This window comes from Pteropus medius, unplaced genomic scaffold (genome assembly GCF_902729225.1).
Source record: "Pteropus medius unplaced genomic scaffold, Ma_sr-lr_union100, whole genome shotgun sequence".
NCBI lineage: Eukaryota > Metazoa > Chordata > Mammalia > Chiroptera > Pteropodidae > Pteropus > Pteropus medius.
Window position 1 is genome coordinate 966,685 of NW_024342542.1, and position 72,089 is coordinate 1,038,773.

The window sequence follows — 72,089 nt, forward strand, 5'->3', positions numbered from 1 at the left end:
CACACACACACACTACATCTTCTTTATCCATTTATCTATCGATGGATACCTAGGTTGCTTCCATTTCTTGGTTATTGTAAATAATGTTCTAATGAGTGTAGGAGTGTATATATCTTTTTGAATGAGTGCTTTTGCTTTCTTCAAATAAATACCCAGAAGTGGAATTGCTGGGTCATGTGGTACTTTTATTTTTAGTTTTTTTTGGAATCTCCAAACTGCTTTCCATAGTGGCTACACCAATTTACAATTCCACCAACAGTTCCCTTTTCTCTATATCCTCACCAATATTTGTTATTTGTTGACTTTTTGATAATAGTCATTCTGACAGGTGTGAGGTGGTATCTCATTGTGGTTTTGATTTGCATTTCCCTGATGATTAGTGATGTTGGGCATCTTTTCATATGTCTGTTGGCCATCTATATGTCATCTTTGGAAGTATATACTATGCTCATGGATTATAAGAATTAATATCATTAAAATGTCCATACTATCCAAAGCAATCTACAAATTCAATGCAATTCTTATCAAAATATCAATGACATTCTTCTCAGAACTAGAAAAAAAATGTTAAAATATATATGGGACCACAAAAGACCATGAATAGCAACAGCAATCTTGAGAAAGAAGAACAAAGTTGGAGGTACTATGTTCTCCAATTTCAAACTATATTACAAAGCCATAATAATAAAAACGCAATGGTACTAGCAGAAAAGCAGACACATAGATTAATGGAACAGAATAGAGAGCCCAGAAAAAAACCTTTGCTTATATGGTCAATTAATCTATGACAAAGGAGACAAGAATATATAATGGAGAAATCGCAATCTTTTCAATAAGTTGTGTTGAAAAAGCTGAACTTTTCGAAACATTGCAGTGTTGTGGTAGAATGTTTTCAAAGATTGTTACTACAATCCCTTTTTTCCTGGATACTTTTTTAAATGTGATTTTCTAGCTTCTCCTGTGAAGAAGTGGAGCCTATTTCTCTCCTCTTGAATCTTGTCTGGTGTTGTAACTTGCTTTGACCAATGAAATATGATGAATATGATGCTGTGGCAGATCAAGGCCTAGGACTTAAGAAAATCTGAAGCCTCCATTTTTGCTCTTTTGGAAACCATGTGGAGAGAATTGAGGCACCCAGTCAAAAACCTCCACCAAGGTTCCAGACATATGAATGAGGTCATCTAGTATCCTTTAGCCCTCGTGGAGCCATCCTAGCTGGCACCACACAGAGAGGAGTCCAGTGGCCTCTGCTAAGTCTTGCCACCATTCCCAACCAACAGAATTGTGAGGAATTAAATGATACTTGTTTTAAGCCCCTACGTTTTGGACTGGATGATTACAGTTACAGATGTTATCATATTGCTTCCGGATAAAGTCCTAAATCCTTAAAGGGCTTGAAAGGCCTGTGATGATCTGGTCCTTAGTCATATCTCTAACTTCACCTCATGCTATCACTCCCCAGTCCAGCAAAACTTACTTAAGCCCCTAGGCTTCAGATGCCATTTCACTATGCTCTTGACTTTGGAGTAAGATAACCCTGGAGTTGTTCAAATTGTATGACTTTGGTTAAGTGACCAAGACTCTTTTAGTTTCATTTTCTTCATCTTTGAAATAAGAATAATAATAGTACTGACCTCACAAGGCACAAGACCGTTGTGTGAATTCACCAAGAAAATGCATGATGAACATATAGAATAGCACCAGGCACATAGACAGCACATAATAAATGTTAATAATAATAATAATCTTTGTCTTGTAATTGTCTGTTTATGTTTTCCTCTCTAGATTGTAAGCTCTGTGAGGACAGCAGAGACCATACTTTGTCCAATTTCATATCCCCAGTGTCAATAAATAATTGTTAGATACATGAATGAATGAACAAATTAGCAAAGGAGTAAATAAACAAATTTATTCTTGATATGATATAAATGAACAGAACTGCTAAAGATACATGGATTTGTGTTGACCTCTTTTCCCTCAAGAACAGAGCTTCAGATGTTAGCTAATGTTACAGTGATAATTATTTTGCAATATATAAGTATATCAAACAAATTTTACACCTTAAATTTACACAATGTTATATGTCAATTATATCTCAATAAAGCTGGGAAAAAAAAAGAAAAGAAAGAACAGAGTTTCAGGCATTTGTTAGCTCCACTTATCATAGAAATGTGGTAAAGTTGTCTCAAGATCCTGATTAGATAAGATCATAGAGAATGTTGAACCTGATTCTTTGATTACGTGTTTCTTTGTTTTGACGTTTTTCTTCCAACGTAGATGGTATAGTTGGAATCTCAGTTAATTTTTCCACTGAAAGGACCAAATAAATCTCTTAACTTTATTAGTAAGGGCTTTGTCTTTAACATGTATCATTTATCTGTTGACAACAAATTGTATTGTTGTGATGAGAAGAAAGCCATTTTAGTGGAGTTTTTATTTGTTTGTTTGTTTGTTTGTTTTTAGAGAAAATGCAATTTTCTATTTACCATTTCCGCTTTAAGCTTCTGAAAAGCTTTTCATTTTTGTTTTTGACAACAAGAGTGAACCAATTGCTGGTAGTCAAGGAGATAGGATCATTACTGCAGTCTGAAAGCTGAAAACATTCAGATGTGTCACATTATTAATTAATCTGCTGCATTATTTTTCCATCCTCTCTTCATGCACAGTCCCTTGCTACCCTGGTTATTAACAAGTAGTATAATTTATCCCCCAGAGATGCTCAGAGTGACACAATTGTATTTTTTAAAACAACACTACAAAACAAGGCAGGAAAATATATATTTTATAACACCAGAGCCTACTTATAAAATTAAATAATCAGGTGTTTATGACAATTTAATAGTGACTCGCAACTTATTATGAAGCATGAAAAATTCCTATGAGGTAGAAATTTTTGAGTTCGTTTTCTCTGTTTTTGTTTGTTTGTGTTTCTGTTTTTTACAAAAAAGAATCTTAGCTTCTTCCATGCTGTACTCATTGTTCCCACTACTTCTCCCTCCAATCACTCTTAAACACACTCTAGTCAGGCTTTTGTGCCTACTTCTATACCAAAACTGCTCTTATCTAAGTCCCTAGTGACCTCCATGTAACTAAATCCCAAAGTCACTTCATTCTACTTGAAAGACTTTCTTCTCTTGGCCTCTGGACTCTTCTCTTACCTTGCTGGTTATCCTTTATTAGTTTTTTTTTTTTGAAATCATTTAGGATTCACAAGAAATTGGAAAAATACTACAGAGAGGTCTCCTGTACCCTTCACACAGCTTTCCTCAGAGATGGCATCTGACATAACCACAATATATAGTCAAAAAGGAAACTGACATTGGTACAATAAAACTACAGACAGTATTTGGATTTCACCAGTTTTACATGTGCTTATTTTGAGAGGGGAGATTAAAGTAGAGATTCGTGGACCAACCACCACAATCAAGACACAGAACAATTTTCATCACCACAAAGAAGCTTCCCCTTTTATACTCATACCCTGTCCCTAGCCCCTGACAGCCACAAATCTGTACTCATCACCAAAAATTTGTTATTTCAAGAGTATTATACAACTGGAATCTTTTGAGATTGGCTTTTTTCACTCAGCTTAATACCCTTATAACATGAGACAAAGAAAACAATTCAAGTTGTTATGGATATCAAGAGTATATTCCTTCTTCTGGCTGAGTAGTACTCCATTCTATGGATGTACTAGTTTATCTATTTGCCATTAAAAGATATTTGGACTGTTTAGAGTTTTTGGTGACTACAAATAAAGCTGCTATGAACATTCTGTATAAGTAATGCATATTTTTCTCTGCTTTCAAGATTTTTTTTTTTTGGTCTTTAGTTTTCAGAAATTTGATTATGATGTATCTGTGGATTTTTTGGGTTTATCTTGTTAGGATTTGCTCAGCGTCTTGAATTTTAGGTTTATGTCTTTTACTAAATGGTGTTACTGTCCTATAGGTCCCTAAGGCTCTTTTCATTATTTTTTAATTGATTTTCTTTCTTTTGTTCATATTGGATAATTTCCTTTGAACTGCCTTTAAGTTCACTGATCTATTTCTCTGGCATTTTCATTCTGCTATTAAGCTCATCAAGTGAGTTTGTTTTTTTTTTAATTTTAGTTATTGCAGTTTACAGCTCTAAACTTTCCACTTCGTTCATTTTTATATTTTTAACTTCTTTGCTGAGGCTTTCTATTTTTTCATGTTTCAAAAATGTTCATAATTTCTTGTTAAAGCACTTTTATTATAATTGCTTTAAAACTGTTGTCAGATAATTCCGACATCCATATTATCTTGATGTTGGCAGCTGTTGCTTGTGTTTTCTCATTCAAGTTGAGATTTTCATGGTTCTTGGTATGATGAGTAATTTTAATTGTATCCTGGACATTTTGAGTATTATTTTATGAGACTCTGTTCCTATTCAAATCTTCTACTGTAGCAAAAAGTAAACTCATTTAAGAATATACATCTTGGCCCACTTTTGTGGGCTGTCCATTTAGATTCAAAACCTTTGTAATTCTGTTTTGGTCTGTTCAGGTATGTGCTACCCAGAACATACTTCAATCTGAAACCTGGGTGGTATTCCAGACGTGTTTAGTTCTGAAACTTTTGCTATATTGTTTCGGGTCACTTTCATGCATTGGCTGCTCAGAAGTCTGCCCAGAGTTTCAAAATTTTAAAAATCTTTTTTTTAGCTCCCTCTCTCACTAATTCTTCTTCCACTGTCCAGTTGGAAAGAGGATAGGGTATAGCTTTATTCATAGTGTTCACCTGGAATTGAGTATGTATACAGTAATCAAAATGTTTCTGTCGTACTGAGCCACACCTTTCCTGATCCTTTGGTGCAATTTTTGTCTGTGACTATTGGCATTTCTGGATTTGGAGTCTCTCCAGTGCCCAGGCCTCAATATATAGGAGACAAAACAAACAAAAAAACCACACATAACTCACCACTGCTTATTTCTTAAGTCCCAAGATTCCCAACCTCCATTTCTCAACCTTTTGGAGTCTTCTAATTGTTGCTTTATCAATTTTGTCCAGGTTTTTTTTTTTAATTAATGGGTCAAATAGGGTGGAAAGTGCTTACTCCATCTTGTCTGAAACTGAAAGACCATTATCAGCTTTTTAAAATTTTTTTTAGGGTTTAACATTTTTTCTTTAGTTTTATTGAAATAGACAAGTAAGTGCTCGATTTACATTGTACAATTCAATGACTTTTATTTTCAATTAGAGTTGGAATACAATAATATATTAGTTTCAGTTGTATAGCATAGTGATTAGAGATCTATATAACTCAAAGTGATCACCTCACTAAATCTAGTACCCCTTTGCCCCCTTACATATTTACTACACCATTGTTAACTTTTCCTTATGCTACACTTTATATCTCCACGTCTATTTCGTAACTGTCCATTTGTATTTCTTAATCCCTTTGCCCTATCTTGCCGTTCCCCCAAACACTCTCCCATCTAGTAGCCCTCAAAATGATCTCTGTATCTATGAGTTTATTTTCTTTTTGTTGTTGTTTTTATTTATTTTGTTCTTTATATTCCACGTGTACGTGAAATCATGTGGTATTTGTCTTTATCTGACTTATTTCATTCAGCACAATACCCTCTAGGTCCTTCGGGTTAATATCTTTTTCCATCCCTTCCTTTTAGTCTCTGTGTGTCTTTTAATCTGAAGTGAGTCTCTTGTAGGCAGCATATATAGGGATCTCGTTTTCTTATTCATTCGGCCACTCTATTTTTTAGTTGGGACACTTGATTCTTTTCCATTTGAGGAAATTGTATGATACATAGTTATTACCATTCTTTATTAATGTTTTTTTCCACATTCTACTTTTATTTTCCTTTGCCAAGCATAGTCTTAGTTACCTAGAATGAATATAATAATCAATGACTTTATTAATTTGATTTAATGCTTTTTTAATTATTTATTTTTTATAGTGACATTAGTTAATGAAATCCAATAAGTTTCAGCTGTACACTTTAACAATAAGACATATATATATTTACACTGTGTGTTCACCTCCCATAGTTAGATTTCTTTCTGTCACCACATATTTGACCCCCTTTACCCCGTCTACCTCCCTCCTCCCTCCACCCCCTACCCTCTAGTAACTACTAGTCTGTAGACCATGTCCATGAGTCTCCTTTTGCTTGTCTGGTTCATTTATTGCTTTTAGATTTATATAACACATATAAGTGACATCATGTGATTTTTCACTTTTTCTGTCTGGCTTATTTTGCTTGGCATGATTATCTCGAGTTCCATCCATGTTGTCACGAATGGCAGTATTTTATCTCTTCTTATGGCTGAGTAATATTTTATTGTATATATGTACCACTGCTTCTTTATCCAATCATCTATCATAGGGCACTTTGGTTGCTTCCATGTCCTGGCCACTATGAATAATGCTGCTATGAATATTGGTGTGAAAATATCTTTTCAGATATGAGCTTTCAAGACTTTGAGGTAAATACCCAGTAGAGGGATTGCTGGATCATGTGGTAGATCAATTCTTAGTTTTTTGCAGAACCTCCATATTGTTTTCCATAGTAGCTGTACCAATTTGCAGTCCCATCAGCAATGTATGAGAGTTCCTATTTCACCACATCTTCTCAAACATTTGTTATTGCTTGTCCTGTTGATTATAGCCATTCTAACAGGTGTGAGATGGTATTTCATTGTGGTTTTGATTTGCATTTTCCTAGCTAGCAATGTTCAGCATATTTTCATATACTTGTTGACCATTTGTATGTCCTCTGGGGAGAAGTGTCTGTTCAGGTCCTCTGCCCATTTTTTGATTGGATTGTTTGTTTGTTGTTGTTGTTGAGTTGTATGAGTTCTTTGTATATTTTGGGTATCAGGCCCTTATCGGAGGTGTTTGCAAATATATTTTCCCATTCCAATGGTTGTCTCTTTACCTTGTTGACAGTTTCTTTTGCTGAGCAGAAGCTTTTTAGTTTGATGTAGTCCCATTCATTTATTTTAGGTTTTCCTTCCGTTGCCTTTGAGATTTGGAAGTAAAATCTACCTTTGAGGTGGAATTTATAAAATCCTCTTTAAGTCCAAGGTCCTTGAGTTTAGTTCCTATATTTTCTTCCATGCATTTTAATGTTTCAGGTCTTATATTCAGGTCCTTAATCCATTTCGAGTTAACTTTGATGTGTGATGATAGACAACAGTCTAGTTTCATTCTTTTGCAGGTGGTTTTCCAGTTTTCCCAGCATCATTTATTGAAGAGGCTTTCCTTTCTCCATTGTATGTTTTTGACTTTTTTATCAAAAATTACTTGCCCGTATACATATAGGTTACTTCTGGACTCTTGATTCTGTTCCACTGGTCTGTGTGTCTGTTTTGCTGCCAATAACGTGTCCTTTTGATTTACTGTCACTTTGTAGTATAATTTGAAGTCGAGCAGAGTGATGATTCCAGACTCATTTTTTTTCCCCTCAGGATCGCTTTGACAATTCAGGATTTTTTGTATTTCCATACAAATCTAATGATTTTTTGTTCTATTTTTTTAAAAAATGCCAATGGGATTTTGATGGGGATTGCATTAAATCTGTATAGTGCTTTAGGTAATATGGTCATTTTAACTATGTTTAACTATGTTGATTCTTCCAATCCAAGAACACGGAATATCTTTCCATTTCTTTGTATCTTTTTAATTTCTTTTAATAGACTCTTATAGTTTTCATTATATAGGTCCTTCACATATCTCCTTAGATTTATTCCTAGGTATTTTATTCTTTTTATGTTGCATTAGTGAAAGGAATTATTTTTTCCACTTCTTTTTCTGACACTTCATTATTAGATTATAGGAATGCTATGGATTTTGAATGTTGATGTTGTATCCAGAGACTTTACTGCATTTGCTTATTGTTTCTAGTAGTGTTCTTGTGGAGTCTTCAGGATTTTCTATATAGAGAATCATGTCATCCACAAATAGTGACAGTTTGACTTCTTCATTTCCTATTTGGATGCTTTTTACATCTTTTTCTTGCCTGATTGCACTTGCTAGGACCTTCAATGTTGCATTGAATAACAGCAGCAATAGTGGACAGCCTTGCCTTGTTCCTGATCTTAGAGGAAAGGCTTTTAGTTTTTCACCATAAAGTATAATGTTGGCTGAGGGTTTGTCATAGATGGCCTTTATTATGTTAAGATACTTTCCTTCTATACCAATTTTGTTAAGTGTTTTGATCATAAATGGATGCTGTATCTTGTTGAAGGCTTTTTCTGCATCTATTGATATAATCATATGATTCTTATTTTTTAATTCGTTTATGTGGTATATCACATTAATTGATTTGGGTATGTTGAACCATCCCTGTGCCCCTGGGATGAAGCCCACTTGATTGTGGTGTATAATCTTTTTAATATGTTGCTGTATTTAGTTCACTAGGATCTTATTTAGGATTTTTGCATCTGTGTTCATGAGAGATATTAGTCTTTAGTTTTCTTTTTTGTGTTATCCTTACCAGGTTTTGGTATCGGAAGAATATTGGCCTCATAAAATGAGTTGGGAAGTATTGCCTCCTCTTCGATTATTTAGAGTAGTTTGAGGAGAATAGGTATTAAAACTTCTTTGACTGTTTGGTAGTATTCACTGGTGAAGCCATCTGGTCCTAGACTTCTTTACTTTTTGGTAGGGTATGATGATTGTTTCAATTTCCATACTGCTGATCGGTCTATTTAGATTTTCTAGTTCTTCTTGATTCAGTCTAAGAAGGTTGTATTTCTCTAAGTACTAGTCCATTTCTTCTAGGTTATTAAATTTGGTGTTATATATAATTTTCCATAGTATTCTTGTATGATCCTTTGTATTTCTGCAGTGTCAGTTGTAATTTCCCCTCTTTCATCTCTGATTTTGTTTATTTGCGTCCTTCCTCTTTTTTTTTTAGTGAGTCTAGCCAGGGAGTTTTCAATTTTATTAACCTTCTCAAAGAACCAGGTCTTTGTTGCATTTATTTTTAACATTGTTTTTTTTTTTTCAACCTCATTTATTTTTGCTCTAATTTCGATTATTTCTTTTCTTCTACTGACTTTAGGTCTCATTTGTTCTTCCTTTTCTAGCATTTTAAGATGAAGCGTTAGGTTGTTTATTTGGGCTTACTCTTGTTTTTGGAGATAGGTATGTAATGATATGAACTCTCCTCTTATGACCGCTTTTGCTGTGTCCCAAAAGCTTTGATATGTTGTACTATCATTATCATTCGTTTCTATGTATCTCTTGATCTCTCTTTTTATTTCTTCTCTGATCCAGTTATTCTTCAGTAGCATGTTGTTTAATATCCATGTATTTGTGGTTCTTCCTGATTTCTTTCTGCAGTTGATCTCTAATTTCAAAGCATTATGATCAAAGAATATGGTTGGTATGATTTCAACCCTCTTTTATTTGTTGAGTTTATTTCTGTGTCCCAGTATGCAGTCAATCCTTGAGAATGTTCCATGTGCACTAGAGATGAATCTATAAGCAGCTGTTTTGGGATGAAAGGGTATGTAAATGTCAATGATGTCCAGTTGGTCTAATGTGTCTTTAAGGACGTTATTTCCTTATTAATTTTCTGTTTGGATGATCTGTCCATATGCGACAGTGGGGTATTTAGGTCCCCTACTATAATAGTGTTTTGTTCTGTTTCTCCCTTTAGTTCTGTTAGTAATTGTTTTACATATTTTGGGGCTCCCTGATTGGGAGCATAGATATTAATAAGTGTTATGTCTTCTTGGTGCATGATTCCCTTTATCATTACGAAGTGTCCCTTAGTACCTTTCTTTACCTTTTTTATTTTGAAGTCGATTTCATTCGATATTAGTACTGCTACTCCTGCTTTTCTCTGAATGTCATTTGCTTGAAATATCATTTTCCACCCTTTCACTTTGAATCTATATTTGTCTTTGGAGCTGAGATGTGTCTCCTGGAGGCAGCATATGATTGGGTTTTGTTTTTTGATCTGTGCCTTTTTATTGGTGAGTTCAGCCCATTTACATTTAGAGAGATTATTGAAATATGAGATCTCCTTATAACCACTTTATCTTTTGCTTTCTGGTAGCTCGGTATTTCCATTGCTTCCTTGTCCTTGTGTTTCTGTTTTATTTATTTTGGTTGGCTTTTATGGGTTTTGCCTCTAGTCCTTCTTGTTTTATGTTATATATTCAGTTTTAAATCTTTGGTGTGTGATTATCATTATGAATATATAAAGGATACACACACACACACACACACTCTCTCATCCATTTTCTTCTGCACGTGCCTTATCTCCATTCGACTTTGCGAATTTGGATCTCTGAATCCTCCCTTTTTCAGTCATTGTTATCTCAATTTGTCCCTCTGTATGCTGAACGTTCATTACTAGCTCATTGTAGCAATTCTCCTATTATCGTTTAAGCTTACAATGCCCTTTTCTTAGTAAGAGTTACACTCCTCTGCTTCTATTTGCTTGATAGTCACCTTACTCATAATTATGTATTTTTTTGTCATTTTGTTTTAGGTGAGCTGACTCCTTTAAGTATTTCCTGTAGTGCAGGCCTTGTAGCGGAGAATTCCCTCAATTTTTGTATGTCTGGAAAGGTCTTGATTTCTCCTTCATATCTAAAGGAGAGCTTAGCTGGATTCATTATTCTAGGCTGGTAGTTCCTTTCACTTAATATTTTGAATATGTGATTCCACTCCTTTCTGGCTTGTAAGGTTTGTGCTGATAAGTCTGACGATAATCTAATGTGTTTTCTTCATAAGTTACTCTTTTCGTCTCCCTGGCTGCCTTGAGAATTCTGTTTTTGTTGTTGATTTTTGATAATTTTAATACAACGTGTCTTGGTGAAGGGCTTTTTGGTTTGAGATAATTGGGTGTTCTGTTTACCTATTGAATACCAAGCTCCAGCTTATTCCTTAGGTATGAGAAATTCTCATTAACTATTTGTGTGAAAATGTATTCTAGTTCCTGCTCCTTTTCCTTGCCTTCGATAATACCCATTATTCTTATGTTTCCTCTCCTGATAGTATCAGCTAGTTCTTGTATTTCTCTTTCATTCTTTTTCATTCTTTCATTTCTCTTCTTCCTTCTGATTTATTTCTAGATCTCTGTCTTCAATATCACTAGTTACATTCATCCTTAGCTGTTCTCATCAAATACTGTGACTTTAATTGCCATCATAAGTAACTCTCTAACAAATATCTTTAGCCATGAGCACTTTCCTGAACCCCAGACTGACATATTCAGCCACCTTAAATGTCTAACAGACACCTCAAACTAGATACTTCCAGAACCAAATTCATGATTTTTCTATCCAAACTAGCTCCTTCTTCATTCTTCCCCATCTCAATAAATAGTAACTTTATTCAGCCAGGTGCTAAGATTACCTTTGAGTCCTCTCTTTTTCCCTACACTAATCCAATCTATTAGTACATCTGGGCTCTACCTTCAAATTAAAACCAAATTCTATCTCATCATCTCCACAGCTACCTTCCTGGTCCAACCCAATATCATCTCTTACATCGATTATTGGAATAGGTTTCTAGCTAGTTGCCCTGCTTCTACTCTTGCCTTCCTTACCTTCTGTTCTCCACTTTAAAGTGTCCCTTATTACATGTAAATCATATCATAGCAAACTCAGAGTCATTATCATGTCCCTACCTGATCTGGTGCTGTTTCTTTTCTGCCTAGATTTTTTTGTCAATCTCCTTCTTACTCACCATGCTCTACCCAAACGGGCCTTTGCACTGTTCTTAGAACATGTCATACCTTTCCTACTTTTTGGTGCCAGCATTTGCTGCTTCCTCTGCCTGGAATGTACTTGTTCCAGAAGGGCAAATGGTTCCTCTCTGCCTACCTCAGGTTTCTGCTCAAATGTCTCCCTATCAGAGAGGCCTTCCTTTACCACTCTCTCTAATATAATACTCATGCATCCCTCTGTCTCTTTGCCCTGATTTATTTTTCTTTTGAGCATTTCTCTCAGTTATCTATTGTTGTGTATCAAACCATACCCAAAACTTGGTAACTTAAAACAACAATCACTTTATTTACTTAAAATTTTGTGAGATGGAAAGTCAGGCATTCTAGAACCTCAGCTGGGATGGTCTTAAATGTTGGGAGCTGACCTCATTTGTTTAGGATCTCACTTCTTGATGTTATCTGGGTTCCTCAGTTCTCTTCCTTGATGGTTCGTTATGTGGCTAACTTAGGATTTCTCAGAGCCAGCTGTTCTCAGAATAGTTGAACTTCATACCTGGTGGCTGGCTTTTCCCTTAGATAAAGTGGAAATTGCCAGGCTTTTAAAAAACTAGACCCAGAACTGATATAGCAACACTTCTGTGACATACTCTTGATCAAGGAAAGAAAGAAGGCCAGCCCACATAGAAGGAGAGAGAAAATGGAGTCCACCACTTGGTGAAAAGAACAGCATGCATGCACAGGGAAGGAAGTAATTGATGATGGCCATGGTTATCTTTGAAGATTATTTACCACAGAACATAACACCACCTGACATTATTCATATTGTTTTACACCACTAGGCTGTAAACTCCATGAGAGCAAGAGGTTGTCTGTTTAGTTCACTATTATGTCCCCAAAACAGTACCTGGCATATAGTAGGTACTCAATAATTATTTTATTAATAAATTCTGTTCTAGAGCTGAAGTTAGGGAAGGACCCTACTAAAAAAAAAAAAAAAAAAAAAAAAAAAAAACTTAATTACTGCCCCTATAATTGTTAAGTCCTGCTGATACTTGGTCTAACATTTTACTGTATAGCTTTAATTATAAACTCACAACACAAATAAAAGTTTACAGATTTTACATGTGGAAAAAACATATACCCCAGAAGAACAGAGGTGGAGTCCTCAGAGGTCCAGGGACTTGGAAAGAAGAACACTACTGCTCATGCCAAAGCATTAGGATATTATGTGGTTATTATATAAGCATCCTCTTCAGCAAAGTCACATCAAGAGTCAATGGGAAATTTTTGTAGCCTAGCAGATAAGTCAGTTACAGTCCTTACTTATTATTAATCTTTCAAGAGGTCCCCAAATTTTGAAAACACTTACATAAAGCCAAGAAAAGAAGATATATATGTATATATATAGTGTGTATCTATGTGTGTGTGACAGTAGGTAAACAGTAACTGAGTGCCCGGAGGCATGGAACTTTGTATCCACATGCCAAGTGCACTGTGGATCCCTCCTACAGCTCCCACTCAAGGGGCAGCCCTTGGGCATGCATGATTTGGCTCTATGATGTCCCACTAGCCACATATGTTTAAAGGTCAGTTACTCTTCTGACCCAAAAGCAACAAATCCATAGACAAGTCAGCAATCTAGAAATTCACTTGCCATGAAAAGATTAGCTGAATCATATTCCACTGGGAAATACCCAAATAATTAGAAAATTGGCATCTCTGATGGGCCATGTGTAAGGAGAAATTTTGAGAGGACAACAAATATGAATAACAGAAGTTACGAGGTACTGAAAAGATATAGAGTGAAGCGGTAAACTGGAAGTCAGATAGAAATAAGACAAAATACAGAGAGCAGCCTAAGCATAATAAGAGCAGATTGCTAGGATGAAGGGCCAAAAATTCATGCTATCCCTCTTGCCATCTTAGGTTCCTCCCACCCTAACTCCCAGTAGAAGCCCAAGGCAAATGCTTCGATACTGTGCTTGGAAGGAGTTTTTCCTAAGTTCACAAACAATGAATTAAGCTTTTTAAAATGTTATTATGACTGTAATATTTAATCCAGTGATATTTTCTGCTGATTGTCTCACCCTGCTAAGAACCAGAAGGAGAGAGAAAAAACTTATCCTCTTGGTACAGTTCCCAGGAGTAAGGAAAGGAAATGCAAGTCAGATTGGTTCCTCTAAACTTCAAGCCAACGAAAAGAAATATGGGATGAAAATTTAGTTTAGATTATTCTGATTATAGGCAATCGCATTTACTTGACTCAGTTCTTCCCTTTTTCTGACTCTTACAGTGGCAATACCCTCACTGAGCTACAAAGGTAGAATCACACTCCTTTTCTAGATTTTATGAGGAGAAGTTTCCTGGCCACACCACCAGAGAACTCTGGCTATCATCATAGCAGCTTGCCTGGAGGCCAAGCTGGGTCACTTTTGTGTGTGGAATAGTGATTCACAGAAGAGCTGGCTCTGGTCTGGGATATGCTGACTTGGCTCCTTTTCCTTCAAACCTTCCTCCTTCAGTAAGTACCTCAGAGAGGTTGGAACAAGTGTGGCTATTAATCAGTGTTGGATTCTAGGGCCGGTCTGCTCAAGTCTTCTGGGTCTTGCCACTCTGAATGACAACATATTCTGCCTTTTGTTGATGGTCAAAATAAATCTGTAAGATTCAAAACTTCGAAATCATTTTCAGAGCTCAGCTTAGAAAACTGAGCAGGAAAAATTCTTTATTTTATATCTACCAGAGAATGCTGCAATAGTATGAAATAGAAGTAGCTAATGGATCAATACATACCAGACATTTAAGATTCTCCAGACTTGGAAAGGCAGAGGTGGAAGTAAGAAGGGCTGTCAACAGGTACACACACACACACACACACACACACACACACACACACACACACGTAAAACCACTGCGAGAGAAAGGCATCTGTGGGGTAACTCGGAATGAGACAGTCGTCACAGGCCTCCCATTGCCTCGTCCTACCTCTGAGACTCAGGACAGGAAAGCAAGAAGCTAGGGAAAAAGGAGCTTCTGAGGCAACATGAGCATGGGCTGCCCAGTTCCAGTGCCCTCTTCCTACCTCTACTCACACTGCCCCTCAAGAACATATGCCATCTGCTTGTAGTACCATCATCCATTCTTTTCCCTTGGACATTAGTTTGTTAAGGCTGCCACAACAGAATACCACAGACTGGCTAGCTTAAACAACATAATTTTTTTCTCACAGTTCTGGGGGCTGGAAGTCCAAGATCAAGGTCAGGTTTCTTCTGAGGCCTTTCCTCTTGGCTTGCAGATAGTGACCTTCTCACTGTGCTTTCATGTGGTCTTTCCTCTGCACGGGAATATGTCTGTGTCCTAATCGCCTCTTCTTATATGAACAGCAGTCATATTGGGTTATGACCCACTCATATGACCTCATTTTACCTTAATTACCTCTTTAAAGGCCCTATCTCCAAATACAGTCAAATCAAATTCTGAGGTGCTTGGAGTGAAGACTTCAATGTGTGAATTTGGAGGGGGCACAACTCAGTCCATAACACCTTGCAAGAGTATTTATTTTATGCAAGAGGATGTCAGAAGTCTCCTGTTACCCACTCCTTGATTTGAGACCAGCAGTCCCCCAACATTATGCCAATGATGAGAATGCCATAGCAACTGTCAATTACCCTGAGTCAGGGGAGTGAGAGATCTTTTGGTGGCTTGTCAAAATTAGAACCCTCTTAATACAACTTGGTGTGTAGACCGAGTTCAGCTGTGGCTTCCTGAGATGGATGATTAGAAAACCTTGTCACTCTGGACCTGGGTGACTCCAATTAAGAATTGCTAATGGGAAAGGACACCAGTGGTCCCTAGAAGGAATTCACTGGGGAAGAAAGGAAAAATTGAGATGAAACCTAGGCTGAGACTAGAGACCTCTCAGGACAAAGCCATCTGACATGGTGTTTCATTGGAGAGAGTTGTTTAGCATGCTAATGTGAACCACAGAGCCATAACATTTGAGCCTGTGCAAGCAACATCACTGAGGCCTGTACGGGGACCCATTCAAACATGAGTATCCTTGTAGAGAGGAAGAATGTCCATGTGACTGAGCAGGACCAGATTCCAAAAAGCCACTCCAGGGAGCTTTGGAAACAAGAGCAGCAGGGAACAGACCCACTTTCCAGGTCTTCCCGGAGACATCCTATGTAGTGGTTTAGAGCAAGCTCAGAGCCATCCTGTCAGGGTTCAAAGCTCAACTTAGCCACTTACTATGTAACCTTGTACAAGTTCTTCTCTGTGCTTCAATTTCCTCATCTGAAAACTGGGGATAAGAGTCCCTCCTCATAGGGTCTTGAAGAGGATGAAAAGATTTAATACGTTAGAATTGGGTGTTTTTTTGCAAATTAAGAGCTCAATAAATAATAGTTTTTGTTATTTCTATACCTGGTTTCAAAATTATTATTTTACCTAGGTTTTTGCACACAGGACTGATGCCTCCGTAAGCCTCAGGATTCTTGAAAGGGTGGGAGCTGAAGTAGGAAGACCTATGGGGAAAGATAGATAGAGATAGAGATAGATATAATCACATTTTTATCCATTTTTATTCATTCACTCCTTGATGGGCACTTAGGTTGTTAACACAACTTGGATAGACTTTGAGCACATTGTTCTAAGTGAGATAAGTGAGACAAGGAAAGACAAATATTGTATGATATCACTTATATGTGGAATCTAAAAAAGCCAAACTCATAAAAACAGAGGGTAAAATGTGGTTACAAGGGGGTGAGGGTGGGGTAAGAGAGATGTGGGTTAAGACCACAAACTTAGAATGAATAGTAAATAAGCCCTAGAGATCTAATGCACAGTATAGTGACTATAGACAACAATATTGTATTATAATCATCAAACTTGCTAAGAGACTAAAGTTTAATTATTCCAACCACTAAAAAGAAATAATTATTATGTAACATGATACAAGTCCTAATTATCACTACAACAACAATCATATCACAGTATATAAATGTATCCAGTTAACATGTTGTACATCTTAAACTTACACAATATTATGTCAAACATATTTCCATAAAAAAGAAAGGCAGCATTGTATGACATCCTCTCAGGTTGATATCACCCAGGGGAGGCAGGGAGGTAAGTGGAAAAATGGCCTCAGAACCGCTCTTCACAAGTCTCCGATGCTCTCATGTTCCAGAAGTATCAGAGGCATTCTGCCAAAACTTAGATCCAACTGTGGTACAGCCTTCTCTATGTAACCTATGTGAATGTATACAAGGTTACCAGCACACTATGGTGGAGCCCCTCCTTTGCAATCTGGAGGTAAAGAGTCTTGAGATTCCGTCTAGACCTTTTTTCAACTTACGGACTTTCGAGAAAACTTCATTAATTACAAACAGGCCACTGTCTTCACTACATACAAGAAGATCAATGAAAAACCTGCACTTACAGCAATTATTCTGTTGCTGGAGAGATCCTATCGTGGATCAACACCTGCTGAACCTGTTAACACTATACCCTCTCAGATCATTCTGTGGCTTTGAGCCATAATATGGCCCAGACAGTAGGTGCATGGAGCCACACCAAGATTGCCTTATGGTATTCATTGGCCTCACAAAGGCTTCAGACATTCTCAGTAACATTCCTGGGTCATAGCGTGCATAGAAGATTTTAGGACTTATCTTGAAAGAAGATGGCACATATAGACTAGCATGGTTAATATGCTAACTGAAACATTTTTCATTATAAATGGAGTGGAATGGGACTTCGGAAGTTGAAGTGCAATTCTCATGAGGTATGTTTTCTGCAGTCTTGTTCTTTCAGAGCTAAATGCCAGTGTAGAAATGTTTCTTGTCCTTCAGGAAACTCTTTAAACCCATCAGGTCAGTCTAAAAAGTCCTATGACTCCTCTTTTAATAACTGTGTACTAAACTTCTAACACGGGAAGATGTTGCATTCTGATCATAAGCCTGAACAAAACCAAATCACCATTCCACATGATTGCAGAAAGAGAACTCCCACAATCATCCTGTATTAGTTTGTTAAAGCTGCTATAACAGACAAAAAAATAGACTAGGGAGCTTAAACAACAGAAACGTATATCTCACAGTTCTGGAAGCTGGAAGTCTCAGATAAAAGTGTTGGCAGTATTAGTTCCTTCTGACAGCTGCGAGAGAGGCTCTGTCCAGGCCTCTCTCTGTGGCTTAAAGGCAGCCGTCTTCTTCATGTGTCTCTTCATATTGTCTTCCCTTTATGCATGTCTTGTATCCAAATTTCCCCCTTCTAATAAGGACACTAATTTTATTGGATTAGAGCCCACCCTAATGACCTCACTTAAACTTGATTTCCTCTTAAAGATTCTATCACCAAATAAGGTCACATTCTAAGATACTGGTGGTTAGGACTTTAATTTACGAGTTTTGAGCAGACACAATTCAATCTATAACACAGCCTAAGATGTCCCTGCTTGTTCTGTCACCAGTTGCTCAGTTCTGCTAATTTGGCAGTATATTCTTGGACCAAAAGGTTAAAAGAACGAATCATGAAGGAACATGTCTTTTGCAACTCTGAAACCGCAAGAAGAAAACCAACAAGCCTTCAAAGTTCATACCAAAATTCTCAAGAGGCACACTAATGCCAAAGTTCAAATCTTATGATTTTAGGTATAGATTACCAGAAAATAGCAGCAATCACATTGCCCAGGAGTAATGTTAAAAAAATTAGACAGCACATGGACAAAAGCAAGATTATTGCATGTACTTTTAATTTTGGAGCACTGCCCAACGAGCCCAATGAGGGTTCAGCTGACTCTAAGATACTGTAACTTGTTTGACATACAATTTACTATTGATTAGGACTCAGATATTTTATAAGTCTGTAAAGTTAGAAGTTAACTTACAGAAAACTAAGAAAGTGTGATGACTTTCTTTTCTGCAATGTAGAAAATATCCCAAAGCTTTTGATTTTGTTGCCCTTTGAGACATGAGCCAGTTTTGTACCCATGGTAGCAATCTTATTTCAACATTCGTTTTTCTTCACTGACTATATAAAGCCATACTTCTCATATCTTTTCGGAACCAGCTTGTTGACTTCCTCATTAATAAATTAAATCAATATTTGATACTGGCTCACTATCAATTTGTATATGAATTTTGCTTTTAATATTTTGAAAATTATACTTTGGTAGTACTTTTATTCAGGCAAAGTTATCAACTAGGAGGCAATACGGTAAGTAAAATTGAATATTATCATTGTTAAAATTAAAAGCTAGACAAGAAATGTAGGAACCAAGTTTATTTCTGCTAGCAAGGAAGAACAAGATGACAGTTTTGGTAAAAACTTACATTCTCAATAGGAAGTATAATCATTAGTTTTATAAACAGTTTGAGAAAAAGAAAAAATTGTAGTCATACTAATTTAGAATTGAAATGCTGGGCCCATATATAAATTTCAAGATTCTAACTTACCTTTCTCATTGGAAAGTTTTTAAGAGTTTGACCAAATTTGTACTTCTGGTCATCTGTACTGTCTGGTTACGTACTTGTCTCCGCAGATAGTTAACAGGTCAGTTAATTTGCGTTGAGAATTTTGTTCATTGCATATATGACTCTGTAGCTGATTTTTTACTGGCTTTCATCAGCCTGCATCTATGAGTTTCTCTGTTTCCGTGGAGGTTTTTCATAAATTGTGGCAGATCGGCAACGGCCAGAAAAATATGGTCTTCTTAGTCCTTTGTCTACATAATGTGCTGTCATGTATACATTTGGAAGCCAATTACTATATGAAAACTATGTAGAATGTGTGAATTTAAATCCTGACTCCTTAAGAAATAATACTCCTAATACCATTGGACAGGCTACATTATAGCTAATGGAATGTAAACTTTAGGGCCTCTCATTTGCACAGGTCCTGTAAATACCCTAGGAGGGGCCCTAGCAATTTTATATTCATAATTTATATTATCTTTCTTTAAAAAGACCCAACACAAACTATATAAACGGTAAACTCTACAAATTCCGGATTTCTTTGTCTCAGAGTGAATTGTTGTTTATTAGATGCCATTCTTAGCACTACGAGAATTAGTGAATGCATGAAAGAAATGATACAGAGATGTTTTCCTCTCTGATTCACTTTCTTGTGTACCGTTCAGTTGGATGTTTGTAGTGGGAGGTGAGGTGGTGAGACTCATACAAAACCTAAAAACGTGGCTCTTAGGGAAGATTTTGACTACAATTAGCCCTGACTTTTGTTTACTTTTGTCAGGAATCAGGGGATGAGGACAGGAGAGAGTAGGAAAAATTCTATTCTTAAAAGTCCCAGGGACTTTCAGGCCTGTTCGCCTTTTTCTTGTGTAAGATTTAGGAAATGTTATTAAATATCTTTTTACTAAAACTTTTGTCTTGTGGCATCAGTTATCTTGCCCAAATCTTTCTCTTTTACTATTTTGGAATTTTATACCATACAAATGTTGATTAGTAACAATTATATGGGTTAGGATCTTCTTGATGTCAAATCGAGAGCTTATTTTTGGTCGACACATGTAGAGGAAACTAGGAAATATAATATCTCATTTAGCTTGGGTGAAATGGGAAGTAGCTCTCCTTTATTAATAAACTCTGAAGGATAAAAACAAATTTTATGAATGAACACTGATTCGCTCCATGGTTTTAATTTTATCAATTTGTCCCTTTCCTGAAAAGTATTGAAATGAATATTTGGAAGATGGAAATTTCACTAGAAAAAGGTTTTTCTTTTAGTCCAGAAACTATTTTTTTAAATAGTTTCCATTGTAACTGCTTTGCTGTAAAAAGTTACTGGAATTATTTTTTTATTTTATACTGCTAAAGCTATTCACTTCTGAGAAGCCTTTCTTGACTCTTCCACCCTCTCCACCCTCATCTGAGTTAGAAATCTGTTTTCCCTGGTATGCCTCTTTTGTACTAACTTCCAAATATTTTTACTCGGCTTACATTAAGAATTTTACTAACAGTGAACAAGATACCCTATGCTAAGAGTGGTCAGAAAAATATACAGTTTTATAACTTGATTGCAAACAATTTTTGATGCTTTTCAAAATAATCGGAACTGGTCAATAAGTTGGTAAAAGAAAATTGTTAAGAACTACTTAAAAACTAAAGTATGAGAAGAAACGTTGGCTCGAAAATCTATTAATAGAAAAAAAAAGTTATCTGCCTGTACAATTTTTTAACCTTCCAATCCTCTTCTTCAGTTCACATATAATACTATTGACAGAATCGATTCTCACTGTGGTAGCCAGTCTCTGAGATGACACCCCAAAGATCTATGCCTTCCAGTATTCATTCCCTTGTTTAGTCCTCTCGCTCCGTGAATCAAGACCAGCCCTTTGTGACCAATAGAATCCAGTGGAAGTGATGTTGCATGACTTCTGAGATTACATCATAAGAAACCTTGTAGCTTCTGCCTTGATCTTTTGGAATGGTCATTCTTGAAGCCCTCAACATAATATGTGAAGTCCAACTACCCTAAGGCCACCTTGCTGGAAAGATCACATGGAGAGGCCGGAGATTTCATGTAGAATGATTCCTGGCCAGTTCCCCAGCCATTCAAGTCATCCCAACTGAGGCTCTGGGTGTAGCATGGAACAGAATTGAGTTGTACCCACTAAGCCCTGCCTAAACTGCAGATTCATGAGCAAAAGAAATAATCATTGTTTTAAACCATTGAGTTTCAGGTGGTTTATTACACAATAGATAATGGAAACACTATTCCCCTCCCTTCTCCTTCACTTGTAAAAGTGTTTCCTTAGGTGAGCGCAGAGCGAGCATGTGTCAGGTCAACTCAAGAATAGGGACTTTCCTAGCTGTTGTTGCTAGGGCAACTAACTTTTCCATGGTACAGAGACATACCTCTCCAGTACTATCTTCTAAGAGGTAACTATGTCACTTCTATGGTCAAGACACATAGTGGACCTAGACCATCTCCAGTGTCTGAGGCCAGGTTAAACTCCACAACTCAACTGTTTAATATAGATGAACATATCCATTAAGCTGAACATTAAGGGCAGCTTTCTATAGAAAAGAAATCACAACAAAAGTGTAAGTAGCAGCAGGAACAGGGAGCATATAGGCAGAAGGAGCAACCAATTTCTGTCTGGCCTCTGCAGAGTTGGAGCTGCCAGAACATGTTCCATTTTCAGGATCTGCTCTCCACCCATGTTTGTAATATGGAACTCATCCCTACAGCTACAACAATTAGACCAGGGGTGTACACTTGATCGATGGGTAACCATTCTATTACTGATTGGTCAGCAATTTATCTGGTTATCTCCCTTGAGAATCTGAACTAAGATATAAGGAGATTGTAGCATGCATTTGGACAGAAAGGCCATGAGGAATCAGGGTGGGATGGCTGTTCTCAGCTATGTATATGCCAGTAAGTAAAGAACGCTAGTTTGCAGAAAAAAAGTGGTGGTGAGAATCCATTGGGGAGAAAAAGGGAGTAAAGAAAGGAAGAGTAAGAAAGAGAGAAAGAAAGAGTATGAGAGAGCTCTAGCACTAGCTCTGTTCATTGGCTTTCTAATCCTCAGTTTTTTTAATTTAAATTAATTTTCCTATATTTTACTTTTGGTCAGGGGTGATGGTAGAATGGAATTTAACAGAAAGAGGACTTTATCTTCGCTTTTGTTTAAGGGCCCCTGAATAGATTATTGTTGGAACCTGATTTCTCCACTGTACTACATAGTGGTCACAATTTTAACATCCTATGAATTTGAAATATTTAAGGATCTTATCCAAAACATCCTCACATAGATCTTTCATGTCACTCTGAAAAAGAAAAAGTATGCACTGGGTGAAGATACCATTGCCTAAGATCTGTAGCTTAAATTTGCAGAAATGTCTAATACCTGAGCACATGCACTTTCCTTCCTGATTGTGCAATAAAAGATAGGAAGTGAAAAAGGGAACAGTCTTAATGCTCAAATTAAGTCAGAAACTCATTTAGGATACATACTAGATGTGAATAAGTGTGTGAAAGTAAAATGATCACCAAATTTAAACCTGAACCGATCTGCATTTAATGTCCTACAAAGATGTCAAAATACCATGCTCTTAGAATTAAACCAACAACTCATCTTTTCTATTACATTAGCAATACATGTATATTGTATTTTAATAGCCAGACAAACCCTATGCCATTTGTTTAGAAGAGATCTGATTATTTATATAACAATGCTTATGTCCTGAACTAGACTATAAACTCCATGAGAACGCCTTTACCATTTCCCCGCTCCCCCCCCCCACACATGTCAGTCAGTTTCTTTGGGAAGGAATATGAAAAAAGTTATAAATGCCTCCTTCACTAGCGTGCAAGCATTCATTCATACATTCATTTGACAAACGTTTTATTGAGCACCTACTATGGAGTTGGGCCAGGCCTAGAGAATTCAAAGGTATATGCCATTAACATAGGTTTTTGAGTCCTAAGAAATTCGCAGTTCTGATAGGGAGAAGATATACAAATAATTACTTTACTAAATACTTGCGCAATTTTAGAGTGATATGTGGAAGTATTAAGAAAGCACAGAAGAGAAGGCAAAGAGGGAGGTTGTTGGTGAAGTTTCTTATAAGGGTGACATTGGCCAGACAGACGATGTAGGGGCAGAGAATGGGTGAAGGGCCCCTTCCTGTGCCAGCAGCAATTTCTGTTCTCTCACCACTTGCATTATTAAACTGACGTTCAACGTTCGACTAAGGTTCCCTTCCACACCTCGGACTTGAAAACTGAGAACCAAAGGCAAAAACACTAGGCTACATAGCCGGTACTCCCAGCAGCTAAAGAGCCCCACTGAGACCTGGGAGGGCCGTGCAGAACTGGGGGCGGGATCCGCTGTGCGTGCGCCAGAGCTGGCCGGGCCAGCCCCTGGGGGCCGCGCAGGAGCCGGGCGCTGATTGGTTGTGTGAGTGCATAGACCTCTTTTCATAGGTCGCACAGGACTGCTCGCGGGGCTTTGATTGGCTCACCGCGCTCTGAGCGGTCATTGGATGTGGCTGGTCGTCAGGGCAACTGAGAGGAGGAAAAAAAAAAAAAGAGAGAGAGAGAGAGAAAGAAGTGTTGGGCCTCGCGGGTAACCGAGGCTGCGGGTGTCTGGGCGGTTCCGCGAGGCTGTGCCCAGAGACCTGCGGGGCCCAGGCTCCCGGGGTTCACGCCACAATCCAGGAGGTGCCTGAGCGAGCGGGCCGAGAGGAGTGCGGCTGGGAGACCTGCGGGCCGGGACCATGGGCTGCTTCTTCTCCAAGAAGCAGAAGGCTGAGAAGGAGTCGCAGCCCCAGGGCGAGGAGGAACGGCCAAAGCAGTACAGCTGGGACCAGCGAGAGAAGGTAACTAGAGCCCGTAGCATCTGGTCTCAGCCCTCCGGAGCCAATCCACGAGGGTCCCTTGCAGGCCTGGTAGGGCTGACGGGGCCGACCCAAACAGATGTCTCTCTCTCTCGATCTCTCTCTCTCTCCTCCTCCTCTCTCTATTTCTCTCTCTCTCTCTCGCGCCTTCTCCTTCTCGTAGTTGAAGTCAGAGTGAATGACTTTTTGGTGAGCCATGAAATACAGTGCTAGAGAGGGCGCTACGGAGGACTGTGCAGTGCTGAAAGGGGCCTTAGACTTCACTGTCCGGGTAGACGGACCCCTCGGGGCTTTCCCTCCACTCCACACCCAGGCCTCCGGTCCCAAGATGGACTCGAGAGGAGGAAGAAGAGCGAGCAGAGCCCAGAATCTCAAATCTGCTCATTTTTCCCACAGCGCCAAGCGGCGTTTTGTCCAGTCCTCAAGTTACACATGGGACTGATTCTCATCTCTTTGCGGCTTATGTTCTCTCTTGGGGCTGTTTTCTCTTTTGTCTGACCTAGCCAGTAAATCTCTTTGGTACTTAATGGTATATTCCACTGCTGAATTTTCTCATTTACGAAGTGGACTATTTAATGTACAACTTTGCTTTCCCTCCTCTTCCAGTTACCCGAACGGAATAATGAAAATTGAATCTGTCTTGGAATGTGTGTTAAGACTGTATGGTGAAAATAACCAGCATAAACTGGACAGTATTTACTATTGCTTTAAATGAATGAAAATGCTCAAATTTTTACTTTTATATATAGCCAGAAACGAAAAGGCTTTGAAAATGTCCACTGGTCTTGCACAAAGCACACTTAGTCATGAATTTCATAATGCTTCCTCTTTCTACATAGTTCTCCATTTGTATTTAGTAAAATACTTTGATAGATTTACCGATTACTTTTCCAAACAAAATGAGAGATTTTTTAAATGAGTGTTATGAACTGTTAATTCCTTGGTTAATGTAACATACCTTTATTCATAAATGCTTTATAGTAAATTTCTTATGTTTTGATTTCATAGACCTGCCTGTGTGATTTCCAGTCCCTAGCAGAATTTATTCATGTAAACTCAGTTCTCCAAGTGTCACATATAAGAAAGCGGGTACTTTTTGCAGACTTCTCAGCCTCATCTTTCTGCCCCTGTTTCTCAGATCCTTCTTGGGTTACATGGTATATTTATTCTCTCTTATTCCTACTTGTAGTAGCATTTTGTAATGTTGGAATGGGAAATACTGTGCTTTCTGTCATACAAGAATATCTTACCTATTGTTTAAAATTATTTGGTGTACAGTTTTTAAAAATTTCATTTCCTCAGCCCTATTAGTGTTTCTAACAATGTTGTTTAAGCTTGAACTGTCTGCCATAGAGAAGGTTGTGTATTTATTTTTATTTTAGCTTTTTGTTTTGAAATCATAGCCCAGAACTAAACTTAAGTGCTTTTGTTTTTTATTTAGAGTAATCTTGGTTGCCTTCTGACTCATTACTTCCTAATAAATTGTCTTACACTTAACCTTCATTAACGTGATGTTCAGGTTAGTTGGAATCTCATGTTAATCTTTCTCCTTTTAGATAAATGGATGTGTTCTGTGATTTTTTTTCTTTTGCCCTTTGGCTAAGTAAACACGTTGAAAAATAAAATAGTGGACACCAACATCTAAGCTCCCCGACCCCTGCACCTCAATGAGCATATAGTAAACTTTCAGTTGTAGACATTGTTTTGAGCTTGCAGGGAACATTTTTTGAGACCACTACAAGGTACTGTAGTTGTAGAGATGTAAGAGATGTTACAGGGTATGTGAAATAAGCTCATGCTTATGGATATGTGTATAATAAAAGTTAAAATCTTGATCAACTCAACTAATCAAAATTTTTCTAAATGAGAATTTTATTCTGAAAACAGCCCAGTTTTAAAATCTTTTGTACTATTAGAGAAAGAATTACTGGCTTATATTTTGAGACAGTGGAGATAACACTTTTTCCATCACTGGTTTTTCTTTTGGGAATTTTTTTTTTTTTTAGAATTACTGAGATTCACTCTAGGGTGCCTCATTATGATAGCCTGCTAAATTTTATATGATTTTAAAGATTTACATGATTTTTTTCTAGTTCCTTCTCATGAGGCTAATTTTGGCTAGTGTAGAAATGTTCTATATTAGTCTAATGATGCTTTTACTGAGGTTAGCATGGTCTTGCTTGCTCTCAGATTTTAACTGTACCTTAAAAGGAATAGAATGCAAATACAGCCCATAGAACATACATGAGATATGTTGCATGTATATTAACAGAATGGTTTGTATTAAAAGTTTAGGCTCCTATAATGTGATCATGGAGTATAGCATATACAGTTTTAAAGTTTTATTGGACAATTAGCATTCAGCTTGTAAAACTTTAGGTATAAAAACAAAATGTGTTGCCTGAAAAGTTTCCTCACAACTTGGAAAAGTCATGTTTAATTTTTCCTTAAGTTCTGTAATCAGAGTGTCTTTACTGAGAGGTACCCTCTGGGTTTTGGATTTTGAGTTGCGTAATTGGGTCAGTCTTAGGGAACTAAAGCTAGGAGAAATTGTCTCAATTAGAAAGAATGTTTGAGACTAAGTGTTGTCATGGCAACTGATATACTGTAATCAACAGTGTAAGACATTCATTTTCTATTGCCACTGTGAAAAAGAAAAAAGCTTACTGTACAATTACGACATTGACATGATGAGAAATATTTTTGGATTGTAAGATCTGTGTTTAAATCATTTGGAAATAAATGCTTTTATCCTTGTTATCTGTATGCTGCCTCCCATATCTAGGCAAATTATTCTATGAATATGTACTCAAACACCAAGGAAGATTCAAAATTATAAGAATTATCCCTGCCCTTATTTATTCAAAAGAGCTGACTGGCTTTTTTGAGTTGAAACAGGAAATATTTAAATAAAAACAAAGGGAAGATGAGTGGTACAGAAAAGCAGTTTTCATTTTTCAGATAGTCATACCAGTACCCCTTCTAGATGATAGAAATGATGGCGTAAGTATAAAAATTATAATTTTGAGGATAGCATATCTTGTATCCATTACATTTGTCTCATATTTGATAGAAACAACACTGAACAAAAGCCTTATACCAGAGATTAAAGTAACTGCATTTTATGTAGTGCCTGTTGTGGAACTTTGGATAAAGCAGCCAATTTGTGCATTTCAGATTCCTCAGCGATAAAATGGGACAGTGCTAAAGATTTTTCTACTATTTAATAAGGTAAAGGCCTGTTCTGAGCAAGAGAGTTAGATGGTAATGGTCACCTCTGAGGGTAGATCGTGGACCAGAGGTTGGGCAGGGCAGAACGAGTCTTAACATAAGGCAGATCATAATTCACAGAAATGTTCATCAATTGAAGTGTGACTTTGTGAGGAACTGATCTCCATGTTAGTGAAAACATTCAGACAAAAAGAAGTGTCTGCATTGAGTTGGGGCCTAGATGCTGTTTTTAGCCTTTTAAGTATGTGCGAAATTCTAGTTATCCATTGCTGCATACCAAAACACCCCAAAACTTAATGGCTTAGAATAATGGCAAGTACTTATTTTGTTCATAGCTCTGCAGTTTGTGTGGGGCTTGGCAGGGTTGGCTCTCTGCTCTATGTATCATCAGCTGGGGCAGCTTGACTTGGGGCTGGAGGATCTGCTTTCAGTATGGCTTAATCACAGAGCTGGCTGTCAAGTTGATGCTGGCTTTCCACTGGGAGCTCAGCTGGGGCGGAGGGCCAGGGGCCTCTTCATCTAGGCTTGCGCACAGCATGATGACTGAGTTCCAAGAACAAGTCTCCTCAGAGACTGGTAGAAGCTGCATAGCTTTTTCTAACTAGCCTCTTAAGTGACCTAGTGTTACTTTTGCCACATTCTGTAGGTTGAGGCAATCACAATGTCTACCCACATCCAAAGGGAGGGGACCTCTTGATAGGAGAAGTATCAAAGAATTTGTCAACATGTTTTAAATCCTTTATGTAAAGTTGTTTTTTAAGGAAATAAATAGTTCTTTATTCATTTAAAAAATAACTTTGAGATACAATTCATATACTATACAATTCACCCATTTAAAGTATACAATTCAATAGTTTTAATAAGTTCAGAGGGTTATGTTAGTATCACTATGATCTAATTTTAGAACATTTTCATCCCCCACAGAAGAAACCCATACTCACTCTCCCTCTCCCCAGTCCCTGGAAACACACTTTTACTTTCTATTACTATAGATTTGATTGTTTTGAACATTTATCAATGGAATAATACACTATGTGGTCTTTTGTGACCAGCTTCTTTCACTTAGCATGTTTTTGAGATTCATCCATATCGTAGCATGTTTCAGTACTTTATTCCTTTTTATTGCTGAATAACATTCCATAGAATACATATTTTATATATAAATAAATTCTATCCATTTTATTTATTTATCTATTCATCAGTTGATGTACATTCAGGTTGTTTCTACTTTTTGACCATGACAAATAATGCTGCTAAGGATATTTATGTACAAGTTTTTGTGTAGACATATGTTTTCATTTCTCTTGGGTATATATCTAAGAGTGGAATTCCTGGATCATATAATAACTCCATGTTTGACTTTTCGAGGATCTGCCAAACTGTTTTTCAAAGTGTCTGCACCATTTTACATTTCTAGTAGTATAAGAGTGTTCCAGCTTCTTCACTCATAAAGTTTTGATAAAGGGAAAAAGCACAGGGAGTGGAAAGTGTGTGGGACTGAGGTACTCTGCACTCTATTACACCTCACCAATAAAGTCCTTTAGCTTCCCCATACCCTCAGTTTCCTAAGATCCCTTCTGGTTCTCTAATTCTTTGAGCATCTCAGAGGTGGCGAGGATAGAGGAGGAGGTAAGCATTGCTAGAAGAATTCAGGCAAACCTGGGTGAACAAAGGGAATGTGATGAGATGTAAAATTAGATTAAGATTAGATTAGATGTTAATTCTATAATTATATGGCACTGCCATTTTCATTTGTGAAATAACCTTTCAGCTACATAGCTATGTAGCTCTGAAACTGACTTAACAATGTTTACATTTTAAGTAATTTATTTTAATTGAAGTATAATTTACATACAATAAAATTTACCCTTTTAAGTATACAGTTCTTTGAGTTTTGACAAATACAGCCATGTAACTACCACCACAATCAAGATATAGAAAAGTTCCATCATCCCCCCACCCAAATTTCATCATGCTCCTTTATAATCTGCCCTGCCCCCAGCCTCTGATCAGTTTTTTTATCCCTATAGTTTTGTCTTTTTGAGAATGTCATATAAATGAAATCATATGGTGTATAGCCTTTTGAGTCTGGCTTCTTTCACTTAGCATGATACATTTAAGATTCATTCATGTCGTTGCATATATCAGGAATTCCTTTTATTGCTGAGTAGTATTCCAATATAGGATGGTACCATGTTTGTTTATCTGTTCACCAATTGAAGGACATTTGGATTGTTTGTAATTTTGGTAATAATGAATAAAGCTACCATAAACATTTGCATACAGGTTTATGAGTGAACATAAGTTTTATTTCAGTTGGTGAATACCTAGAAGTGGGATTGCTGAGTCATATGGAAATTTTATATTAAACTTTATAAGAAACTGCCAAATTATTTTCCAATAATTTTCCACTATACCATTTTTCATTCCCATCAGCAATGTATGAGTGATCAAGTTGCTCTGCATCCTCACCAGCACTTGATATGGTCAGTTTAAAAAAAAATTAGCCATTCTAATAGGCCTGTAGTGGTATTGCATTTGTGGTTTATTTTGCATTTCCCAATGAATAGTGATGTTGAGCATTTTTTCATGTACTTCTTTGCCATCTGTATATTTTTATTTTGGTGAAGTGTTTATCAAAGCACTTTTACCATTTTTTACTGGGTCATTTGTTTTCTTATTGTTGAGTTTTAAGAGTTCTTTATATATCCTAAATACAAATCCCTTGTCATATGTGTGTTTTCAAATTTTTCCCCCAATTAATGACGTGTCTTCTCTTAACAGTGTTTTTTGAAGAACATAAGTTATCAGTTTTGATGAAAGTCCAATTTTCAATTTTTTTCTTTTTTGGATTGCATATTTGGTTTCACATCTAGGAAATCTTTGCCTAACCAAGATTACAAAAATTTTCTCCTGTTTTCTTCTAGACATTTTAGAGTTTTTGGTTTTATATGTAGGTCCTATGATCCATTTTGAATTAATTGTTATATATGATGCAAAGTATGGGAGATTCTTTTTGTATTTTTTTTCCATGTAGATGTCCAATTGTTCCACCACCATTTGTTGAAAAGACTGTCCTTTATTGAATTGCCTTTGCACCTTTGTCAATATATATATATATGTCTATTTTTGAACTCTCCATTACGTTTCACTAATTTTCGTGCCTAGTAAACATTGGTTTCTATTTGAATAAGGGTGTGTACTAAGTTGCCAGACTGCCACTGCCTTAGTCTGAGACTGAGCTCAAGCACTTACTGTGTGATCTTGGGCAAGTTATTTAGCCTCTGGGGCCTCAATTTTCTCATCTATAAAGCAGATAATTATATAGTACACAATGCTCATAAGAGTTTTTATGGGGATTGAGTGAATGATTATTAAGCACTTAGAATGGTGGCTGGTACCTATATAATGCTGCTTATACTCCTGAGTCTTATTTTGGACTACTACCCAGACTGGATTTCCATTAAAATTAACAAATTCCATTATTTCATCTCGGATTATCATTATGGAAGTTTAACCATGGATATGAATTTTAATGAAAAATTTGCATCACTGATTAGTAAAAGAATAAGATTCTTTCTGTTGGGAAAATAATGCTTAACTTAGTTTAGTAGCTGTATCAAGTGAATTCCAACTCTTAAAATGTTTCTTTGATTTCAAAGTATATCCACTATCTTTTATGGATTGTAGTAAGAAATACAGCCTAAACTAAGCTCACTTAATAAGTGGCTCTTGTAAAAAAGTAGTTTATCATATGAGCTTTCCATGTTTGTGATTTTAGGCACTTTATTCGAGAACTAGTAACTTTTGTAAAATAATGAAACTAAGCTTCAGATTATTTATTATTTTTGTTTTTGAAGAACTTGAAGGAATTGTTGAGAAAGTACAGCAACATAAATCCCAAGTTTCTTCTTTGTAGACCATATTGACAGTCCAGATAATTTCATATTGTAGAACTCTTTAACTATAGGACCTTTACCTATAGGATTTTCTCCCCTACGAACTGAGGTGTCCAGAGGAAATACTAAGAGTAAATTACATTGAACTCCTTTAGCATCGGCAGATGTTATGGACTGAATGTTTGTGTCTCCTCACCCTCCCAATTCATATGTTGAAGTCCTAACTCCCATTGTGGCTGTATTTGGAGATGGGGCCTCTAAAGAAGTAATTAAAGTTAAATGAGGTCATAAAGATGGGGACCTGATCATACATTGGATGGCTTAAACAACAGAAATTTGTTTCTCATAATTCTGGAGTCCAGGATTGAGTTCCAGTAGATCAAGTGTCTGGTATCAAAGATAAATACAGCTGGACATTAGTTAAAGCGCTGAAAACATATTTTATTCAGTAACTACTGACAATAGGGGAAAAAGCTGAGCTCTGTTCCAATTTGGGTGACTTAAAGGGAGAATGGGGGTGGGAAGAAAGCAGGGCCTCAGTAAAGTCAGGGAAAATTACGAAGTGAAAATTAAAAGAGTTGGTCAATGTAAATGTGATTAGGCCAGGTATGTTTGTTAACTGGCCGTTATCAAAATTAGGATTCTATCTTCCCACAGAGACTAGTAGACAGAGGCCGTATTCTTCCTGATAATTATATTTCAAAGGAATGGCTCTCAGGTCCTTGAGAAAGATATTTCTGAGTTGCAAGACATACATATTCACAATTGTAAGCCCTTTTTAGTAAATGCTCTGAAAAAGGGCTATCAGGACCGATTATCAGGTGTTGGCTAGACCAGTAGCAAATCTCCCTGACAGGATTGAGCTTTCTCAGGCAGGCATTTTAATGGGGGACAGGAGGGGAGGGCTGGAGTCATCCTAGGGACACGATTTTGTGTTGATAGAAGCCATGCTAGAGTTTGGTCAAGTCTCAGTGCAGGGCTTTGGATGGTGTTGCAATGTGCTAAGAGTTCTGCAGTTCTCATTGGTGAATGTCCATTTCCTGTAGTCAGTCACCTTCTTGCTGTGTGCTTATATGGACTATCCTGGGTGCTTGTGCATAGATAGGAAAGGAGAGGAAGAGAAGGAAGGGGAGGGGGAAGGGATGGAGGGAAGGAGGTGGAGAAAGAGAGATCTCCTTTCCCTCCTTTTTTCCTCTTCTTCCTCTTTCTCCTCCTCTTCCTCTTCCCTTCATTATGAGGCCCCCACCCTCATGCCCTCATCCGAACTTAATTACCTCCAAAAGGCCCCACCTCCAAATATCACTACATTGGGGGTTTAGGACTTCAACATATGAATTTTGAGAGAACACAAAGTTTCAGTCCATAGCACAGCCCAAGCAGACTAAGTCAGCAGCTCAGTAATTTTGAAGTTCATACATTTCTGCATTTGCAACAAGTCTAAACAACTACTGATACAGTACTAACTATAATATAATATAGTTGAAATTTCTGTTAAATACTATACATCTTATAATACATATAATTTCCCATGCAAAAAAATAAATAGCTAAGTTCCTTTAAATAATGGATATTAACTGTTATTTTTATTTTTATCCAAACATTGGTTTTTTACCTACTTAATTCTCATAAATATGCTTGAAAATGTTCGGACTTGTTATCTGTGTCTTAGGCAAGGATAATTTGGCCAGAATCTTAAACTCTAAATCAACTCCCCAGGAAAATACACACAAAATTTTACATAAAAGTTTTAAGGAGTTTCTGGTACAGTGAAATAAATGATAAACTGAATGTTAAAGATTCCTCTTGCCCATTGAGTTTGAGGCCTTAGTAGAGACACAACAACTCCTTGCCTCCTTTTCTTTACACCTATTGGTGGCAATCTTGATCTTCTTACTCCCACTGTGGGAGGTAGATTGGTACCAAGAAGACAAGCTGAGGAAGACCAGAGAATGTTTTTTACCCTTAAGGCTTAAATCAGGCTTAAATCAGGACTGACTTAAACCACCCTTGCATGTTCCTTTTTCCACTTTAAGACCTGGGCTAGATCAAGATCCCATAGTGTACTCCATGTCCACATTCCCACCCCCTTGCACTGACTCTTTCACCTGGAAGGTACTCTCAGCTTCCTTTTACTGCAGGTATGGGAGAGAAGAGAATGTAAACAGGAGAGACCCAGGATTGGCATTAGAAAGGAGTGCCTCTGCATGGCTTTGTTTATAATTATTTTACCTTACTACTCAGAAGTCAGCCAACTTGAACAGTGAACTGAATGTTCACTAAGAATACCATGTGGTTATTGATCAATATCAAAGTCTTCTTTGGGGATGGAATGGAGAATGGGGTGTGGAGAAGTGTGTGATTATCAAACTCAGTTACCTTTCACATTTGTTTACTTTAAGAGACAGCTGGAGATCACCTACCTCAGGTTATACTCTGAGATAATGAAGATTAAATAGTTAAAATGGATTCAACAAGGATGTATGGAGTGCCTCTGTGGTGCCAGGGACTGTTCTAGGTACAGGGAGAAATAGGGGTGAACAAAACATAATCTAATTGAGGGCAAGGGGAAGACAGACAATAAATATAATTCATATATAGTGTGTTAAAAGGAAGCTAAGTGTTTTGGAGGAAAAATAAAGGTGGGTAGGAAGTAGTTTTGGAGGAAATGTTTCAGTGTTAAAAAGATTGGTTACAGGATTCTAGCCCAAAGCTTACAATACAGTAGGGGACATAGACTTGTATTTAATGTAATGTAGGTGCTCAGAAAAAGAGAGCAGGCTTCTGGTTGAGGGAACGGGAAAGCTTCACAGAAAAAGTTGGACAGGTAGGCAAGTAGAACTAGGAGAGGACCTTCTGGACATTGGAAAAACAGAGGGCATAGACAAGTCACAGCAAGTGCTTCAGATCTACTGAAGATAAAGTTCCCACAGGAGGGTGATAGGAGTTAAGACGAAAACATAAGTCGATATCATTGCAGAAGTTGCAGAAATGTTGCAAAAATCAGACCGGCAAGAAATCAAGCTCCTCTCAGAGAGTTGGAGAACTCAGGTTTATTATGCCATCAGTCTCAGAAGAGCTAGCACTCTTAAGATCTGGGCCCCGAACTCAGATGCAAACTTGCTTTTATAGGGCTTATCCATGCAGTTACATTTTGGCCAGTTGGCATGAGCCAATTGGTTAATTTGTCCTCAGGCAGTTACAAAGTACGGGAGTTGCTATGGGTTACAAGCAGTTACAAAGAGTTACAAAGCTGGAGATTTTCAGACAGGAACTCAGGCAATACCTCTGTTATCTAGATAGAACAAACAAAAGGGAGGATAAGTCTTTAGTTAATTTCAAGGTCACCCTGCCCTTCGGTCTGTATGGCAAGCATATTTACAGAAGCTTTTTATTTATGCTTTTAACTTCTTGATAAGTTATTTTTGAGATTTGTTCATTTTATTTTTAAATTGTTGATATATAGTTGTTATTCTTTTTTTTAACTTCTACTTTCTAGTTATATTTCTCTTTTCATTTCTACTGTTTGTATGTTTTTGTTCTTTTCTTGATCACTCTTGCCAGAAGTTTGCCAAAAAGCTATTTAGGGGTTTGCTGATGTTTTCTATCGTATATTTGATTTCTAAATCATTAATAACTGTGATTATTTTCATCTTTTTTCCTTCTACTTTCTGTCAGTTTATTGTTTATTGTATAATAATTCCTAAGATGGACATTTAACCCATTAATTTTGAGAGTTTTTATTGTAGCTATTTACGGTTATAGATCTTCAAAGCACCATTTTTATTTCATCCGATATGTGGTATCTTAACATTTAATTCTAAGTATTTTTAGATTTTGATTATAATTTCTTCTTTAACCCATGAGTTATTTAGCAGTGTGTTTTTTAAATCTTCAAGAAGGCAAGGATTTTTTAATATATCTTTTGTTATTAACTTCTAACTTAATTGCACGTTGATCCTGTATCATGGCCTGTAAGTTATCTATTATTTAAAATTTGTTGAGGCTTTTTTATGATCTAGTATGTGATTTTAAAAAAAACTTTTAATGTATGCTTAAGAAAAAATGTGAGTATACTCTACTTGTTAGATGTAGAACTCTAATTTATTCATTGTGTGGTTCGGGTCCTCTATATTCTTGTCGATTTTATTTTTTCAGTCTACTTGACCAATGAATATTTGAGAGAAAGAGCATTAGAAGATACACCTTAGATTTTAATTCACCAATTATCAGAGTTTGCAGAGGTTCTGAAGGACTGTCAAAGTTAGTTCCTACCTGTTTATTCTCAGCTCTTCAGCATCACAGCATTTCTGCTCTGCCCTGAACTTACTCTGAAGGAAGTTTGGACCAGATGGTGTGGAGGATGCACTATTGTCTCAATATTTGGGACAGGAGAAGCAAAAGCAGAAACTGCAGCAGTTCCTTTTCTATTTTACCCTCCCATGTTCCACCATAGGGATTTCTCATAGTTTCCCCTTTTCTTGGTACTTTTCTTACTTGGTCCCTTTGGGGTTGATCTTGGGCAGTGGGAAGCCAGAAACTATGCTAGTTCAGTATCTTGGTAGAGACCAAAATGGAACACTGTGTATGTGTGTGTGTGTGTGTGTGTGTGTGTGTGTGTGTGTGTGTGTGTGTGTGTGTATATATATATATATATATATATATATATATATATATATAAAATCACCTGTAAAATCCTAGAAATTGCTGGAACACCTCTTCTCACATTAAACCTGTGTTGCCTCCAGCATTTCCTTTTTTTTTTGTTTTCTGTGTTTTGTTTTTTCAAACCTGTAGGTAGGGTAATAGAAAATAACAGGGGCCTTAATACAAAATAAGGATATGTATTATTTTGTGAAATTTTAATTCCTTGGTATGTGTGCATGCACAGATACTCATAATTATGTGTATTGGGCTGTACTGAAGATTGTACTAGTGTGGATTGTGTTGGAAAACACTGGACTAGAGAACTAGGAATCATTTTTGACACATCCTTCAGCCTTAAACCCATCTTCCTCTTCCCTAATAAATAAGATGACTGCAACACCCTCTGAGATCCATGTTCTACTTTTCCTTATTCTTACCAGAATAATCCTTTTGTAGTAGCCTATTGCCCATAGATAACTTCTAAGCTTTATAATAGAGCCCCTGCCTACTTCTCTAGCTTTATCTGCTTCCATTCCAGTATCACTTTCATCTGGCATGGGAAGGGAGGATCCTCTGCTCCCACCCATTTTACCTGGTGAACTCCAGCTTATTCATTCTCACTTTGTACAGGAAGTCTTACTCTCCTACCTCCCCTGCCTCCCCTGCCCCAAATGTCCCTCCTATGTATTTCCAGAATATTCGGAACATTTCTCATTATATAGCCAGGTCATTTTTAAATCATGTTTACATTTGTGTTTTACTTCTTTTATGGAAAAAGTTGGTCATGTTCATTTTAGTGCCTAAAATAATGTCTGGCTCATATTGGGTGTTCAAATGGCTGAATGACTGAAGATCCAGAAAGTTAAAGTGCCTTTTTCAAGATCATGTTGCTCATAAGTGACAAAATAAGACTAAAAAACAAGTGCCTCTTTTGTTGCCTCATGCTGCAGACCAGTACTCCTTCTAATACGTTATATAAAACTAGATAAGTACATTTATCATGCTATATTGAATAAGTCATATTAAGCTAGTTTGCTGATGATTCAGATGATTAAATTATTGAATTTTTACATACTGTATCTATGGGAGCCTGTTTCTGCTGCATGAATAGTTTTGCATGAGGTAAAACAGTATAAGTAGATTCAAAAGTAACTTGGAAAAATCAAAATGGCCTTTTAGTGACTATATTTTGATAGGTCAGTTAAAATTTAAAAAATAATCTAATAGATTCCAGGCATATGGTTTTAAAAACTTATGTTAGCTTTAGTTTACACTATCTAAGTATGGAAATGGTGAAATTTGAAAAATTACATTGTATGAATAGCTCAATAAATGTTTGAATCAAATTTGTACATGCCAGTTCTGACATCTCATGATTCTTGTACCTTAAGGTTTTTCCATTTTCTGGAGCATATTGCAGAAATCAGTCAGGATTTATAAACTAAGACCCATTCATCAATTTATGGAAGGATAAATAAATGTATTTCAATCTGGGTGTATTTCCAATTTCAGAAGTTTTTAAAGAAGCACAAGTTTTAAAGTGAAGCATCAGAAAAAGAAAAAGAGTCAGAGCTGAAATATTCCTTAATATTATCTAGTATACTGTGTGTCTGTGTGAGAATTTTCTCAATTGTTTCAAAAAAGTGTTTTTACAGTTGGTATGTTGAAACAGGATCTAAACAATGTCCACACATTGGTTGATATGTCCTTGAGTCTTTCCTTATCTATAACAGTTTCCTCTACCTTTTCCCCCCCTTGCCTTTTATTTATTGGGAAAAAATTTGTCCCGTTCATTTTCTTACTATGTTGCAAAGTCAAAGTAGGAACGTATTATTTTAGCACTAAGAATTCTGCATGGCACTCAACAATCAGTATTTGTTAAATACTGTTAATAACACTAAAGCTCTGTGTTTTGTCCCTGCAGGTTGATCCAAAAGACTATACATTCAGTGGGCTGAAAGATGAAACAGTAGGTCGCTTACCTGGGAAGGTGGCAGGACAACAGTTTCTCATTCAAGACTGTGAGAACTGTAACATCTATATTTTTGATCACTCTGCTACAGTTACTATTGACGACTGCACTAACTGCATCATTTTTCTGGGACCCGTGAAAGGCAGCGTGTTTTTCCGGAATTGCAGAGATTGCAAGTGTGCACTAGCCTGCCAACAGTTTCGTGTGCGTGACTGTAGAAAGCTGGAAGTCTTTTTGTGCTGTGCTACTCAACCCATTATTGAGTCTTCCACAAATATCAAGTTCGGCTGTTTTCAATGGTACTACCCTGAATTGGCTTTCCAGTTCAAAGATGCAGGGTTAAGTATCTTCAATAATACCTGGAGTAATATCCATGACTTTACACCTGTGTCAGGAGAACTCAACTGGAGCCTTCTTCCAGAAGATGCTGTAGTTCAGGACCATGTTCCTCTACCTACTACCGAAGAGCTCAAAGCTGTCCGTGTTTCCACAGAAGCCAACAGAAGTATCGTACCCATATCCCGGGGTCAGAGACAGAAGAGCAGTGATGAATCATGCTTAGTGGTATTATTTGCTGGTGATTATACTATTGCAAATGCCAGGAAACTAATTGATGAGGTAAGGAGAGAGAGAAGAGATACAGACATATACCTAAATAGAAACACACCACTTTCCAGAGAACTTCCATTTTTTTCAAATTGGCTATTGGAAATATAGGCAGTCCTTAAGTTATAGTCCTCTGTCCCCTACAGATTTATCTGTAAGCTGGTTTCTTAGGCCTCAAAATACTTTCCCAAAGAAGCTTATTAAAATATAATTCAATTCAGTATGCATTTATTAGGCACTTATTATGTGCAAGTTACTCCATTTCAATTATAGGATGCAAATTTGTTTTTGCATATTTTTGCTATCTGAAATGCATCATACAATTAATGGCAACTTAGAGCTGTTGAAATATAGCATGTGCTGGGGGTGGAGATACATTGATAAAATTCTCTGCCCTCAAAGAACTTCTTTATAATAAATGACTTCCACAGAAGCTCACAAAAGTAGTACTGAATAGTAAAGCATGACCTTTTATAATTATTTAGTAGGGAAATTTATTTGGAGTTTTAGGAAAGACAACTTTTGGACCCTGGTGACTGTGAAAGCAACCTCCACATTACCTTTTTTTATTGTCCTTTGCTCTATTGCCATGAAGGGGAGGTTGGTGGAGAAGAATGAGGTGGGAGCTGGGATAGTGGAGGTTGTGAGCTCATGAGCAGGTGAGTTTCTGAGTAGACAAGGATTTTTTGGGTAGCAGCATCCACTTGAAAAATAATGGGATGTAGAGGTTATGGGAACCTGTGTTGATGGGTGCTCCAGTAGGGAGGCAACAATATGATGTATTGGTTATCCATTAATCAGATGTTCTTCAGGAAGAGCCTATTTGTATTTGAAAATCAAGCTTCTAGAAATAGAGAAGTGAATGGAAAACTCAGCAAGTCTATTTTTTAAAGGAATTTTTAAAAGTCGTAACAGTTCTGTCAAAAGGAACAATTTTAGGGGGGAAAAAAACTAAAAATAACTATCTCTCTGTAGCTTTACATACTACAATGTAGAAAACCCATGTCTGAAATCTACAAAGTATATCTGAGGTCTAGTTTTCAAAACAACAGAAGCCGAAGTATAATTTTAAGACTTTGATATTTTCGTTTTTGATTATACCAATCTGATGAAAGTATCATATGAATCTGGTAAGATATAGAAAAAATGTTTCTAGCCTTGGAGCTATCTAATAACACATTAATCTAACATCTGAGAGGAAAATATTTTCATTATATGCTGATTTTTTAAAACTCAACATACAGATTTCAAAAGATGTAATTATTCAGGTTTAACTCCTTTTGGTAGGTAATGAACAGTGGACATAAAGAATATACAGCATGTTTAAAGAAAAAAGCCATCAAAACAAACACTCTTTCTTCATGAGTCATCAGACATTCTTAACCTTTTAACCTTTGGTATCTAATGTGTAAAATGGGATTGTTGTGTACCCTTAAAAGCAGTATAACCAGGAAGAGTGAGGTTCTTTAGATGTCCTTCTGGAATACAAAATAATTTAAAACAAATAAAAATATAATAATAATAGCTAACATTTTTTCATCTTTATTGAAATATAACAGACAACTAGTTGCCTGCATTTATATATAGTACAATTCAATAAGCTTTTTTCTAACATTTATATAGTGTTTATACCAAGTACTATGGTAAGGGATTTAAATGAATTAACTCAATTCAGAACAACCTATGAAATAGATGTCATTATTTCTTTTTACAGATAAGGGAAATGAGCCACAGAGAGGGTAAATAACTTGCAAAAGGTCATTCAGCTGGTAAACAGCAGAGCCATGACTTAAATCCCGGCAGTGTGGCTTTGCAGGCCACATCTTAACCCTTAAGCTTGAAGCTACTATGCTGCCTCAGTGGTAAAGGAAGTTGATAAATGCCTGGTGGAGCAGGAGTGTAACCAAAAGTGCATGGAGTCAAAGCAGATAAACTACTCTTCAGCCTAGAAGGAAAAACCCTGGGACTTTTTGGCTAGAGTTATCCTATTGAATTCTGAAATCACAAGGAATGAAAATAGAATAAAAAGAAGAGAGATTACATATTTTTTTTAAAATGAAGCTCAAGTTCCTAGGAAAATATGTGTAGAAGCTAGTTAATTCTGAGATGGAAAAAATAAAATGAGTCTTTCTTGTATTATAACACAAATTTCTTAGGACAACTTAGAATGAAACTGCGATTGCTAATTCTGGTTTTGTTAAACCCTACAAGTATTATAGAATTTTGTTTCACATTATTTCTATAAATTAAATATGCATAATGGTTTTTTGAGATAGGAAGTATAAAACTTAAGAGAGTAGGAAGTCCAGAAAAGCTGGGTAAAGCAGAAAACATTCAATAGGGAGTCAAAAGAAGTTACTGGGGCTTAGTTTTCTCACCTGAAAATCAGATTTCTTGCTGGCTCTTAACCTATATCACAGATATACACAGAATAGATTAAACATAGTTTGAATTGTTTAAAAGTATAGTATTGCATAATTTAAGTTGGGTAGTTACCACTATTTTCAAGTCTTTAAAAGTAGAAGAATTTTCATGAAAAAAAGTCTCTGCAAATATCTGCAATGAAATATTCAAATAAAGTTTCATAGTTCATTGTTTTTAGGTAATATATTGAATTAATCATCTTTTGTCAGTTTATGTGTCTGACTATAAAATGAGAGGTAACGAGCAGTCTAGAAAATTAGAAACAGATGTAGGATTTCTGATATTTTAGTAACTTTGCAGTCATCATCTGGCAGTGATGTCCATGTAATTTTCTGCTACGATTTTATGTATGTTTCTTTTTTCTGAGGTAGCATTGAGGGCTATGAAAAAGAATTTGAGTTTGAATCCAATTTGATGGAATGGTATGGAATAATGTAGTCATAGGATGAAATACTATCAGCCATTGAAACTGATTTTATAGAATAGCTGGAAAATGTTCACAGTCAAGTAAGTGAAAATTTATAGATTACGTGTCTGATTTTTTTAAGTAGATAAGTCTGGAAAATTATATATACTAAAACGTTAACAGTTACGGTTATTCTTAAGCAGATTAAAAGAAGGGTATACTTTTTTTGTAGTTCTATGGATTTTACGATAAACATGTATTATTTCTGTAATGGGGGCTAAAGTAAACTGCGGGGGGTGGTAACAGGGAGTGTGTATACCTATATGGCAGTGGCATTTTTGTATGGTAGCACCTTGATTGATATTTCTGTTTCTATTTTTTGTTTTTCAAATGTACTATATTGAGCATATGTTACTTTTCTATTCAAAACTCAATAGACTTTGCTAAAAATTAAATGGTTGAATGACTGCATTTTTAAAAACTACTTTAATAACTATTTTAAAAATTAACATGTACTCTTTGCAGAAAACTATAGAAATAAAGAGTAGAAATAAGTTTAAAAATCATAATGTACTGTACTTTGAATAGTTTTTAGGAATAATTTTTAATTTATTAGGTCTGTGATCAGATTATTTGGGTTTGTAGCACAGCTTTGTTATGTAATAGTTATATGACCTTGGGCAGGTTTCTTAACCATTTTGTGCCCTAATAATAATAGGGCACAATAGTAATAATAGTATCTACCTCATGAGAGAGTTAAACGTATTATACACTTAAAGTACATAAAACTACCTGGTACAAAAAAATACTGCCTGGTACATAGTAAGTACTCCATAAATGTAATCTATCATTATTGTGCTATAGTCTATAAATTTATATCATGCTTTTTAAAATTATATAAGCTTTCTCCCATTTTATTATTTGTTATATTTAATGAACTATGGTATTTTATCATGTCGATGTGTCATAATTTACTTAACCATTCTCCTCTCATTGGACATTTTGTAGTATTACCCAACTAAACCTTCCATCTGTTAGTTTCAGTCAAAAAAATTTTTAAATTATATTTTAAATTTTGAGAGATCATTTACGTTTATCTGACCCTTAATCTTAACAGTAGGCATTGTAGTACTAATTCTTAACCAGAACCACCCATCCAGAAGAAAGAATCTTGTATATGTGAAAACCTGTTAGAGCAGACACCCTGAATTAGAGTCGTAACTAAAACAAAAATTAGCATGCTGTTACATTTTATGCAGGAAAATACTAGACTGGGAAAATATTGTTTTTTTAATCTAGGGTCATTTTAAAATTTAAATGAAACTTTGTTTTCCACAGATGGTTGGTAAAGGCTTTTTCCTAGTTCAGACAAAGGAAGTGTCAATGAAAGCTGAGGATGCTCAAAGGGTTTTTCGGGAAAAAGCACCTGACTTCCTTCCTCTTCTGAACAAAGGTACCTTCTGGATGATTGGTATACTTTTGTGGTTATTTGCTTGACATGCTGATTTGATTTACTCTGGCCTCTAGCATGTCTTACATTGCCTTCTCTTTCTCATTTATGTTTTTCCTATTACTATTAAAAAATACCAAAATTTCACATCATTCGAAAAGCCCTATTGACTAATTAGAGACATTAGTTTTTTTCCTATTTTATCATCTTAGTATTTGAAAGCCACATTCATTACTACATATTTTATTATTTTTAATTATTTTATTATCGTTTTATTGTACTGTAGTGGATGACAATTTCATTCTCCCTGCCTTTGGAATCTGCATTTTAAAAAATTCCCCATATGATTCTGATGATTTGTCAGACATAGGTTTCTTTGTTTTAGAGGGTCATTCGTTCATTTATTCAACAAACACAATAGATAAGATCTGAGAAGTAGTGGAGAAGGAATCAGATAATATAGGGCCTTGTAGGCCCTTGTAGAGACTTTGGCTTCTAGTCTGAATGAGATGAGAAGTACCAGACATTTTAATTTGTTTTTTAAATAAACTTTTTATATCAGAATAATTTTAGATTTGTAGGAAAATTGCAAAGGTAGTACAGAGAGTTTCTATATACCCTTTACTCAGCTTCCCCCAATGTTAACATAACCATGGCACATTTGTCAACTAAGAAGTTAACATTAGTAAAATACTATTAATTTGGCCTTAAAATTTATTCAAATTTCACCAGTTTGTCCACTTACATCCTTTTTCTGTTCCAGAATTCAATCCAAGATCTCACATTGCATTTAGTTGTCATGTCTCCTTAATCTCTTCTAATCCGTGACAGTTCCTTAGTTTTTCCTTGTTTTTCATAACCTTGAAACATTTGAACAGTACTGGTAAGTTATTTTATAGACTGTCCTTTGATTTGGGCTTGTCTGATGTTTTCTTTGTTTTGACTGTGATTATGGGTTTTAGGGAAGAGGGTGCATTATATCAACATGACATCACTGGTGATGTTGACCTTAGTGACTTGTTTCAGTTGGTATCTGGCCAGGTTTCCTAAACCCTGTAAAGTTCTTGTTTTTCCTTTTCTACACTCTGTTCTTCAGAAGTTGAGTCACTAAGACCAGCCTACATTCAAGGAGAGGAGAATTAAGCTCCACCTCCTAGGGAGGGGAATATCTACACACATTATTTGGAATTCTTACATTATTTCGAATTCTTCTGTAAGAAAGATTTATCCCTTCTCTCCCATTTATTTATTCAAGTATTTATATCTATCAGTAGGGACTCATGGATATGTATTTTATTCTTTGGAGTATAATCTAGTACTATCAAATTGCTCCAGTTTTAGCCTTTGGGAGATCATTTATATTGGTTCCACTGTCCCTTTGACATGCCTTTTATTTCGAGCATTATTATGTTAGTTAGGACATCCATGATGGTGTTCTATAGAATAGTGAGAAGAGGACATCCTTGCCCTATTACTAATCTCAGGGTAAAAGTGTTCAGTCTCACCATTAAGAATGATGTTACTTGTCGGTTTTTCGTACATACATTTTATTAGGCTAAGAGAGTTTCATTCTCTTCCTAGGCTGTTGGGTTTTTTCACTCTTGGATGTTGAATTATTTTAATGCTTTTTTCTGCATTTATTGAGATGATCATGTTTTCTACTGAGTCATTTAATCTGGTGAATGACTTCTGTTGATTTCGAATGTCAAACCAGCCTTGTATTTCTGAGATGAACCCCCATCATTAAAATGTATTATCCCTTTAATATATTTCCAGATTCAATTTGCTAATATTTTATTGAAGATTTTTACATCTTTGTTCATGAGGGATATTGGTCTATACTTTTCTTGTAATATCTTTGTCTGGCTTGATATTAGTATAATGCTGGCCTCATAAAATGAGTTGAGAAGTGTCCTTCCTCTTATGTGATCTTGAAGAGATAGTGAATTAGTATCATTTCTTCCTTAAATGTGTGACAGAATTCGCCAGTTAAACCAACTGGGCCCGGAGATTTGAGCTATAAATTTTATTTCTTTGTTTATTATAGGGATCTTCAGGATATCTTTTTCTTCTTGAGTGAATGTTTATAGTTTGTCTTTCAGAGAATTGTTTCATTTCATTTAAGTCATCAAATTTATGGGCATAGAGATGTTTATGGGATAAGTAATGATGTCCCTCTTATGTTCCTGCTATTGGAAATTTGTGTCCTCTCCCGCTCCCATCAGCCTGGATAGAGGTTTATTGTTTTGTTAATAATTTCAAAGAAGCAGATTTTTGTTTCATTGATTTTTCTCTTTTCAGATTCACTGGTGTATGCTCTAATATTGTTTCCTTTCTTTCACTTGTTTTAGGTTTTTTTTTCCGTCTTTATTGAAATACATTAGACAATTAGTTGCTTGTATTTACATTATACAAGTCAATGAGTTTTTTTTCCAATTATAGTTGGCATGCAATAATATATTAGCTTCAGTTGTATAGCATAGTGCTCAGAGATCCAAATAACTCGCAAAATGATCACCCCACTAAATTTAGTACTCCCCTTCCCCCTAATATATTTATTTCAACATTATTAACCATCTTCCCCATGCTACACTCTACATCTCCATGTCTATTCTACAACTATCCATTTGTACCTCTTAATCCCTTTGCCTTTTTTGTCCCCCCAACTCCCCTCCTATCTAGTATCCCTCTAAATATTGTCTGTATCTATGAGTTTATTTCAGCTTTTGTTGTTGTTGTTGATTTTATTCTTTAGATTCCACATGGATGAGAAATCATGTGATATTTGTCTTTATCTGACCCATTTCTTTTAGCGCAACACCATCTAGGTCCATCAAGGCAATATCTTTTTCCACCCACTTCCTTTTAGTCTGTGTGTGTCTTTTAATCTGAAGTGAGTCTCTTGTAGGCAGCATATTTAGGAGTCCTGGTTTTTTATCTATTCAGCCACCCTATCTTTTGATTGGAGCACTTAATTCTTTTCCATTTGAGGTACTTGTTGATAGGAATGTAGTTATTACCATTCTTTATTCCTGTTTTTAATGCATGATTTTTTCCTCTCAAAGAAGTCCCTCCAACATTTCCTGTAATACTGGCTTGACAATCATAAATTCCTTCAGCTTATTTTTGTCTGGGAAGCTCTTTATCTGTCTTTCGACTCAAAATGATAGCTTTGCTAGGTAAAGTATTCTTGGTTGTAGATCCTGAGTTTTCATCATGTTGAATATTTTGTGCCAAACTCTTCTGTCCTGCATAGTTTCTTTTGAGAAATCAGCTACCAGTCTTATGGTTGCTCCCTTGTAGGTAAGTAACTGATTTTTCTTGCTGCTTTTAAGATTCTCTCTTTGTATTTAACGTTTGGTATTTTAATTATAATGTGTCTTTGTGTGGGCCTCTTTGGTTCATCTTTTTTTGGGACTCTGAGCTTCCTGGGGTTGTATGTCTATTTCCTTCACAAGGTTAGGGAAGTTTTACATCATTAGTTCTTCAACGTCTTGGTTTTTTTTTTCCCCCAGTACCCCTTTGACGTGTATGTGTTTACATTTAATAGTGTCCAATAGGCTCCTTAAATTATTATTATAGTCTTGGCTTCTTTTTTCTTGCCATTCTGATTGAGTGCCCTTGGTTTTCCCATCTTCTATATAGGTCATTTGATCCTCTTCCTTATTCACTTTGTTTATTCCACTTAATATATTTCCCATCTCAGATAATGTGTTCTTCATTTCTGACTGGTTCCCTTTTATAATTTCCATTTCCATTTTTATGTTTTTTATCTCTTTGTTAAAGTTCTCACTGAGTTATCTACCCTTCCCCTAAGTTCATTGAGCACCTTTATAACCAGTGTCTTGAACTCTGCATCTGTTAAGATTGCTTGACTCCATTATTCCTGGATCTCTCTTCTGTTCTCTCATATGGTTTCTACTTCTTTGTCTTTCCATTGTGGCTGCCTTTCTGTGTATCTGTGTACTAAGCAAAGCTCCTGAGTCGATATCGAGTGGCATAGTCCCGAGAGGGGTTCAGCTGCAGGCCAAGTTAAGCCCCCGCCTGTGCCCCTCTGGGGCCACCTGTTAAGATTCAGCAAGCAGTCCAGAGATGCTGTGCTTAGAGTTGCCTCAAGAGGCCACACCAGAAACCAAGGCCAGCTGCCACCAGTGTGAGTCCAGACTCTCCTCAGGAGGAGGCACAGGAATCGCCAAGAACACACCTGGATGTGGCTTGGGTAGAGCTGCGAGTTAGGAGAGGTGAAGTTTCAAGGGATCCTCTGGGCAGAGCAACCTCTGTTTTCCAGTTTGATGATGTCTCAGCTATGGTGGTGCTGCGTCAGCACACTGGGAGGGAGGCGGCTCAACAGAGGAGCAATAGATACCACCAGCACTTCTGCCCGGGGAAAGCTTCGCCTTCGGTCCTGAATCCAACAACTCAGTGTTCCCCTTTACTTCCCTAGTGCTCCCCAAGCAGCTGACCCAGCACTGGTGCTTAGAGTAATCAGGTCCGTCAGTAGGGAAGTCCGGTCATAGAAATGGCCACTTTAGGAGGAATGCCCACAGTGCCGGCTGCTGCTGCTGTAGCCTCTGTACCACTCAGCCACTCGGACCAGCTGCCTTACGTCTTCGTCCCTTCCTACCTCCTACCTGTTACAGGGCAAATTCTTATTTCTCTCCCTAGTTGTAGGGCTTCTGTTTATCTAGACTCCAGGCTACTCTGCTTGCTGTTTGCTCCATGTTTCTGTCACAAGTTTGATATGGTCACAAGAGAGGATAAACAAAGCCTCTTTCATCTATGCCATTTTGACCGGTCTCTCCTAAAATATAACTTTTATCACTCTGGTTGCTCTAAGGGGGAAGCAGAGAGAGCACCTGGGAAGCTGTTGCTATCATCTAATTGAGACATGATAGCGGCTTATTCCAAGGTCATATTAGATTACACAGAAAAGTTCATTAGATAGGATGGACATTCAGTAATTTTTATTTTACTCAAAGTCACATCTTTTATGACAGTTTGAACATTTAGATTTAAAGCTGTGAACTACTTGATAAGACATTCACATTAAAACACTAAAAACATGACCAGTGATCTTTGTTGACCTCATAGTTCAGTTTGAAATAATCACAGTAGTTATTATTGTTAGATAGAAAGATAAATAAACACAGTGCAATATATAAATATGTATGTGTGTGTGTATACATACATATGCCTTACTGCTTAACTGTAAATCTGAAACTTACTGGATTTCGTTAACCAATGTCACTATAATAAAAATAAATAAATTAAAAAATAAATATTTTTAAAAAGATAAATAAGACAGCTTAAAAAGTCATTGTTAGCACTATAGTTTTTTTTTTTTTTAAAATTTAGGAATATCCACACACGTTAATCAAAATTGATACTTGTACACCTCTTTTCTTAGTGTTTCTTTTATGGCAAATTATTAGGTCACTTATTGGAAGTTCATCATATTCCAGTCAAAGAATATCAACCAAGTTACATACCTGGGTAATTCTACCAAAATTGTATTTCTGAATTCCAAATTATGTTGTCTTCGTAGACTACAGGAACTTTCAGTAGTAAATCTCTAACATTAAAAAATATGTCTACTTATTTCCTTATAGTGATCCTGAATAAAAAGATACCTATTCTACCTTAATTCAAACTTTCTATTTTCTGCAATACTGGAAACTCTACATTTATTATCGACTTTTTCTTTTTAGTTCGGAATTCATTTTGTTTAAAATGCTTTTAAAATTTTTTGGCAAACTTCCAAATATACCATCTCTACTCAAAAATATAGAGTACAGTGACCCAATGTGTGCCCATCCCCCAGTTTTAGCAACTTTTTGCCATACTTTAAAAAATAATTTATACTCTTCGTTTTTGCTGGAATATTTTAACCAAATTTTGATATATCCTGTCATTTCATCCCTAAATATTACAATATGTATCTTAAATAAAATTAAAAATGTATTTTTTCTTAAGTAACCATGATATATTATCACATCTATCATGATTAACAATTCCTTAATATCATCTAATACCCAGTCCATATTCAAATTTCTCTAATTGTCTAAAACATTCTTTATGTATTTTTACAGTTAATTTGATCCAGATCTAAAATTGGCCCACTCACTGTATATGGTTTTGTATAGTTCTCCTAACCAAAAACAGGTGTTCTCCGTCCCCTTTTTGTTTCATGCCTTTGTCTTGTAGAAGAAACCTGGTCAGTTGTCCTGTAGTATGCATGGGTTTGTTTAATTTGTTCCTCTACGATCCTTGTAGACTAGAAGTTAGATCAAAGCCTTGTTTACACTCAGGGATTTTTTTTTTGCACAAATATTTCACAGGTGGCACTATTTCCTATATCATTAAATGAAAAGGCACATAATATTTGATCGTTGTACTTTTAGTGATGCTAATATTGATTGTTAGTTTCAGGTAGTGACAGTATTATCTTCTTTAGTTTCCTGTCAGTCTTGCCTGTGGGATGCTAAAACCATGATGATTGTTACCTGATCTAGTTATTTTATTAGGAGTTGCTAAATGATCATTTTCTAATCATGTCATTACCTCTGCATTTATTAATGGATGTTAACAGAAATTCTTGTACACCAGAGCTGTTTGGTTAACTTGAAACATGTTCCATATCATAAAAGCAGAATAAATAAAGGGAAAATAATTGTGTCAGTTTTCAGAGTAATGATTTCATACCTTAGCAACCTACATAGGTGTCCAGTGAATTTTCTCTTTTCTAAATATCATTATGAGCTCATGACTTTTTATATATTAGGTATATTTTAATAAATTGCAGTCTATTCCCCTCTGATCTCACCATGTCTCATCTTTGGCCACTGGGAACCCCTTCAAGCCGGTTCCTGTGTCCTTTTGATACAACCCCATTGGCCTTTGATATCCTCATTGCTTTTTGGCTCAACAAGATAGTCTAGGTTGATTTTACCCATATCTTGCCTCAGAGATAGAATTATCCATTTTCCTGGGGAAAGTTTCCCCAGTTACCTTCTTTTTTTTACTCAGCACCTATCTTGATCCACACACTGTGATGCTGAAAAACTCATACTTTAATTTATTCTCTGTATCTAATTGTTCAAGTGACTGTTAAATATCCTGCCTTTTGTGTATTTGTTGCCTGTATTAAATCATAGGACTTCAGTTATTTTGGTGCCCAGTGTAGTGTAACCTTTTCTCTTGTGCCTTCTTCTGTGGTAGATGACTGCATTCACCTTAGTTTCATTACTTAATACTTCATTATTCTCTGTTGTTCTGCATTTGTTTAATGGGTTTATGTCTTTTTTCAAGAAATTTTAATTTCCTAGAGATCAGGACTTCTCCATTGCTATAGGAGATAAAAAGCAAATCTATTAAGAATATAATGATAGCTGAATAAATATTAATTGAATTGAAGGGCATATTTTGCTTGGCTAACTTATGGCCATGTTTGCCAGCAGTTTGACACTGGTGGTGCCAATGCCACATTTAAACCCAAGCCAAACTAAATCATGAATCTTTACACCAGAATTTAAAGTACAGGTGGTTTAAAAGTATTCAAATTAATCTCTTGGAAAGGATACATAAATATTCTATTCGGAGAATTAAAAAAAAAACTTGATCATTGGTTCTTGAATGTAGTTTTAAGGCACATTCAAGAAAAATACTTTCAGATGGTCATTACTTTTGGTCTCTGGTCTCAATTCCTACTTGGCTAGCTTCATTATTGGTGGCCCAGAATTTAGCTGATAAGGAGAGTTGGAAGCAAGGTTAGCTGCCTGGCAAAACCTACTTATGATGCTTTTGATAATTTTTGTCATTCTGTCAACTATTTTTTGTACTGCTAAATGGGTGGACTTTTTATGATTTTTCTAGGCAAAAGTAAACCAGAAAAGCTGGACTATTTACAGCATTTAAAAATGTGAGACTAGTCCTATAGTAACCCTGAAGGTACTCGTTATGGGATGAGACTATGTTAATTTGTTTTATGATTAGAGTAGGAAGAAGTAGTTGAAGTGATGTGTCCCATCTGTCTACTTCCTTCTTCCTTTTCTCTTGCCCCCAAAGAAGAGGCTGGAGATTCTTCAGGAAGAATAAAAAGATTAAGTTTTAGAATAGATTTGTATTCTTGATAAGATTCCACTTCTTTGGTTTGCTTATAGGTCCTGTTATTGCCTTGGAGTTTAATGGAGATGGTGCTGTAGAAGGATGTCAAATTATTGTCAACGAGGTATTCAACGGAACCAAGGTACAAGATTTCACTGACCATTTATATTTCAGTCAAACCTTTTCATTTCATTTCATTTCTCTTATAGTCAAAGAGTACTTTTTAGCCCTGGTGTTGAATGAAATTTTAAAAAAGCAAATCATGATTTTTAGAATCTATGGTAAATAATGGGAAGCTAAGCTTTGGTTTTTCCCTGCCAAATAAAATTTTGATTGCTTAAAAATTTACAAAATAAGAATCTATTTATTAAAAACCATCAATAACACATACGTTTTAAAGTAAAACGTAAAAGTCTCATCAAATGTGTCTTAAGGTCCTCCTTCCTTTTTTCAAAATATTGATATATCAAAAAATGTTACACGGGTGGTCCCTGACTTATGATGGTTTGACTTACGATTTTTCAACTTTAAGTGATAGGCATTCAGTAGAAACCATACTTCTAGTGATACGCAGGACCACAGTCTCTTGTGATGCTGGGTAGTGGCAGCAAGCCTCAACTCCCAGTCAGCCACATGATCATGAGAGTAAACAGCCGATACTCTGCAGTGTATTCATTGGCCTGGATGCTTTTCCCCAACTGCAAACTAATGTGTTTTGAGCACATTTAAGGTAGGCTAGGCTAAGCTATGGTGTTCAGTAGGTTAGGTGTATTAAGTGCATTTTCAGCTTCTGGTATTTTCAACTTAAGATAGGTTTATTGGGACGTGACCCCATTGTAAGTTGAGGAGCATCTATATTTCTAAGATTATATACTTTAGATGGATGATCTCATTGACCAGTATTCATTTTTATTTGTTTCAGTAATGCTTCCTCAAAAATTGAACTTGGGCTATATCTAGAAATCATTATATGTAGATATTTTCTAGATATGTTGATGAGGTTCTGTTTTCAATAATTTCAGACCTAAATAACTTAATATAACTTAAAAAACAAACACATAAGAGGATTAAATGAGTATATATGTAACTGATTATTTTTTGATAAACATACCAGAGAAAATTTTTGGTTTTATAGTCTGATTTGGCTTATGGTGCCTTGAATTTGCATAATGTAAAGTACTTTGTCTTTTGTTTCATTTTATCATCAACACTACTAAGGAAGAGGGCAAATATATTGAATAGAAAAGGAAAAGGAAAAAATGGTTATATGATTTGGAGTTTTTAGATCAAACGAGTTAAAGATTATCTAATCCAACTTTCTCATTTACAGATGTGGAAACCGAGCCCAGAGGTTATTAAATTTTCAGCATCATACAGCTAGTTTACGATAAAACTAGAATAGAACTCAGGTCTCTTCTAGTTCCTGGCTGATTTTGTAAAAGCTATTTTTGAAAGATTCTACTGAGTACTGCTTTATTGTTTAGAAACTAGTTCATTTTAGGGTAGTGATATGTCTTTGGCAGCTTTAAAAAGATTTCATTTTGCTTCTCAACCTATTGAGATCACTACTAGAAAATAGAACTAAGTTCTTTAAATAAACCTCTTTATTCAGTAGCTTTCATAATATTGACTGTTGTATATTTAAAAACAGTAAAATTCCAAGTGTAATAAAATACAACTGAAGTATTATGAAAGACCTTAATTACACCATAAGTACTTTTAAAAGGGTTCAATTTACATTATAGCTATTGAAAGTATATTGCATGGATTCTACAGAAAATCTACAGATTAAATATTATAAATGATGTACTTGAATTTCTTTTAAATAACAAGCTTGTGACTTTGTTCTGTGGAGAATCTGGGCTTTGGAATTTTGGGATTACTAGTAGTTATTTTGTTTCTTTTATATTTAAAATAGATGTTTGTATCAGAAAACAAGGAGACAGCATCTGGAGATGTAGACAGCTTTTACAACTTTGCTGATATACAGATGGGAATATGAAGTGCAATGTGGAACCAAGGACTTGGTATTAAGCCCCTTTCAATTTGTGTATTACCAGTGGCTTTTACTAAGGCTAAAATTATTAAAGTTGATTTTTTTTTAATAAATTGTTGAATACTCCATCATTTATTTGAGGTTTGAAAATAGTTTATATTGAATTAAGTAGTTTTAATCAGCTTTAAAACTATTTAACCCACTTCAGTAAGCTTGCAGTTTTGATTCTCTGCATATGATACTGTTATTAGAAAGTGGAAGTGGCTAACGGATTATGATTTTAATCCTAATTAAATGTTCTTTCATATCTCTGGTAATTTAAACTTTCCTCAGTGCTCCATGATATTTGTTTGAAAATACATTCCATTGCTTTCTTTTTTAATTTAAAAGGATTTGTTACTAGTTGATCAATTAGAATGAATGCAATATGCATTTTTTTCATGTATACATATCCAGTTTAAGAATTGCTTCCTGGGGGTGGCTCCATAGTGTAGTGGTTAGCATGTCTGCTTTACATGCAGAAGGTCCCGGGTTCTCACCCTAGGTGGAGCCATGGACCATGCTCCGAATGCGCCAGGCCCCGGGTGCAAGTTGCGAGCGTGTGGGAGGAGATACCCGCCTTGAGAGATCCAGAAGCGCCCTATCATGGGGAAACCAGAGCCACATCCCATAGGGCTCCTCCAGGGGGCAGCTGGGTAGCGGGTGGGGATGGGGGAATCAAAGAGAGGGAAATAAAAGAATTGCTTCCTAGTTGAATAATATGGCATGTGAGATTTTGTACACAGAAGTGACATAATACTTTGTAAATTGAATTTTTTAATAGGTATTTGATAACCAGTTTTGCAAGTAACTCTACTAACTGATGTTGGTATAGCTGTTTAAAGACTACTTTGTGAGTAGTGTTATTATCTGAATAATTTCCACCCTGTTTAGTTTTTAAATACAACTGCTAGATGACTCTTCTTCCTGGTAAGAAAAGGTATATGCAACACTAAAACTATAGAAGCCCAATCACCAACAGTTTTCAAAAAGGTGGTTATAGTCTCATCAGCTCCTATGGGCTATCAGAGTTAGAACAAAACCTTGTGATATATAGGTAAGAAGTACTTAGGCATGATGATAAACTGTGCAGATTAAAAAGCTAGATAAATTTAATTTTCATTAGATATGCCACTCATATCAAGTAATGTTCAAGCATGTTAAAATTATTTTGGTTGCTTTAAAGCACTGTTTTCCAAAGGTTGACTACCACAATGATTTACCAGGAGGCAGGGGACAGCTACTTGTTTAAAAGTCCACATTCTTGGACCCAATCCCCAAATGGACTGATTCAGTCTCCAGGGAAAACTCTGTTTTTAAGGAGTTTTGTTGTAATCTGAAGTAATCAGTTCAAAAGATGTGAAGAGGTTGATCTCGTAAGAAGGGACTGAACCTACCATCTATATCACATATAGCAGCTAATAGGAAATTAGTTTTCATAGGTCTATTTTAAAAAAGAACCTTTAATTCTATTTTGGTAAAACTAAGACTGAAAATAGCCACATGTAAAAGTTCCTCTTATGATTGTTACTAAAAATGTATTTTCATGTTTAAACTGTTTTTTTAATATTTTCAGATTAATGTATAACTACTACATTGAATTGTGTTGATATCCAGAAATAATAAAAGACTTTTCACTTAAGTGTAATATTGACGACCTACCCTGTGCCTGGCCCTGTGCTAACCATTAGCATTGCATCATTTCAATCTCTTTTATAAGAGCATTCTAAGCTACATAATCAACCTCTCCTTTAAATCAAAATGATTTCATAAAATGCAAATAAAAATTGGTGACAGGTTTAATATAATTTTGACCATAATTTACAAATCAGCTTTGCAAGTAATGGTCAAAGGACATTAATATTTCCCATAGTTAAGTTAAATTAAATATGTTCCTTCTAATCATGATTACATTATTAAACCCCATTATTCACATTTAAAACAATCACAGTACTTTTTGTTTTTCAAAAATATAATACAATGTTATGCAAAACTGTAAATTACATACTTTATTTTATCTATGGTATTTTAGCAAAGACTCAGGTATATAACATATAAGACAGACCTTAATTTAAAAATTTCCACTAAATTTACTATTAATCCATGCCTAAAATTTTAAATTCTTCAGTTAGAAAAGAGCATATATCCAAGTCTAATTTGTCTTTAAGGACAGTCATTTGGCTTCTAAATGTTTGAAAAGATTTTTTAAAATAAGTAGTGTTATAGTTGTTGTTTTTATAATTCTAAACTTTGATAGTAATTATAGCATACTACATTTCATTTCTGAATAGCTTTTGAATTCATGAAAAATTAGTAATTTTATTAAGTTATATATATGTAAACATTATATTAGCTTATTTCTCTTGATAGTACTGCTTCTGTTTTTAGTACTGTTTTTGTTTCTGTGTATTTATGTCTGGCTTTTGTAATTTATCTAGTGTTTATAAAATGTGATTTGTAATAAATGTTGTTAAAATGAAAATGGCTTAACACTAATTTTTGAAAAGCATTTCTCTAACATACATTTACTCAGACATGTGCCAAAATTTGATCATGACACAAATTTAATGATAAAAGTAAAAAAATATTCTAATCTGTCTTATGTTAATGAGAAACGAGCTGTATGCCGTGTGTGTGTGCGCGCATGTACACAAAGCACTCTGGAGAAATACAAAGGATGTAGAAAATCTATTTTATTTTTTAAAAATTTTTTAATTAAGTTTATTAGGGTAACATTAATACAATTATATAATTTTCAGGTGTACATTATCATTTGACATCTGTATATTCTATTGTGTTTACCACTCAAAGTCCAGTTTGATTTAGCTACCATATATTTGATCCCCCTTACCCACTTTACCCTCCCCCTAGAAAACCTATTTTAATCTAAGAAATTTCCAGTATAATAGTTCATTTGTTAAAAAATACATTTTATTATGATCAAATACTTACTAAGAATAGACATCTTTCTCTTCCATGTTTAAGAAAACAATGACTTGTTTGTAATATATTTTCTTTCAGGTTTATACAAATGGACCTTATTTTTAAATTATGAACAAATTTACCAGCCTTCTGTACTCTTCTCCCTCTTGTAGCCTATAAATCAGAAGTACTGAAACTGCAGATTGGTTAGTTTTTAAAATAACATTTATTATTATTATTATTTCTATGTATAAAGCTTCTACATGTATAGTTAGAGCATTTGAAAAAAATGAAATGCACAAGACAGTAGCAAAAATTACTTCCCATTTATTGGATAATTCTCGCTGTGCTGAGTTTAAAATTTGCTTTTCTCTTTTAAAAGGGACACATTTAACTGTTCTCTATAGGAAGAGACGATATTATAATTAGAGTGTGATTACTCCTCCAAAATCCATTCTAGAAAATACTTTAAAAGTATAACATTAAAAGAGCCAGACTTCATTTGAATTTTAGTAATGAAAACTTTTTTTGTGTGAAAATGGAGTCATTCACTGTTGACTTGGTGGTTTTTGTTTTTTTGGGTTTTTTTTTTTATTTTTTAGTAGATACAGGAATACCTCAGAGACATTTTGGGTCCAGTTCCAGACCACCATAATAAAGCAAGTATCACAATAAAGTGAATCGTAATCTTTTTGCTGGTGGAAGGTCCTGCCTTCAGTTTGTAAAACCCGCAACACCTGTGAAGTTCAATAAAGAGAGGCACAATAAAATGTGTTCTGCCTGTAGAGTGTTGGGGGTGGAAGGTAATCAATCCCACTCACGTGAGAAGACAAAAAGCCTTTATACTACATCTCTCCTTTGACATTTTGGTTTTTAGTGGCAAACTCCAGCAAGCTGTTCAGAAATAGAAATTTCTTCCTTTTCTAATGTTTTGGTGCTTTCCTGGTGAGGGCGGGTTCTCACCTATAAAATGATGGTGAGGGAGCAGGAGCACAGGTAAAAGAGAGCCCTGGCATTTTCACCTCACTCTGATCCTCCCTCTGGGACCTGCCTTCCCGATTTCAGTCTAATCCGGTCCACTTGTAATGGGACTAATGAAAAGTCATTTGCAAGTGATGTGACAAGTAAACTAAAGTGCCTTGAAAATGAAAGGTACTTTATGAATGTTAAGTATTATTGTGCTGAGCAAAGTGAGTATGGTGCTCTTTTAAAGTAGTTCTGCTGTGAAGCCATATACCACCAACAAATAGGCACCTGAATACGAGAAAACAAGTATAAGAAGCTGGTAAGACTTAAGTGCTGTTTTCTTATTGATTGATGTACTCTCATTTGTCAAATGTAAGTCAGTTTGTTAGGCTCATTAATAAAAACGTTTTATATTATTTCACCCTAACTTCTAAACAGGTCATATATTAAATGATTTAAAATTTTATCTCATTAGACTCATCTAGTTTTAGGACTTAGAAGAGTCTGGACCTTTTTAATTCTTCATTTTACAGATGTGAAAATTGAGGGCCAGAAAGTTTAGATGTCCTATCCAACTCACCATAATCACTGAGCTACAATGTAGACCTCTTGACTTTCCTCCTGCAGTCACCGGAGAACAAAACTCAGCTTATCTGGCTCCTCCTATATAAAGCCTCTTCTAACACTCTCAGGTTGAACAGCATATTCCCTCTTTGGTGCTCACGCAGTACTCTATAGATTTCCAAGTACCTGTAACCCTTTATCCCATTTCTTTATCGATGCCACCCTTGCTACTCAAAGTGTGGTTTGTATACTAGCAGCATCAGCATCACCTGAGCTTTTAACAGTCTCAGGGCTCACTCCAGATTTGGTGACTAAGCTTCTGCATTTTAACAAAGTGTTCAGGGGATTCATACGCACATTAACATTTGAGAACCTAAACCATGAGTTCCTCAAGCCCTAGAATCAAGGCTTAGAAATCTTCATATTCCTAGAGAGTAGCTTAGTGTCCAGTAACGTGATCTATATTTAATAAATGTTTTTGAATGATATAATCTAGTGCTTCATTCTACTCTAGCAGACTTTAGTCTTTTCTGTAATTACTCTCTTCATGTACTCTCCTTGATTGACTTTGGAAAACATTGTTTTTCATTCCTCCCTGTTTTGTGTTGAAATAGTAACAGCAGTCTCTGCCCACTGATTCTCTCCCAGGAGCTTTAAGGACATCAGCGCTCTTCATTGGAAACAGATAAGAGCATGGCAGTTTCTGACTTTTCTTCTCATGCTTTTGTATTCAAGTTTGTTTTATTCAAGTAGGAAACATTCTGTATAAAGCCAGAGTGGTGATTTGTTGATGCTGGGCTGAGTTAAAATTAAAAAGCAGTCCACTACTTGTTTGGGGCTTGTGGGAAAAGTTAGTCACTTAGTCCCTCCCAGATCTGTTAGCCTCCCCCCCATAACTCTTGACATCTTCCCACTTCTAGTGTTCAGAAATGAGCTTGGCTGTCATCAATAAAACGTGCAGGACTGTCCAGGGAAGCGTTCATTGTTGCTCCAAATTTGGGAGAGAATGTGAAGAAAATGGCTTTTCTTTTCTGAAACAAAGGCTTAATCATAAATCTAAAATTTGAAAGAAAAGTAAAATCCTAAATGCACACTCTACCCTTTATTTACTTTAAACAGTTTTTCTTTCTGTTTCCTCAGAAAGACATATATTGATGTCTTCATATGAGACTTAATTGTAATTTCTTATTTAGAAGGTAGCACCAAACCAGGATTCAGGTGGCATATGATCACTCCCTTCCCATTACTGTTTTAAAGGTAACATAACACAGAAAAAAGAAAAACATGTGCATAAATGTAGAGCTTAGGTTTGAAGAGTGAGACATTTCTGACTTGAACCAGGGCTCAGCTTCTTGAAATTAAAAAAAATGCTGACCTCCTTTACACATCTTTGCTCAAGTGTATCATATTACAAACCCTTTGGTGTTAACATGTACTTGTAAAGCAAACTAAATGACCAAAGGTTATGGCAACAGATAGGGCAGCATTTGAGGCCTATGTGATATTCTTCATTTACCCTGTTAAATTTTAAATGAGTGCATTTTTATGGCGAAATGTGCCATTCCTCCTCCCACCCCTCAATTATATGTGAAGAGATACATCCCACCTTATTTGAAGTGGCAGAAATCATTTAAGTGTAGTTGGGTTTGGGTTTTTAAATGCTGTTAGAGCAGCTACTTATTATTGTCAGGCTCTATGTTAAGCACTTTACATATACAATCTCATTGGATCCTCTCAGCGACCCTAAGAGAGCGGTACTACTACTGTTCCTATTTTTGTGGTTGAGGAAATTGAAGCTTACAGAGTTTAGCTGATTTGCCTATGGTCAAATAAATACTAAGTGCAGAGTCTGGACCCAAGGCCAGAAAGAGCAGTTTAACTCCAAAATCCATGCTCTTTACCACTACACTATATGACTGAGCAACAATAGTAAAATAATAGTAAAAATAATAGCTACAACTTTTTGAGCACCTGCTATAATAGCCAGGCACTGTGTTAAATACTTTGCATACTTTAAGCCACTTAAACTTCACATCAAATGTAAAGATCACATCATTGGTCCCATTTTGCCAGATGAAGAAATTGAAATTTAGATCTAGTACCTTATTTTTTTAGGGTTACATGTTTGAGATTGACAAGTGGAAACCTATAAAAGGATGAGATCAATATGGTTGAGGGCGTATTTGGCCAGGATAGAGCAGAACCTGAGTCCTGCCCTGATCACCTGGTTCCAGAAAGTCTCCGAGGGAAATCTATGCCTGGAATATAAAACAAAGCAAAGTGACACTTTTATATTAGCTGAGGCTTTGGCCCCAAACTGCAGTGTACCACTCATTGCAAGTAGTGAGGCTGGCTCACAGCAATTTTCCTATGGTAGATAGACCTGAGGCCCCCAAAGCCCACATTCCAGGTGTGGTTCTTCCTTCACTGATGTAATGAGGCCCTACCTAGTGATGCTAGAGGGGAAGAAAGACCATTTATCTTGATGCCTGGGAGCCTCTTATCCTAGAACATGGCTGCTGTAAAGGGAGGGCAAGCAGAAAGGCACTAATAGGAGATGGAGACAACCTATAAGAACCACTTACCTCTTTACTCCTCTGAAATTGTCACCTATTATAACTGTAATTCAACCTAGTGCCCTGGAATCTTCCCAATACAGACCAGCACTCTTTTTTGAGCGGTAGGGGTGCGGGTGGGGGAGGAGAAGAGTAACCCTATACATCTTTTCTCTTAAAGACTAGCATTACCATAGCAAGTGAGTGATAGAGCTTGAGTTTAAACTGACATCTCTTAAACACTATTCCAGAGGGATGGGCATATCAAAATTAACTGTGGGTATTTTTCAAAATACATATGGCCCTCCAGGTAGTGAGAAAGCCTAAACAAGGTGATTGTACAAAGTATTAAATGTGGGGGAGAAATGATCAAAGATGGGCAGAGAACATTTAAATAGCAAGGATTAAAAACAAACAAAAAAAGGCCTCTATGTACTGATAAGGAGAAATGTTACTTTGAGGTTACAAAACCAAGGTCTAGAACAGTGTATTTACTATGCTATCTTACGTATAAGGGAAGATAATAAGTGTGTGTATGCACACTTAATTTTGCACAAAGGACCACTGAAAGGACAAAAGAGAAATTAATAAAAGTTACCCAGAGGAGGCAATAGGAAAGGGGGCAGGAGTCAGAAATGGGAATGAGACTTCTAAATGTATACCTTTTTACAGTTTTGATTTTTGAACTTTGTAACTATATTATTTGTTTTTAAATAAAAGTTGGGAGTAAAGAAGCAGAAAGAAGGTGATAAAGAGTAAAAAAAAAATAGAGTAAAAACAAGTAGAAAAAAATCATGAGAAGACTTGGACAGAATTCAGGGAAAGCAAAAAAGTTAATGCCCAGAGATGGCTGGAGAGAGATAACCTTTGGCTAGATACCATAGACTGGACCTGAGGTCCAGATATTAAGACATTACTTGAGTGACTGAGGGAGTTGAAAAAGAACTCCAACTTGATGAAGGGCGATAGAAACCAAAGTAACGATCAACCTAGTAGCATATCTTTTTGCTGTTCATATGCATTACTCCTCCTTTTTACCTCATAAGAATGCTATCTGTGTCAATACTTCAGAAGAGTGCCTCTAAATTCTCTTGTCAAGATCCACTGGATGTATTTTTTTATTATTTTTATTTATTTATGTATTTATTTATTATTAAGTTTATTGGGGTAACATTGGTTAATACAATTATATAATTTTCAGGTGTACATTATAATTTGACATCTATATATTCTATTGTGTGATTACCACCAAAGTCATTTCATTCAGCTACCATATATTTGATCCCCTTTACTCACTTCGCCTTCCCCCGACACCCCTATATTTGACTCCCTTTACCCCGTCTACCTCTCCCCTCTTCCCCTACTCCCTACCCTCTGGTAACCACTACTCCATTGTCTATGTCCCTGAGTCTCTGTTTGTCCTGTTCAGTTGTTGCTCTTAGGCTTATATCCCACATATAAGTGATATCATGTGATTTTCTACTTTTTCTGTCTGGCTTATTGCACTTAGCATGATTATCTCGAGGTCCATCCATGTTGTTGCAAATAGCAGTATTTCATCTCTTCTTATGGCTGAGTAATATTCCATTGTATATATGTACCACAGCTTCTTTAGCCAATCATCTATCATAGAACACTTCACTTGCTTCCATGTCCTGGCCACTGAAATGCTGCTATGAACATCAGTGTGCAAGTATCTTTTTGGATATGGGTTTTCAAGCTTTGGGGGTAAATACCCAGTAGTGGGATTGCTGGATCATATGGTAGATCAATTCTTAGCTTTTTGAGGAACCTCAATACTGTTTTCCATAGTGGCTGTACCAATTTGCAGTCCCACCAGTAGTATATGAGAGTTTCTTTTTATCCGCATCCTCTCCAACATCTGTTATTACTTGTCCTGTTGATTATAGCTATTCTAACAAGTGTGAGATGATATTTCATTGTAGTTTTGATTTGCATTTCCCTAATAGCTAGTGATGTTGAGCATCTTTTCATGTCTGTAGGCCACTTGTATGTCCTCTGGGGAGAAGTGTCTGTTCAAGTCCTCTGCCCAATTTTTGATTGGATTGTTTGTTTTTGTGTTGTTATTGAGTTGTATAAGTTCTTTGTATATTTTGGATATTAGGCCCTTATCAGAGGCATTGCTTACAAATGCATTTTCCCATTGATATGACTGTCTCTTTACCTTGCTGACGATTTCTTTTGCTGAGCAGAAGCTTTGAGTTTGATGTAGTCCCATTCATTTATTTTAGCTTTTACTTCCCTTGCCTTTGAGGTCAAATTCATAAAATCCTCTTTAAGTCCAAGGTCCTTGAGTTTTGTTCCTATGTTTTCTTCTATGCATTTTATTGTTTCAGGTCTTATATTCAGGTCCTTAATCCATTTTGAGTTAATTTTGGTGTGTGATGATAGACAACAGTCTAATTTCATTCTTTTGCAGGTGGCCTTCAGATTTTCCCAGCAACATTTATTGAAGAGGCTTTCCTTTCTCCACTGTATGTTTTGGGCTTTTTTTGTCGAAAATTATTTGCCCATATAAATATGGGTTTACTTCTGGACTCTCGATTCTGTTCCACTGGTCTGTGTGTCTCTTTTGCTGCCAATACCATGCCATTTTGATTACTGTTGCTCTGTAGTATAATTTGAAGGCCAGCAGAGTGATGCCTCCAGCCTCATTCTTTTTTCTCAGGATGGTTTTGGCAATTAGGGGTCTTTGTGCTTCCATACAAATCTGATGAGATTTGTTCTATTTCTTTTAAAAATGCTGATGAGATTTTGATGGGGATTGCATTAAATCTGTATAATGCTTTAGGTAATATGGTCATTTTAACTATGTTGATTCTTCCAATCCAGGAACGCAGAATATCTTTCCATTTCTTTGTATCTTCTTTGATTTATTTTAATAGAGTCTTATAGCTTTCATTATATAGGTCCTTCACATGTTTCGTTAAATTTATTCCTAGGTATTTTATGCTTTTTGTTGCAATTGCAAAAGGAATTATTTTTTCCATTTCTTTTTCTGACACTTCATTATTTGAGTATAGGAATGCTATGGATTTTTGAACGTTGATTTTGTATCCAGAGACTTTATTGTATTTGCTTATTGTTTCTAGTAGTGTTCTTGTGGAGTCTTTAGGGTTTTTTTATATGGAGAATCATGTCATCTGCAAATAGTGATGGTTTGAATTCTTCTTTTCCTATTTGGATGCATTCTATACCTTTCTCTTGCCTGATTGCACTTGCTAGGACCTCCAATGTTATATTGAATAAGAGTGGCAATAGTGGACAGCCTTGCCTTGTTCCTGATCTTAGAGGGAAGGTTTTTAGTTTTTCACCATGAAGTATAATGTTGGCTGAGGGTCTGTCATATATAGCCTTTATTATGTTAAGGTACTTTCCTTCTATACCAATTTTGTTAAGTGTTTTGATCATAAGTGGATGCCGTATCTTGTCAAAAGCTTTTCCTGCATCTATTGATATGATCATATGATTCTTATTTTTTAATTTGTTTATATGGTTGTATCACATTAATCGATTTGTGTATGTTGAACCATCCCTGTACCCCTGGGATGAAGCCCACTTGATCATGGTGTATAATCTTTTTAATATGTTGCTGCATTCAGTTCACTAGTATCTTATTTAGGATTTTTGCATCTGTGTTCATGAGAGACACTGGTCTGTAGTTTTCTTTTTTTGTGTTATCTTTACCAGGTTTTGGTATCAGAGGAATATTAGCCTCATAAAAAGAGTTGGAAAGTATTGCCCCCTCTTCGATTTTTTGGAAGAGTTTGAGGAAAATAGGTATTAAATCTTCTTTGAATGTTTGGTAGTATTCACTGGTGAAGCAATCTAGTCCTAGACTTTTACTTTTTGGTAGGTCTTTGATGATTGTTTCAATTTCCATACTGCTGATTGGTCTATTTAGATTTTCCAGATCTTCTAGATTCAGTCTAGGAAGATTGTAGTTTTCTAAGTACTGGTCCGTTTCTTCTAGGTAATTAAATTTGGTATTATATACTTTTTTATAGTATTCTTGCATGATCCTTTGTATTCTGCAGTGTCAGTTGTAATTTCCCCTCTTTCATCCCTGATTTTGTTTGTATCCTTTCTCTTTTTTCTTTAGTGAGTCTAGCCAGGCTTTTGTCAATTTTATTAACCTTCTCAAAGAACCAGCTCCTTGTTGTATTTATTTTTTCTATTGTTTTTTTGTTTTGTTTTGTTTTCAATTTCATTTATTTCTGCTCTAATTTTGATTATTTCTTTCCTTCTGCTGAATTTAGGCCTCATTTGTTCTTCCTTTTCTAGTTTTTTAAGATGAAGGGTCAGGTTGTTTATTTGGGCTTGTTCTTGTTTTTAGAGATAAGCCTGTAATGATGTGAACTTTCCTCTTATGACAGCTTTTGCCATGTCCCAATAGTTTTGATATGTTGTACTATCATTATCATTCATTTCTATGTATCTCGATCTCTCTTTTTATTTCTTCTCTGACCCAGTTATTCTTCAGTAGCATGTTATTTAATCTCCATGTATTTGTGGTTCTTCCTGATTTCTTTTTGGAGTTGATCTGTAGTTTCAAAGCATTATGATCAGAGAATATGGTGGTATGATTTCAACCCTCTTATATTTGTTGAGGCTATCTCTGTGTCCCAGTATGTGGTTGATTCTTGAGAATGTTCCATGTGCACTAGAGAAGAATTTATAAGCAGCTGTTTTGGGATGGAAGGCTCTGTAAATGTCATTGATGTCCAGTTGGTCTAATGTGTCCTTTAAGGACGTTATTTCCTTATTGATTTTCTGTTTGACCTGTCCATATCCGACAGTGGGTGTTTAGGTCCCCTACTACGATAGTGTTTTGTTCTTTTTCTCCCTTTAGTTCTGTCAGTAATTGCTTTACATATTTCAGGGCTCCGTGATTGGGAGCATAGGTATTAATAAGTGTTATGTCTTCTTGGTGCATGATTCCCTTTATCATTATGAAGTGTCCTTCAGTATCTTTCTTTACCTTTTTTATTTTGAGGTCTATATCGTCCAATATTAGCACTGCTACTCCTGCTTTTCTCTGAATGCCATTTGCTTGAAATATCGTTTTCCACCTTTTCACTTTAAGTCTATATTTGTCTTTGGAGCTGAGATATGTCTCCTGGAGGCAGCATGTGGTTGAGTTTTGTTTTTTGATCCATTCTCAACTCTATGCTTTTTTATTGGTGAGTTAAGTCCTTTTACATTTAGGGTGATTATTGAAATATGAGATCTCCTTATAGCCACTTTATCTTATGCTTTCTGGTAGCTCAGTGTTTCTATTGCTTCCTTGTCCTTTTGTTTCTGTTGTCTTTATTTTGGTTGGCTTTTGCATGTTTTGCCTCTGATTCTTCTTGTTTTATGTTACATACTTCGGTTCTGACTCTATGGTGTGTGGTTAACATGACAAATATGAAAGAGATAGTTATGTATATACAGTCGTCCATTTTCTTCTGTGTGTGCCTTATCTCCTTTCCTGGATGGTTTTTTTTTAAATCACACTTTGTTCCCTATAGCATTTTTCACTGATAATCACTCCTCTGTTCCTCAAAATTTCTCCCACCTTGGTTCTTGTGACAATGAATGCAGTTATCCACCATTTATGAATTAACTGAGCATTGCTTGGGCCAGGCACTGTACTAGACTCCATTTTTACTACTTCTTTGTGACTTAGTCTCTTTAACTAGCTTCTCATTGCTTTCTTTCTCTACTCTTCCTTTTCCCTCTTCCACCTCATCCGTCATTATGGTACAAGGTTCAGTCTTGTCCTCTGCCTTTATCCCTGTGTTCTGTCCTTTAGGTATATGAACCTTTCTCACAGCATCAACTGGCACCACTAAGCATAGCTGTTCATCTGACTGCCATTCCTCAGTCTTCAACTCTACCAAATATGTTCACTTGTACAGTAAAATAATTGTTCTCCTGGTCTCACCATGTACTAAAGTGAACTATCACATTCCTCCTTCCCAGATGGCCTCCCTGTCCTGGCATTCTCATTTACACCGATGACATGCAATTATCTCAGTTATACGATTAATACTTTAGGGTCGTCTTAGACTGTTCTTTTTTTTCCCACCTCCATTAGACAGCACTTAACTAACCTTATTGTTGAAATATTTTTCTTCTCCACCCTCTCCTTTTCATGCCCATCCTCATCAACCTAATGTGTGCCATTGGCTCCATGGTTACTATATCAGCCTCTCCTTCTGGGCCCCTACTTAAGGCCTCTGCTTCCTTCCTTCCATTTATGCTATATACTGCAGGGTAAAGGGGCTTAGTAGTTCAAAGCATATAACCTTTGGGGGTGATTTGGTTATCATTAGTCTCATATCATCTTGTGACACTTTCTATTTTGGAACTTGTAAATAATTTCATCCTCTCCCAAGCTACATTGTCACTTTTTCAGTAATCCAAATGATGAGCACCTTCGTTTTGAAGTCTGGGACCACTTTCTTCAAGAACAAAAACATCAAAAACTGAGCAGCAAGCACATGCCACGTATTTTCACAAAATTAACCTTGATTTATCCCACAGCGGCTATCACAGGATGTTGAGATAAGTTAACAGATACTTATTTGCTTTGAGAACTCAATTCTCTGCCTTAGCAATCATTTGATGTTGTGACTATTGGATAGGGCATGATCAATGAAAACTGGTCTTTGCTTATGTTCCTCTCCATGTCTTGAATCCCTTGATCACTCTATCCCTATTCCTACCCACTTACCCCAAAGCTTCAAATTCTGCCCTTCCTTCAGGACTGGCCCAAGTTTTACATCCTCTAGTAAGCCACTGACTCCTGATAATTTGGACTAGTCATGTCAGATTTTTAAAGAATAAAAAAATGTGGATTTGAGAACCATTGGACTTGGGTTTGATTTACATTCTGCTGTACATAACCTGTGTAGATCTTTACAAGCTATGTTATATCTTTTGTTTTCTCACCTGTAAAATGAGAATTATGCCTGCTTCGCAGTCATTTTGAGTATTCGGTGAAATAAAGTAAAATTACTAAGTAGCCTCTGTATTAGTTATTCTCCTCTTTAATCATACAAAACTTTGAAGTATTACTTTTCTTGTGTCTTATTTCTCCGAAATGATACAAAGCTCTCTGTGGACAGACACCAAGACTTCTGTACCTGTCCCTTCTTGGTTTCTGGCAGCCAAATACTGCCTGAAGCAAATAAATACTAGTTGGATGAATATAAATATGAACATGATTGAGGGGGCTCTAGTACTCTAATGCCACTCAATCAGTAACCGATATTGAAGTCCTGTGAGTATTGAACTTAGGAGCTGAACACTGTAGGACTGAGGTAGGAGGATGAAGGGAACTGTTAGCAGTATACCAAAAAGAAGAAGGAGAAGAAGAGAGAGGGGGAGAAGGAAAAGAGATGGAGGAGAAGGAGGGGAGGTGGGGAAGGAAAGGAGGAAAAGGAGAAAGAAAAGAAAGAAAGGAGGAGGGGAGAGGGAGGAAAAGGAGGAAGAGGAAGAAGAACAGCATACTGGGTCTCATGTAACACAAAGTCTAGTGGTAGGCAGCTAGGCAGCCCAGCAACTCCACAATGTCTTTAAGATCCTAGGCTCTTTCCATCTTCCTGTTCTGCCACCCTAAACAGGTAACTTTCTCTTTACATGAGATGGCTCTCATGCCTCTAAGTATTGTGACTGCATTCTAGGTAGAATGGAGAAGACGAATGACAAAGGGCCAGCTAAGTCCCTTTTCATTGGGAAAACAATAACTTTACCATCAGCCTCACTCCCTAGACTTCTACTTACGTCTCATCTACCAGAGTTGGATCACATGGCCATCCTACCTTCTAGTCTGGGCAGGTGAGTATTCTTACTGGACACACATTGTCCCCATGAAAAATTGAGGTTCTGACAATAAAGATGGAAAGAATGGATATTGGGTAAGCAACTATCAGTATTTGCCACGTGAAGCTTACAATCTGTTTAGAATACACCATAAACAGATGGAGGGGAAAAGTTTCAGAACATATGGAACCCAAAATTTTCCTCAGAGAAATAAAGAATGGGATAAGACCATTTGGGTAAGGTCTCCCAGGGAAGTAAAAAATTCCCAAGAATTTCTGAAGAATGTCAGAAACAAAGTCATTGCTGTTGTGATTAAAACTGGTTCTTGTATCCCATCAGATGTGCAGGATTTATGGACAGACTTGGATAGAGCCTAGAAGGCCTGGAACAGTTTTCATGGGCTTCTGTCTCATAAAGTCGTGGTGCTTCTATTTTCAGAAAGCTAAATACAGAGACTTCTGAGAACCCACTTAGATGATGGTTCCCAAGAGGAACCACTTTCTCCTAAGCCACACATGGTGCAATTTACTTCTAATATAGAAAATGATAATTAGTCTCTAAAGTTGAGCATTCTCTGGAATCAGACACTTCCTTAATCCCTTTTGAAATTTCAGATTTAGGAAAATTCAATCTCGAAAGAATACATAGTTCAGGGAAATTTAATTTTTTTCTTAAGTACATATAGATTCTGGACTTCTATAAAAAAGACAGTGATTGTATCATTCAGAATTCTACCAGAGAAACAGAATCATTAGGGGATATATATATGTTCCATATATATTATATATATGTTCCTTATGTACATTATATATATATATATATATATATATATATATATATATATATATATATATATACATGTTCCTTATAAATACAAAGAATTTTATTGCAATTAATTGGCTTAGATGATTGTGGGGGCTGGCTAGGCAAGTCCAAAATCTGAAATCTGTAGAGCAGAGCATCAGGAAAGGTAGGCTGGATTTCTTAGACATAGCTGATTGTGCTGTCCATAGTGGAATTTCTGCTTCAAGGGAAGCCTCAGTTCTGCTCTTAAGGCCTTCAACTGATTGAACCAGGCCCACCCTGATTATCCAGGATAATCTTCCTTACTTAAAGTTAACAGATTATAGACTTAAATCACATCTACAAAAACACCCCTACTTAGATTAGTGTTTGATTGAATAACTGGGGACTATAGCCTAGTCATATTAACACATAAAACTGACCATTACAGTTAATGGTTGCTGTTTCATTTTGTTTTTAATTTCCATCAGTGAACACTCTTCTTTATGAAAATAAATCATGAGCCCAGACAGGCTCCTAGGAAGAGATAGAGTCAATATTATCAATCTGTTGCATCAGGATTAAAACATATTTGGTCTATGAAGGTCATTAACCATCTGGTAAAAGGAAGCTTCATTACTTATAATTCATCCATTGGGTGTATGCCATTGCTCAATTCCACTAAACTGTTTTCAGTTTATTGTAAGAAAATTAGTTCTCCAGTTCAATTTAACACTTAAAAAAGAAGTATTTCAAGAAACGGGTGTATATTTCTTCATCTGCAAATCATTTCCTCAGGCCACAAATCTTTAATGAGTACTGGGCTAGGTTAGTTGGTTATTTCCATTTTCCTTTGGGATAAAAATGGTAGATACTTTAAATACTGAAACCTACACAAGAGTAGAAAGCATACCTACTGTCTAATAATTATATGGAGAAAGTTATTTTCTGAGTCTCAGTTTGCTTACCTGTAAAATGGAAATAATGATTACTATCGAGGGTTTGGGGGAAGATTAGATGAGAAAATATAAGTTAAACACTTGGAACACAGTAGATGCTTCAAAAATACTGATTTTCTGCCTCCTTCCATGAATGTAGTTTTCACAAGTGAGGTCTTGTGAATTAAAAGTTCTCTATTTTTTGCAGATTGTCTCTATTTGATAGCATTATTTTGGATATCAATATGTAGCGAAGAATTAAGAGATTACCAGTAGTCATAAACTTATCACATTGACTATACTCTCCCATTATAGTTTCCTTTGTATTTACTTATGTGCACATGAAGAACATTTTCACAGTACCATTTCAACCATGAGTGCAAATAAAAGTGCCACGTGTTTACAATTGCTTTTCTGTTTGAAAAATCAGCAATTTTCCAAATTTTATCTGAAAATGTTCCTGTGAGTCATAGCAGTGAAGTTCTGAACAAATGTGAGGTATCGCCAGATTTCACAAGTTTGAAATAATTTTTGACTGAGGAAAAAGGGAGCATATCTTAAATTCTTTTTAGTATCAGACTCTCTTATGTGGCTTGGCAGATGCACAGGTTGTTTTGTGTTATTATTAATTGTTAATTACACAAATACCATTTTATTTTCCCTGCAAAAACAAGATAAATCTAAAATCCTCTTTGATCTCTACTCTCCATTGGTAACTACCATTATCAATTTGGTCTGTATTCTTCCAGACCATTTGTCTATGGATTTACATATATATTACAGAGCACAGATAGATGAATTTATATAGAAAATAGCTATTTTACTTATCTAAGGAAAATATGGCCCATTATTTTTTATCATGTGAAATTTTATGTGATGGGTAAGAGAAGGTGGATAGAAAAGAGAAGAAGGAAGGGAGGTCTTGCCAACAATGATAATTTACTTCTCTATATTTCTTTGGCCAGTGCTTACTTCGGCGGCACATATACTATGTTTCTTCAGACTTTTCATTTTTGGTCCCCTGAGCCCATTGCTGCCAAGTTACACCGCCATAGTGTCTGCACAATAACACAAGCAGCTTAAAGATCTTGCATCCAGTTTCATCAATGGGTGGCTCAACAAAAACAATTACGCAGTCCCCTATGCCTGCTGAGAGTATCTCTTTACCCACATCCGAGCAGCATCAGTTCCATTTTACAAACAAACAAACAAACAAACAAAAGAAAAAAAGAAAGAAGGACAATAGTTATGACTTTAAAATACAAACTGAAGTCATCATAAGTCCTGATGTCAAATTCTTTGTCTTCCAACTGAAACAAAAATCTCTTCATTAATTATTTCATTAATTTATTTTAAAACATGAGGTAACTTCCAGACAAAATGGCACAGACTGCTAAGAAAAATGAAAACCTCTGGAAATAATACAAAAGTCCATCATAAAGAGTGGTGGAAAGAGGAAAGCGGGCTGGCTGGGACCCTCAGGACTTGAGCAAACATAGCATTGAGTTCCCCAGTTTTTCAGTATCCCAGAATGGGTGCTGAAGGGGCCTGCAACCTAGAATCTCCCATCAGAGAAGACAAAAATAAAGAAACAAACAAAAAAAGAAATCAAAGGAAAACCTGTTGTTTCTAGCCAAAGGACTGGGAAAGGAGAGAAGCCCAGTCCAGTAGGAGGGAAACCTTTTGATGACACCTGCCCTACCCCCGCCAGTGATGTCAGCAGAGACTGAGTAAGGTCCCCCATTCAGTACCCTCAGGCAGGTGGAGGAACGTTTTCTTTTCCCTTCCGGAGCACAAGCCAAGATTGAGTGGGAGTCCCAGAAGCACCAGGCAGCCTGGGGAAGCATTTTCACCCCACACCCCTACACTGCAGAGAGCTAGCTAGAGCCCAACCCCACCAGGCAGCCAGGCGAGGCCTGCTGGCAGAATCAGCAGATACCCAGCAAGGAACCATACTGCTTTGCCCCACCCAGCAGCAGCAGGTAGCCAGGGTTAGCACTTTCAGCCTCCGCAGGCCTGGCATCCCCCAGCCCCCACCTGGTGACAGCAGATGGCCCAGGGAGGCACAGGATCTACTGACCCCCACTAAGTAGCAGGTGGCTGAGGAGGCACTTTCCTCTCCCACCAGTGGTGGCAGCTGAGAACTCATGGGGGAGTTTGGACATCTGCCACTCCCCTCCCACTGGGCATCAGCAGAGGATCTAAAGAGATGCTGCCCCTACTCAGTGTTGCCATGTCAATGGAGATGGAGTGAGGAGTCTGGACTTTCACCTGTGTCTGGCAGTGGCAGCTGGTGCCCCTCACCCTCTCAATTAGAGCTGAAGGAAGGATCTGAGAGAGGAGGGAGCTGGAGAAAGAGATTCTTTAAACCTGCATAAGATGTCCTGGCAAGACACCTAACTGACCCAAAGGTAAAACTGACCAAATCAACATGCCTAAAGCTGTGAGAACTGAGCCACAGTGTGGAATACCACCAAAGTTTTCAAGGTGGCTTCAAGTAGCACACAAACAAACTAAAGCAGAATAGCATTGCAAGGGTTCTGAAAACTAAATTGTCATTACAACCACAGCCCACAAAAGTAGGCCAGGACCTATGCACTAAACCTAAATAGGATAACTGTCTACCAAAATGTCCGGGAGACAATGGGAAAAGCACTCATCATACCTGGAACTAGTAAAATCACAACTTGAATGGGAAAAGACAATTAAAATA

The 72,089-nt window shown here is 36.3% G+C and overlaps 1 protein-coding gene across 1 annotated transcript; it reads left to right on the forward strand.

Moving 5' to 3' along the window:
- Positions 1 to 23,730: 23,730 nt before the first annotated feature.
- RP2 (RP2 activator of ARL3 GTPase) lies at positions 23,731 to 52,907 on the forward strand. The gene is made up of 5 exons (XM_039866395.1): positions 23,731 to 24,027; positions 37,744 to 38,409; positions 42,566 to 42,680; positions 50,837 to 50,922; positions 52,699 to 52,907. The coding sequence occupies exons 1-5, from the start codon at positions 23,926 to 23,928 to the stop codon at positions 52,780 to 52,782; spliced, it is 1,053 nt and encodes a 350-aa protein (XP_039722329.1). The 5' UTR covers positions 23,731 to 23,925; the 3' UTR covers positions 52,783 to 52,907.
- The last annotated feature ends 19,182 nt before the right edge of the window (positions 52,908 to 72,089 follow it).

What these genes read in the sequence shown, in the direction of transcription:
- RP2 (XM_039866395.1), top strand. Translation starts at nt 23,926, where the DNA reads ATGGGCTGCTTCTTCTCCAAGAAGCAGAAGGCTGAGAAGGAGTCGCAG. An exon ending in CCAGGAAACTAATTGATGAG is followed by an intron (nt 38,410 to 42,565) that starts GTAAGGAGAGAG and finishes TGTTTTCCACAG; the next exon opens with ATGGTTGGTAAAGGCTTTTT. An exon ending in CCTTCCTCTTCTGAACAAAG is followed by an intron (nt 42,681 to 50,836) that starts GTACCTTCTGGA and finishes GTTTGCTTATAG; the next exon opens with GTCCTGTTATTGCCTTGGAG.